General features: G+C 38.7%; 2 long non-coding RNA genes across 3 annotated transcripts; both read left to right on the plus strand.

Annotated features, from left to right (window-relative positions):
• The first annotated feature begins 15,527 nt into the window (after window positions 1-15,527).
• On the plus strand, window positions 15,528-35,996 carry LOC137048457 (uncharacterized). 2 transcript variants are annotated; one of them, XR_010899412.1, is made up of 5 exons: window positions 15,528-15,728; window positions 23,166-23,267; window positions 27,917-28,079; window positions 28,267-28,387; window positions 35,357-35,996. It is a non-coding gene; the product is annotated as an uncharacterized lncRNA (long non-coding RNA). The 2 variants fall into 2 exon arrangements; XR_010899413.1 differs by lacking the exon at window positions 35,357-35,996 and adding an exon at window positions 29,378-29,465.
• Window positions 35,997-40,152: 4,156 nt separating this feature from the next.
• Window positions 40,153-57,516, plus strand: LOC137048456 (uncharacterized). Its single transcript, XR_010899411.1, has 6 exons — window positions 40,153-40,720; window positions 40,884-41,016; window positions 41,153-41,189; window positions 41,330-41,431; window positions 56,242-56,392; window positions 56,780-57,516. It is a non-coding gene; the product is annotated as an uncharacterized lncRNA (long non-coding RNA).
• Window positions 57,517-68,763: the final 11,247 nt, after the last annotated feature.

Below are 68,763 nucleotides of genomic sequence, written 5' to 3' on the forward strand. Positions count from 1 at the left end.
TTAAATGATTGCACAATACTTTCATGTTTATGGGAAGTTTCATCCCATAACGGGAACCCAAGGTTTTATGAAGAGCCTGACAGAACGCTTTAAGTTTCTATATAGAAACTTTTCTTCAAAGTGTGTATGAAACATACTAAAAAAATTGACAATTGAGAAAGACGGCACAAACGTATAATGAGTTATTAAGTTCTCTTTGGATTCCTTGTGGATTGAAGTTTTTTTTGGGGAGGGTATTAGCTGCATAATTGAGTCTGTGAATACTTGTACTTGACGTATTCATTCATGTTAATTAACTTACAGCAAAACACAAGGGAGTTGACTTATGAGGTAACAAAGAGACGTATTTAACAGTGAGATCTACCCCAGGAACAAACAAAATCTCAGACGATGTGTATATATAAGAGCATGTGTTGCTATGTTGCCTCCAGCACTGTGAGCTGAATTTTATCAGAGTGTCACCTGTGTGATTAGTAGAAAGCAAGAGAGACGGAAATAAAGCGAGAGACTGGAATATATTTAGAAAGAGAGTGAATCAAAGACTCCGTCAAGCATAATCATAATCCATGCCCTACCATCCCCACTGAAGATGCAATGATATCAGCGCATGGGCCTGTAAGGTCATTGTCATGTGTCAATCTCTAATTTCCTTCACAGCGGATCTCTTCCTCTGTGCCTCTGGATGTCTTCATAATCTAAAGCAGACATGATATTAACCCTGCGCTCAGCGATTCATATCTCCGGCGGTTTGTCGCCCTGAGGCTGAGTGGAATGACTGAAGTTATCAAACAACGCTGCCACCTCCTGAGGACCCCACCCGTCAAAACTTTGATCGCTTAGTAACAGCCTACCTATTCCACTATGTATACACATTAATGTCTGTTAGAATCACCAGTGCACGGATAGTGAGGTGATAAAACTGCATTTTCAAGTTTAAGGCATAATGCATAATTGATGGAACAACGGACATCTTTTTAAAAGCATATGTTCACCAACATTTTTTAAATCTGTCATAATCGAGGTGAGTTCACAAGTAGAAGGAAAAGAAACTGAACAAAAACTTAACTAGTTCTTGTGTATTATGAACACGCCATTATATGGATTTGTTATTAAATAAAATAAATAATATATGTTTTTACATACATTTTTTATATTTTGAAAAATAGTTTAATAATAATAATAATAATATTAATTATAAAAATAAGAAAAAAAAATTATGAAAAAAGGAAAAACTTTACCAAAACACTGTCAGAAAGAGAAACATGTAAAAAATTTACATTTAGGGGTACAACAGCTTGTCACTGAGGTAGTACCCTTAAAAGGACATATTTGTACTTTTCCCCCTATAAGGTTCACTTAAGGTACATATTGCTTCTCTAAACTATTAATGTGAACCTTTTAGGGATAAAAAAGTACAAAAATGTCCTTTTAAGGGTTCTGCCCCAGTGACAACACTGTAAAACATTATATGATCAACAATTTATCACAAAATATAAGCAATTTTCAACTTATTTTTATAAGTTATACAAGATACAACAGTTTTTTTTTAAATCAGTTAAACGTAATTTAAGTTAAAATGACAAACATCCAAGTTGATTGTACTTAAAAATTCTAGGCTGCAACATTTTTTTTACAGTGAAGCTGCTGTACCCCTAAAGGTACAATTTTTACAAAAATTCTGCGAGAATATGATATTATCAACATAGATACTTGAGTTGGGGTGCTTTGACTTGGACACACTCAGGTGGACATGGACTCTGACAATAAGTAACAACATAAATTAAGATGACAACATTAATTAATGTCTCACACATTGCTCATATTTGGGGGTTAAAAACGTTTGAAAAGAAGACTTGAAATATAGTACACAAGTCATATAATTCACAAAATAATCAATTTCGTACTTAAACATTTAAAGTGACATGAATGTGATTAAACATGACAGCATTTACATTTTTTTGGTGAGCTATCCTTTTAACATGTTCTTGAAATGTCCATAGATTGCATGAACGGCATGACAAATATCTTAAAAGGGGATTAAACCCAAAAAGTGTTTAATTTCCCTGGACATGACATCTCAATAATCCAGGCCTTTCCAGCCAGAGCCACATGTACCACTGTACAGAGAGTAACACGGAGCTGTATGGATTGATTTAGAGCAGTACTGCATAAAGCTGCAGAGAGAAATATAGGTCTAGAGGAGTGGTATAGAGTGATATACAGACCATTTTTGATTGGTGTTCTGTGGCACCGAAAGATGTAAAGCAGTGAAGAGCAGCGTGGAGTTGTTTAGAGCAGCGTAGGGCGGTGTAGATCAGTGTAGTTTAGCACGGCTCCCTTCTCTCACTATCTGGAGCAGAGCGACAGACTGCCGGGCCCATGGGGCAGATTCTCTGGCATTCATCCACACTGTGAGCCTGCTGGAGGAAAGAAAATGGAGCTCTTTGGTAAAACAGAAACCCCCCTTTTTCTTTTTTTTTTCTTTGCTGTTATCTCTTTTTTTCGCAAATGCATGTACCATTATTTTCCTGTTCTTCTCTTTGCATAGTAATAGGACCGATAGATCTCTCTCATTGGACGAATTTCCAAAATCAATTTTCTCTAATTATCATCTGTTCCTTTTTGTTTTCTTCTTTTATCTCGCTTAACATCCCCTCTCTACAGTGCATTTATTCTCGTTATCTGATCCTTCCTGTCTCCAGTGTGTCTCTTTCTCGTTTAACTCTCTGTTAAACTGTTAGCCTTTACCACAGCCTTAAAAAACTCATCTCTGTTCACGGATGTGTTAACGCTCAGCACATCTCTACGATGACTATGACCACTGACTGGGGTGGAAGTAATGTTTTTTGCAGCTGAAATCAGAAGCAGATGGATTCAGGATGGCTCAAATTAGCCTCTCTCTCGTGTTCTGCTGTTGCTAAGTAACAGTTGACAGACAGGGGGTGACAGGCCAGTGATGGCAGCGTTTGATGGCAATATGTCTTTGGCTCAATGGCTTCGAGCTAACATTGAAACAGTGCCTCATTTAAATCAGAAGGAGGGAGAGAGAGAGAGAGAGAGAGAGAGAGAGAGAGAGAGAGAGAGAGAGAGAGAGAGAGAGAGAGAGAGAGAGAGAGAGATTTTTATAAGAGTCTGTGAGCAAGCAGATGAGCCAAACCTACCACACACATAGCCAAAATTTGTCACTCATGTCATATGTGAGAATACAATCATGTTGCCATAAGGACATCTGTTGTGTGCCAATGAAATATGTTGTTTTAAGGGCATTAACCAATCCGAATCTTGCCTTTCCCCTGCATATCACAGATTATTTTAAAACTGTCAGGCATACAGGCCATCAAGAAAAACAAAAATGGATAGAAAACTAAAGGGAGCAAAGAGGCCATTTGTATAAACTATCATTAATATTTTTGTAAAATAGTTTCATTTTCTTTAAAGCTGTCATGAAAAGGAAGTTGCAATAGTCTTTCCTTCCTTATTTGTGATATATCCAAGTGATAAGGCATGGCCATAACCATGTCTTAGACAAAGGTTTTTTTTTTTTTTTGGCGTGGGGAAGGGGGTTTGGGGGTATTAGTCTTATTGGTTTATGTAAAGGAATTAAATTATTAAAGGATTAAAAAGGGATTTAAAGTAATACAGGAATATAAATAATAATTGTAAAAGTTCCAGTTATATTGTAGTTATAAAGTAAACTATTTGCAAATACTATATATATATATATATATATATATATATATATATATATATATATATATATATATATAGAAGCAAAAATCTGAACAGAATCAAAAACCGTGTTGCATCCCTAATATATATATATATATATATATATATATATATATATATATATATATATATATATATATTAGGGATGCAACACGGTTTTCGATTCTGTTCAGTTTTTTGTTTCTTTTTTATTCTATTCTTAGGCGGCAGGAACAGAAAGTTATTAGTAATACTCTTTCTTTATTTTACTTAAAAGACTTGAAAAACCTTACATAAACTTAACTTAAAAAACAAAAGTACTACACATTCCTAGTGTATTGTATAAAATAAAATAAATATAAAGATTTACAGTGGCAGCTCAGAGATGTACAGCATTTAAGTATGAAATTGAATGAATAAATGTAGGCTAAAAATAAAACTACATAGTCTTCAATAAACAATATACATTCATTAAAAGCTACTGTATTATTACGTTATTCAAGAGCAGTGAGTGATTTTCTCTTTTAACCTAATTTTACGGATGAACTGTCCCTTTAAGGACAAGTGTTCACAATCAAAATCTGCTTGCATCTCACATACAGAAACACACGATTTTACTTTCCCTTTACAGTAGACATAACCGACTACTTAGTCCAGTAATCACATGTGTTTGATGACACTCAGCGCATGTAAAATGCGGCTATACGGCAATTTGGCCATTTCTAATTCGGGGGGACGTGTGCCCCTCAATGTCTGTGGTGGTTACGGCCCTGTGATAAGGCTTCTTGAAAAAGAACACAATTTAAGGCAGAACTGGTAGGCTACCTGTTACCCTAAACCCTGGTAAATGTCATCAGAAAAAAGACAAGATCAAAAATGTATGATATGCAAGGATAAATATTTTATAATAAATACTGCAATATTCCATACATAAAAAACAATATTTGTAAAATTTGAGCTGTTTGGTCTATATACATTTAGCCTTTTTCCATGTAAACTGCTTAGGACTACACTGTTTTTTTTATTCATCATGCATATAAACCTGCATCATTGTAGTTGTTGTTATTTTAATGTAAAAACTTGTTTTCAAAAGCTCATCGGTTTCAAAATTCATGATTTGATTTGTGTTGTAAGTAAGTCTGTAGGCCTACGTAATGAACCTTACTGCGTTCAAGAAACATTTTTACTTGACGTTATTTTATTGCAGTCTATGGACGTTACACATTGCACTTTTCTCCGATATGCTAGATGGCAGTGCAGAGAAAATGTCGGCTGAAACAGCAAAAAAAAAGCAGCAATAAACGTTAGAATAATTTTATGAACTGTGAAGTTTGAAATTTCACAGTGTAGGTCTAGGTCAAATCTTGCTGCTTTATTAATATTTGCAGTCTGTTTCAAGTAGGCTCACCAGCTCAGCTGAGTTGCCCTTTCTTCTCCTTCGTTGGGATTGAATTGGAGCTGTTCGTTTAAACGCCTCATAAGCGGAGCAACTTCCCGGAGCAACGAGTCAAGTGTGCAATGACGTATTGATGTTGCGCGCGGATCGCCTCGTGTGTGCGGATTCTGCGGACAAAACCAAAACGATAGGCGCCAGTGGGAAATGCTAACGATAGCAAACAAACCTCGGAACCTTCTCAGGTAAACTTTTAATTTCTCGTTGGAAGTTTAGTGGATTTTGACAAAACAACAAACACATAACAACAGTATCGGTATGGCTGTCTGTAGCCTGTCTACGTTACATTTTTACAGTTTAATTTTGATACAATTAGTATCTTGACTTTTTACATTTGAAAATCAGCTTATAAAACGAAGTTTATTTATAATTAACGTTACTTCATTTTCTCATCATGACATCTAACTTAGATGGAAGCCCAAACAGATTAAAATGACAGTTTAATCGGAATTTCAGAAAATTTTAGATATTGGCAAGTTTGAATTTTTAGCTGTTAGATAGGCTACATGGCACAGACTGGCAAATAAATCTTACATGTATAAAAAGATAGCAAAATGATATCTATCTATCTATCTATCTATCTATCTATCTATCTATCTATCTATCTATCTATCTATCTATCTATCTATCTATCTATCTGTCTATCTCTATCTCTCTATCTCTCTATCTCTATTATTATTATTATTATTTTTATTATTATCTTTACAACTGTTTTAACTATGCTTGTTTTTAATTTTTTATTCGTCCATATGGTATTCTTTTTTCTCATGCATTTGTTTTCACTGTTTTAATTAATTTCTATGTTATAAAGTTCTATTATATTAGGTGGCCTTAAGTACTATGTACTTATACATCAAAAAATAAGTACTATGTACTTACTGTGTTCAAATTGTATTGCAAAGCACTTTTGCTGATATTGAGGTGGGATACGGGTAGAGTTAGGGACAGGTGTGGTGATATGGGTAAGTTTAAGGGTAGGGTTAGGTGTAAGGGAAGTGCCAACTGATTAATTACAAATGTAACTACAGAAATTAATTACAGATGTAATTACATGCAAGTATTTTTAAGTACAATGTAAAAACATGTATGTACACAATAAGTGTACTTAAGTGAACTCCCAAATTCCACATTTACCTTGTGGAGTTTTTGTTTGTTCATTTCAAGACTTTTAAATAATAAATTAAATATTTTTAAGCTACTCCAACCAATAATATTTTCCCTCATTTTATTTTTATTTTACAGTGATGTGCAATGCTTATTATATTCTGGATATGTGTCATTCTATGGAAATATAAAAAGAGAGCGTCTGATAGAGATGAGATAGAGGGAATAAGAAAGAAGCTCGGGCACAGTATTAGCTAGAGAAGGTTTATTATTCTCTGCAGCACTCAATCAAACATTGGCCCTATGAACAGAGAGTAATGCTAGAGAATCAACCTCAGGGCTTCTGTCTGTCTCTCTCTCTGTCTCTCTCTCTCTCTTTTATTCCTTACAGTGTGTGAGTGGTATCCATCTGTCAACTGTCAGTGCCAGTGAGAGATATCCAGAGCTGTCACATCTTGTCAGCTCTCTGAGCTGACGCCTTTTGCAGCTGCCTGGCCAACACACACACACACACACACACACACACACACACACACACACACACACACACACACACACACACACACACACACACACTGTCCCTGATGATGGCCAGCATGCAGCCGCACTAAATGGGGAAATAATGTGGCTGAAAGAAAGAAAGCAGATAAAAGCCACATAAAAAAAAATTGTGTGCCGGAAGAGGGATGGATGGATGGCAGGAGCAGACAGATTGTACAGAGGGACGATGAGTCAGATCCAGGCTGTAGAACTCTGTGGATGAGAGACTGAGTTGGAGAACCATCAAAGTGCTGTGGACGGGGGGTTAGGCGAGGGGCAGCGGGCATACGGGCAGCGTGAGGAGGATTAACACAGAGAAAAGCTCAGAGATGGCTGTTTCAATGGCCACAAGATAAAAGGAGCAGAGTAGATATATGACAAATATATAGCCTGTCCCTCCTCGGGCACGCGTTGGTCGTCCGTTTCTCCTTCAGTCTGCAGATTAATGTTCTTGATAGAGTTTCTAAGACTCGCGTGACTTTGGTGTTAGTTTGAATGGCTGTTAAACGGCTTGATGTAGCTATTTGGCTCTTGTCCCAGCTCTTAAAATGATCTCCTTCTCCTTGTCTACTTTCCATCATTAGTTCAGATCTTCAAAAGATCTGGATAAATAAAATAAAGATGGCTTTTTCTCCATCAAAGCACTGTCGTTCAACAGCGTGTTAAAAAATACAAAGACGAGGGAGGAAAGGATAATTTCAAATGTTGGAATCGTGCCAGCTGAGTGTTGAGAGATCAGAGCAGGACATTCCCATCTGACTTCCTGTCTTGATTTCACTCAACAGGAAGCAAGAAGTCAGGTGTGGCAGGGGGAAACAAAGCTACAGCTTATGTTTAAGGCGTCCATCTTTGGGGCCCAGATTTGAGAACTAGTTCATCCAAAAATTAGCATCCTCAGTCTGACATGATTTACTCACGCTTGTTTTGCTCTTAACAAGTATGCTGTTACTTTAGGAAGTTGCTTGTGCCTAGATTCTTTAAGTGTAATGAGATTAGTATGCTCATTTTTGGGGTTATTCTATCCATGTACAAGTGGAAGACTCTAGACATATGGTCAAGTGTTCATATGAAGCATTCATTTTCCCTGGCTGACACAATATAATGATGAGAAGTACTGTGCATAAAATGAGCGGGTGTGAAAGATAATTAAAGATTGAGAGATGATGTTGATGTACATGAGTTTTGTGGCACTTGGCAGTTTCCACATTTCCATCTGCAACCTCAGCAGAACTTCACCAAACAGACAGAGTAAGTGTTTGTATGGGTGTCTTACAATGGCTGATGTGTGGTTTTACTTGATATTAAAGTAGCCATGAGATTTACATTTTAAGTTTTTTGACTTTTAGAATGAATATGTTAGCCTTACTGTTAGCACAAAGTGCACTATATAGGGGATAAGGAACCTTTCAGACAGTATAAACATCATAGACACAATGGAAGTAGTATCTGTTACGTCACCCATAGTTTCTGAAGAACATTTTTTAAGTCCAAAGTGGGCAGAGCTGGCCATCACCATCTTGGCAGCGCGTCACCAGACGATCAAAAATGGGGAAAGAGACGGGATGTGGGTGGAGCTGAGTTGACGTGATGGCTAACAGACAGCAGACAAACGACAATCCTACTGTCATTCAGTGGCCACGCGCATAATTATGTAGTACTTTAAATCTTAATATAATAAAAAAATGAAACCCTCACAGTTGTCATGAAGGGCAAAACCACTTTTTATACCAGGCTGTAAACATATTTTTTTCTTCTGTAAAGTTGGGTATTTTTAGCCTGACAAGCCAGACCCACATCAAGATGTTTGGTCTGGAAACTCACCATTGGCAGGGCTCAATCTGAGGGGCGAGATAAACGGTTGTCTTTCAAAGTCCCTCTGCACGCGATAGGATAGAGCTACAACAAATCAGAACAATGTAAAGCACGGCTAGTTGATAGATTAAACATTCGCCGTATACGGTCGGCAAAGCTCCGAACACATCTTCCCTTGTTAAGAATGACTTCAGTGGCGTTCTTTTCTCAGAGAGCTTAACTCCAAGTCTTCCAGAGTCACGGTCAGAGCTGATTTGAAAGGCCGCTGTTCGTCAGCTTCTGTGTTTACTAGAAGCACGCAAGCACAACTCTGCTGTCATTATGTTCCCTTACGAAACAAAAATATATTGCAATATATTTGAAAATATCATTCAATATATTCACATATATGGGATTTAATATTTATATTTTCCAATATATTGCAATATATTGAAAGCGGCAATCATTTGTATATTTTGCAATATATTGCATGAATATATAATATATTTTATAATACCATCAATATATTATTCCATATATTAAAATATATTTCAAGAAAATATATTGGTAAATAGGGTTAAGCCACGCCAACCGACTCTATACACACTGTAATTGGCCTGACCAGAGTTTGGTTTTTACAGCTCATACTAGGGATGCTCATTTCGGTTAATGTTCCTGACCAAGAACCGATGCTCATTAATCGATTATTAACCATTAACTGGTAAGATTATAATATTGAATTGGCATTACATAAAAATTGACATTACATAACAATTGACGAGTCTGTGACCCGTTAAAAATACTTTTTTCACATGTTTATTTTATCGTGTAAACAGCAGAACATACAGAACAGCTTAACAACAGAAACTAGATTCACACTAGAGCCTTGCATTTATGACCGAGTCCGACTGGACCCGACTTTTTTACGCCCCTATAGGGCCAGGCTTTGGGCCAATTTTCACATCATACCTAAACGTGGGCTGGGCTTCTGACCTTTTTTAGGCTTCTCCTTCATATTATATATATTTTTTTAATAATTAAAAGAATTATGTGCTGCGCTGGTGGGAACAATATGAGACCATGATAGCTTACGCTTGGCTCACACAGGGTTATGGAGTCCGTTTCTTCAGCAGCTGCTAGAGTTATGGCCTTTTTACAACTGGTTCCTTCATTCGTTTTCTCTGACCAGGTATCTGCCTGATTGCGAAATGACCAGAAGTAGGCCTAAATGCCTTCCGAGATTTTTTCAAGATATATTTAATTCCGATTACGATATGTCCCACCCTGTCTTTCTGTTTCAGTGAAACATGTTGAATAATGCTGCATGTTTCAAGGCAATTCAGTGGGCGTTTTAGGAGTTATTTATTTCACCAAAATTAAGTCATAATTTTACTCACCTTTTTTCTCACTTATCAAATGTCTTGGTAATGTATGTAGTGTTGGGGAAAGTTAATTTTTAAAAAGTAATGCATTACAATATTTCATTTCTCCCTAAAAAGTAACTAATTGTGTTACTTAGTTGTTTTGATGTTATTTGTGTGGTTTGTAGGTGGAATCATGTGTGTTTGTGCACATTTTCTTACACGTTCGCTAAATTTATGCTTGTGTTTAAATTTTGGTGCTTGACATTTAAAATCACCATCTCCTTTAATTGTAAAAATTATTATATATTTTTTTGCTCCACAATAAAAAAAAGTAACAACAAAAACATAAATTTTTTAACATTAACAGTAATTTTGACAACAAATTTTGATTTGGTTTTACTCATGAAAATGCCATAGTTTGTCATATTTTAGTCATCTGAATTGTTTCAGTTTTAGCTGACTAAATATAATATTTTACTTGACTAAATCTCCACTAGGCCTAGATTTAGTCGACTAATAGGTTTAGTTAAATGGTAATGCATTCATTAAGAATTTTCCCAAAATTTTCAAACCCATTATATACGCATGGAGAAAACATGAACTTGTTCATTTGAATGATTTTAAAGTTTGAACATGCAATACACACACAGCTGTAACTGTTGTGAAATATCTTTATTTATCTTAAAATTAAATAAAACCACTTCTCTTAAAGAAGAACATATGGTCTTCTTTTCAACAAACAATTAGCATTTCTTTATTCTTTCAAGCAGACATTGCCTATTTATAAATTAAATATAATTAATCCTTATTAAAACTATTAAAGAGCAGTGTATCCATTTCTCTTTTTCTTTTTGTTGTTTGATTAATATTTATGGCACAGATTACACAGTTTATTAGGCTGCTGTATTTGTGTGAATATTCTCACAAAACAGCCAATGTGACATGTAAGAAAGTACTCAGTACTCATGCGCTGTAAGAGGTAGCTATCTGTGTGTATGGCTGCACTTCGGGGGTGTGTGTGTGCACAAAAAAAAAAAACCAACAACATACAGAATAGAAGACTTAATGCATTTTTTTTCAAATCTATATGTCTGCTATTCTATTTTTCCCAGCCGTTTTAACGCTTTATTTTCCCCAGCCGTTCCAACACATTTCCAAATGGTTAGATCAGCATGTTACAGTTCAAATGTGAGCATGTGCCACACACACGCAGGACACAAGTTCTGACTGGATCTCAAATCGTCCCTCCCTAACGTTTTCCTCTAGTTTTTATTAAAATGTCAATAGATTTTTGTTATTTTAGAATTTTTTAAAAATTCATTCAAAGTCATTCAAAACAGTTTTTTTTTGTTATCATCTGTGAAAAAATGTTGTTGACAAAAATAATGACAATTATTCGCCAATGAAATTAGCACTGGTTCGGAATGACACAAGTGTGTAAATAATGATAGTATAAAATATTTGAGTGAACTATCCTTTTAAGGTTTCTAAAGATTTAAAATGATTTTTTGTAAGACTTAGAAAGTCTGCGAGAAAGTAGTATAGATGTTGTTTGTGTGGTTTTTACGTGGAATAATGTGTGATTGTGCACATTTTCTTACAGGTTCACACACACGCACCAGGAGGGATCTGAAGCCCACGCGACACAGACACCTCAACCGAATGTAAAACAAACACACTCGATTTCACTCTTCAAAAAGATGTTCTCCACCTTCAAAGCCTTACGACGAAAGCGAAGCGGAACGCTCCAAAACACAGGCAACAAACAACTCGTTTATACATTCTCCTAATTCCTCTCCGACGGGCCTCAATGTCTTTCTTCAGCAACAGACTGTTGGGGATCACGGCTTCTACATTGCGGTTTTAAGACTCCGCCGTCTCCCCTCCCCGCTCCTCCGCTATCTCTGTGATAAACGCCGGAGCAAATTCAAAGCCAAACAAACACGGATTCAAAGAAAGATTTTCGTGGCAACTTAAGGAAAGCGTGCGTTCCTGACAACGTGTCGCCGGGGAGTTTGTTCAGTCGGTGCTCGCTGAGATAGACCCTGGCTGCTCATCCTGAGTAGGGAAGTGCATTTGCTTGATTATCATTAAAAAAAGAGAGATGATGTCTTCAGAAGTCAGCAGGGATATTTATCAGACTCGCAGTTGGAGACGTGATGGCGTGTCTCTTCTAATAGAACAGCCTCAAGGCTCTGGGCCTGTGTGCGCAGGTTATGATCCCATGAGAAGTGAATAAGTAAAGCGCTGACTGATCACATGTATTTACTTCATGCTTGCCTTTTGTCCTGTAATGAATATCAATGAATGAAAAGGCAAATGTGGATGGATAACGTATGCTGTTAGATTGCCTGCAGCATGAAGTAGTGTAGACTATATGACACAACAGATAATGCTTTTAACGTTTACCATTATAAACTACAGTTCATATTAAAATAAAACCTTAATGCATAATAAATTAATTCAGGATCCCCTTCAACAAGCTGAAAAAAAGCTTGTCTTAGCCTTCTCTTAAAGGGTTAGTCCACCCAAAAAATGTAATTCGATCATTAATTACTCACCCTCATGATTCATCTTCGGAACACAAATGAAGATATTTTTGTTGAAATCTGATGGCTCAGAAAGGCCTCCATTCATTGACACCAATGTAATTTCCTCTCTCAAGACCCATAAAGGCACTAAAGTTGTCGTTAAAAGTCCATCTCACTACAGTGGCTCTACAATAATTTATGAAGCAACAAGAATAGTTTTTGTGCGCAGAAAAAAACTAAATATAGACGTGTATAGTGATGGGCCGATTTCAAAACAAAGATTCGAACCGTTATGAATCAACGCATTGATTCATGATTCTGATCGCGTGTCAAACTGCCAAAATGCTGAAATCACGTGATGCTGGCGATCCGAATCATGAATCGATACAATGATTCATGACGGTTCGAAGCTTTGTTTTGAAATCGGCCCGTCACAATATAAGTTATTTTGTTTTTTGTGTGCACAAAAACTATTGTCGTCGCTTCATAAAATGATTATAGAGCCACTGTAGTGAGATGGACTTTGTAACGACGTCTTTAGTGCCTTTATGGGTCTTGAGAGAGGTAATTATCAATGGAGGCCTTTCTGAGCAATCGGATTTCAACACTAATATCTTAATTTGTGTTCCGAGATGGGTGTAGAATGACATGAGGTAATGAGTAATTAATGACAGATTTTTCATTTTTGTGTGAACCAGACACTGTTTAAGTAGGGTTTGCTGAAACACTATTCTCAACCCATTTTACTTGTGTTAACTTACAAGACAGCCTATTTATGAGTAATACTTATTTTCAGTGAGAACAAATCGAAGCGTGAATCTATCTGGAATCTGTGATGTAAGCTTAAAAGGAAAGGCATTTCATTACATTATAACATGTTGATTTATTTTTATTTTTTTGTAATTTTGAATAACATGTAAATCATACACAATAAGGCCATGATAATAGGTTTTATTTAGATTTCATGTAGACTTCTCTTTTCTGGGTGATGGTGGTGGCCGACATGACCTTGCAGTGTGGATTCCATGGTAAATTTTCTTTACCATGGAAAGGCTTTGTTTGGGGCTAAATTTAAAGGAAATATCCTGTCATTTACTCACCCTCAAGTTGTTCCAAACCTGTATGATTTTTTTTCTTCCTTCTGCTGAACACAAAGAGAGAGATATTTGGAAGAATGTTTGTTGCCAAGCTGATCTTGGCAGCCATTGACTACCATAGTATTTCCCCCCCACTATGGTACTCAATGGCTGCCGAGATCTGCTTGGTTTAAAACATTCGTCCAGATATCTTCCTTTGTGTTCAGCAGAACATAGACAATTCATACATGTTTAGAACATCTTGAGCATGACTAAATGATGACAGAATTTTCATGTTTGGGTGAACTATCCTGTTAAAGGGATAGAGGGTTCACACCTTTGTGAACGAGAAATTAATTTATAATGATGTAATCAAAGTTAGCAAAGATTCCTTTTTTATTACGATGTGCATTCTCTTGCAGACTAGACTGTGAATGGTGTGAAAGCACCATAAATCACTCTATTTTTATAGGTGTATTTTATTTCCACTACATACTTTTACTACTGCTTGCTCAAACTTTATACAAAACAAAAGGAAAAACAACATGACCTGTTATCAGGTTTTATTCAAAATCCCATACCTGTCTGAAAGCAAATGTTCAGACAAGAAAGAGAAGCTCACAAAGACGGAGAGGAGGGAGCGCCGCAGGAAAGTTCCACATGCAATCTTTTTTGTTTGTTTGCGAGTGTAAACGCAGTTGTGATGAAATATTGATGCTCCTTTCCAAACTGTCTTGTAAGTCGTCTCCGTTCTTTCAGGCTTTCCATCTGTAGCACCTGAGGAAGAGGACGGGAACGCCTGGCTGTCAGGAGAGATGAGCTCAAGCTCTCTGCGGCAGGCTGTCAAATGCGACACATCCTCTTCAAGAGCAGACACAAGAGCAAACTTCCGCTATCGGTCTCTCTCTCTCTCTGTGTCGCTGTCCCACAATCTCTAGATTTCTTTCTCTCCCCGTTCTTCTCCTTTTGACCCTATACTCGCATTCTAGGACAGGAGGTAAGACTTGTGTTTCATGTAATCAAAAATTTTAAAGGAAGTGACTCACTTTCTTGCTTATTAGGGCACAAAATTAAAGGGATCTGAAAGGGTGATTTCTGCTACGCTGTTTTAGACAAACAGCTTTTTACCTGAAATAATAATTCTACTTCATTGTTGGAACAACATGAGGGTGAGTAAATGATGACAATTTTGAATGCTTGCTCTGTCCCTTTAAATTAGAGGAAACGTTAAATTGCAATAAAAACAGAAAAAAGACAGAATACATACTTCAGCTCTCCCGACGTCTCTCTGTTTTCTTTGTTTGTGCTCTCCGCTATATTACTGCCGACTATCATTTGCAAAGTGTTGTTTGGCATTTGTGTTTTTCTCTATTGGCTTTGCATGCTTGGCTAGCTGCGCTTGAACCTCTCAGCAGAAGAGACCTAGGCCTTTTTTAATAAGGTCCCTCATGAGAAATCTTCCTCATCTGAGCAGGAGCATGTCTAGAGGGCAGTTAAAGATGAGAAATAGAAGAGGTAACAAATAAAAAGATGAGGAGATATAGACAGAAAGGGGAAGAGACTGATGAGGGAAGGGGAAGAACGTGATGCGTGATTGAGTTTGTGCATTCTGCCTCTCTGAGAGGTGAGAGCTGCTCTATCAGGGGACAGGAAAAGGCATTCAGAGTGTGACATGTTTGTCACGGTGGGCGACATTGGCATCTGTCACGCAACCTTTGGCAACGCTTGCAATAACCCTCTCCGTTCCAGAGAGTATGAGATAAAAAGAGACTTTGAAAATGAGAGCGTGTAGTGCACGAGCTCAAGAGCTCACAGCAGCCGTCCTGTCTGAATAAATCCGCACATAAAGGCCTGCAGGTTGAAGATTAATAAGAGATAATAAACGCAAGAGTAAAGAGTTTGGCTTGTTTCTGTGGTATTCACATTTGGCACTTTGGCACCAAATTTATGCACAAAAGCATCAAAGTGATCTTCGCTTCCGAATTCACGGAAATGGAGAAGGGGAGGCGGGCTCCTGTCAGGAGGGGGGCATGGAGCGCTGGTCAGTATATCAGGGAGTTTTAATTAACAGCTCAGTGATGAGGATTGAAACAGCCCTCATGCCGTTTACCACTCTACGGGACCGGATCAAACCAAACTGCACTGCTGAGTGGGGGGTTTGGTAAGTCTGAGAGTATTAGAAAGTACCATTTATATAGCTAGAGTGACTTATTTGTATTTATTTTATTTATTCATAGTAGCATTTTCCATGTCTATTTTAGAATTCATATATTATCATGATTTTGATTATTATTACTCATACTCAGTATAAACAACTAAAACTACAACTATAGTGTAACCATAAGTAATCTTGTTAATAAATGTTATTATTCATAATCAGCATAAACAAGTAAAGCTACAACTGTAGCTGAACATGTGACCATAAGTAATGATATTAAAGGGATAGTTTACCCAGAAATGGCATTTATGGCATTAATGACTCACCCTATTGTCATTCCATACCAATAAGACCTCTGTTCATCTTCGGAAAACAGTTTAAGATATTTTATATTTAGTCAGAGAGCTTTTCTGTTCCTTCATGAAAGTGTGTGCACACTATACTGTCTATGTCCAGGAAAGTAATAAAAACATCATCAGAGTAGTCCATATGTGACATCAGCTGGTTAGTTAGAATCTCTTGAATCATTTTGGTCCAAAAATAACAAAAACTACGACTTTATTTAGCATTGTCTTCTCTTCTGTGTTTGTTTTCAATCCTGAAATAAAGATTAAAACGGTTATGAATCAGCGAATTGATTCATGATTCGGATCGCGTGTCAAACTGCTGAAATCATGTGACCTTTGCGTTGTTGCTTTGCAGTTGTTATCATTATTTATAATAGTCATAGTAAACTCATACAAAATAGTATAAACAATTAAATCTACATTTAGTGTAACCATAAGTAATGATATTATTATAATATAATAATAATATGACTCATATGGTTTCATTTGTTTATATTATATCATCATCATTATTTGTTGTTGTTATAAAGAAAGGATACAAATGTTAAATACATTTTTTATCTTATACTAAGAAGTTTAATGCATGTTTATTCAAAATTTTCCTTGAAGTAATAGCAATTCACATTGTATTCGACTGTTCAGTGTCCAGTCATCCTAAATGGTTTAAAAAGTAAATAACGCCACCTCCCTTGACACCCCCCTCTCTCTGATGAACAGCTCCACTCAGCCATCTATAAAAGACTGGCGCTGAAATCAGCGGCATTTGCATACGGTAATTATTCTGCGAATCAGGCTACCTTTATTACTACCACAGAAATCTACTGTCAGCAGACATGCATACATCACTGCACCGGGGACATACAGTACGTGTATATCTACATTACTGCATGGTCCAGAAGAGAGGGATGGAGGAGACACATGCATATACACATACTTGTAGTACATTGTATTGAGAAACACATATTTGTGGTGCCAGTGGAATTATCAAATTCTTAAATACAGTCTTAAGATAGCAGGTTAGCTGTCATTAAGAGATGTTTTCTTATCTAAAGCTGTACTTGTGTGCTTGCTTTACACCAATTAAGCAATAAGATTTGAGTGGATGTGCTATGTTGTAAATATATTCAATGCAAATTGCAAATGGCCTGCAACCCATTCAGCCATTAAATATTTTCACAATATAGCACAGCCGGGCGATTGAAAAGTTTTATATATATATATATATATATATATATATATATATATATATATATATATATATATATATATATATATATATATATATATATATATATATATATATAAAAAAATAACTTTTATTTGTATTGAACAATAAAAATACTGTGCCAGAATAGTATTCTACCTTATATAATTTACACCAGTGTAATGATGTAGTGCACATTCATTCAAACACACAGCAGAGAATTTCTGTGCATTGTTCGTTGCGTGTATATCACACACGTGTACATACATACAAAAGGATGTAGTTTGCAGTCATTGTCACTAATGGTGTTTGCTGTGTGTGCCCTGGAGACGGTCTGATCATTTACTGACAACATCATTATCCGGAGCTTATTGATCCCGTCATACTGCTGGGAACAATAGCGCGCACACACACACACACACACACACACACAGAATCACTGCCTTGCTTTAATTAATAATTAAAGTGACACTGTTCATTTCAGAAATTGTCAGTAAACATCTTGCTCATGTTTTTATTGTCATCAGCGTTAAACACAATCATTACAGACAGTCGAATCAAGAGACACAATATTGTATATATTCTGCCGTGACTTTGTCAGATATTGCGAGATCTGTCAATATCAGGGAAAGCCTGATTGTCTGCACTGTTGTGTGACCATCAAATCACTGGCCTGCGGTGACTATACATTCAAGTTTCATGCATTGAAAGCCTCTGTCAGTAAGCATCATTTGGACAAAGCCTTTTCATAGATTTTTGTTTTGTCGTGTTGTCTGTGTCATTTGAGGCTTCAATAATAATTTAATATAATGAAAGTTCAATTTATGTAAGGCATAATGTACAGTCAGTCGGTTATTATTATAAAATACACCCAGACAGGGTGATCAGAGCCATGCAATACTCATATGTCAAAGCTGAGATGTTACATTATTGTGTCAGAGAGGAGTTAAAGGGATAGTTCACCCAAAAATGAAAATTATCCCACACTCTCAGAAAAAAAGGTACATTGCTGTCACATTGCTGATGGGTTTGTGCAATTAAAATCCATATTTGACATACAATTTCTAGCTTCCGGTGGACCCCCTTCCATATTCAACTTACAAATAAAGTGTAATGCCTCTCTCAATTAAAAACAACGCCCACATCCTTGTTGCATAAGTTGAATATGGAACTCCAGAAACTTAAATATAAAAATCAATCGCAAAATATGGATATATTTGTTAAAAAAAACATTGATTTGCTTTAGGCAGCATTTATTAATCCCCGGAGCCGTGTGGATTACTTTTATAATGAATGGATGCACTTTTTTGGGCTTTAAATTTTGGGCTGCCATTCACTGCCATTATAAAGCTTGGATTATCCAGGACATTTTTTAATAGAACTCTGATTGTGTTTGTCTGAAAGAAGAATGTCTTATACACCTAGGATGGTTTGAGGGTGGGTAAATCATTTATATAGAAAATCAGGATAATTTTCATTTTTGAACTATCACTTTAAGAACTGACTAGAAAAAAGTGTTAAAAGTCAACATTGTTGCCACCTTAAGACTCCCCAAGTTAAAAATGTTGTGTCTGGTTTGGCAAGGTGTGTTGCCTGTAGTATGTTTTCTGTAGCTCAGGGAGATTAAATACAATTATTTGATATAATTGTACAAAATTAAAACATTACATTAAATAGTTTACATTATTAATTATAACATATTGAAGTTAGTAGTTAGGACTGTAGCTCAGGGGTTTCCCATAAGATGAGCCCCTGTTTGGTTTTCAGCACGTATAAGAGGCACACTCGTCACCATGCAGGCTAACGCCTCACTAGACCTATTATGGGATTGCATTACTTTACAGTCTGTCCTGAGTCCTATATTGCCTCAGCGTTGTCGCTTGAAACCTGCGCTCGTGGGACTCCCGTCTTACTATTAATACACAACGGAGAGTTTTACTAACATTCATTAACTTTCTCTCTCCATCTCATTCTGTCTATTCCACCAAGACTACTATCTCTCTCTCTCTCTCTCTCTCTCTCTCTCTCTCTCTCTCTCTCTCTCTCTCTCTCTCTCTCTCTCTCTCTCTCTCTCTCTTGCTACTATGAATAAATTTTACTATATATGTACTCTGCTTCATCCGCTATTACTGTAACACATTTTATTGGAAAGATAATGTAAATGTGCCTAATTTAAAAACCTGTTAATTTGTTAACAGTAAATCTATTTTACACTTAACAAGAAAATACATAAGTGAATAAATATGTTAACTTGAAAATTGTTAGGCATAATGTGTTGCATAATATTGTTTTTACTTCAGCTATCAGACATGTACATTGGTATACATTTAAAGTACCATTTATAAGTGTTGAGCCAGTAAGATTTGTGGGTTTTATGTTGTGGGTTTAGAATAAAGTCTCACCAAAGTATCGGTTATGTATTTATTAAAATAAATAAAAATGCAGTAAAAAATGCTGTTGTGAAAATATTATTACAATTTAAAAGAATTGTTTTCTATTTTAATATGTTTTAAAATATAATTTATTCCTGTGATGGAAAAGCAAAATTTTCATCAACCATTATTTCAGTGTCACATGATCGTTCAGCAATTATTCTAAATGGCTGATTTGGCGCTCAAAATGCATTTATTATAATCAATGTTAAAAACAATTGATCTACCTAATTATTAATACTTAATAATATTTTTGTGGAAACCGTGGAGTCTTTGATGAATAGAATGTTTTTATTTGAAATTGTAACACTGTACAAGTCTACTGTCACTTTTGATCAATTTAAAGCACACTTCCTGAATAAAAGTATTAATGTCTGGAAAAAAAAATACATCAAACAATGGGAGTGTACGTTACATAAAATTGCTGTCCAATTGAAAGGCTAGTTTTGATAGTTTTTACTGTACGACTTGGATCATTTATAGGGATATCAGTATATTTAAAATCATAAAGCATGTAGTTTATATATTATACCAATGCCCTAAACATTGTCATCAAAATTGTTTTACTTTTTTTTTTTTTTTTACTGTAAATGTAACAGTATTTTTAGTATGTACTTTCTCTTCTCTCTCTCAGTATCATGTTTTCTTTTTTTGTATCTGTGGTTTGTTCATTTGTGCTCTCTCGTTCATGCTCCCTCTATCCTCTTTTCTTGCACTCTGTTTGTTCTTGGATCTCTCTCTCTCTCTCTCTCTCTCTCGTTCTCTTTCTCTCCTCTAAATGGGAGAGAGGAGAGCTCATGGCCTATATAGAAATCCCAGTGGGAGTGTATGAATCGCAGATCCTCTCTGAGTAGCTGTTTTGTCATGTTTTATATCATTCAACTAATAAAAGGCAACTCCGTTTACTAACGACTCGGTGTCCCATAAGAGCATTGTTCTAAATGTACTGCAAACACAGTTGTTTGCTTCAGAACATGTTCTCTCTTTTTCTTTTTCCCGATTTCCCCTTCTTTGCGCAATTTGCAGTCACGCTCTCTTTCTCTGTCTCGCTCTCTGATTTTCTCCCTCTTTAAAGTGCAGTACTGAGATAAAGTGTAATTGAAGAGTACTGAGCTACTATCCTGCCAGATGAGAAGATTTGGCTCTGGAGAAAGAGATCTTTAGAAACATGCTCGCTTTTGCAGTGGAATTATCTTGTCCTTTTGTATGTACGACTGTTGTGTGAGTTTTTTGCCTTTCCTGATTGGCCGGCCTTTCAGTCCTCCGGGGCATGGTCAAGAGCCGCTTTTTGAAATGGGTTATGATGCTGTTTGCCCTACAGACCACATTCATATGACTTGTCTGATTATTTATGAAGCAACAAACCGAAGTGAAACCTTTGTGAAAGACGTTAAACAATATTCAGTCATTCCCAGAGGAAAATTGTTTTGGTCTTTCATGGCAGAGGAGACGTAATGGCGTTCTCAGTTATGTTTCCTTTAAGCTCCCACTTTGTTTCAGATGTTTCTCCTCTCTTAAATGTATTTCAATATATATACACGACTATTCAAATGTCTGTGGGTGATTTTTTTTTTTTTTTTTTGAAGAAGAAGAAATTAATACTTTTATTCAGCAAGAATGCATTCAATTAATCAAAAGTGGCATGTTCCATGTTTTCCTCCAAATTATTAAACCGTTTCTTGAGCACCAAATCAGCATGATTTCTGAAGGATCATGTGATGCTGACAACTGTATAAAATAATGTATATTCAAACAGATAAGGGTTGTTTTAAAATGCAATATTCTGTGTTTTGCTTTTTTTTTTTAAACACAGCCTTGGTGAGCATAAGATACTTCTTTCAAAAACAATGAAAAATCTCACCCATCCTAAATGGTTGTGAACTGATAAATGGGATCATGTGTGCTGGCACTTTGACATTTTCTGCACTTACCTCTTTAAAAAAAATCATATTCTATTTCTATGTTGCCTTTTCTATGGATATCCTTTGCAGGTTTTTTTTCTTTCCATGTGTTTGGAGTCTATGGCATTTTATGAGAAACTATTGAGAGATTGTAAGAGGAGGAGTGTGATTTTGTTGATCTGTTCTGTCTCAGTGATTCGGCATTGAATTGCTTGAACTAACACCTCTGTCCTCCTCAGAATTCAAGGGAATTTACTTAAGGACACCGAGAGATAGACGAAAAGCAAGAGATCGGAGGAGAAAGAGGGAGAGTTTAGATGCAACCCGATCAATACGTCAGTCAAAGGCAGCTTTGATTGATTTGTGTGTGTGTGTTTGCACTAGAATGTGAGGGAATGCATAAAAGAACACAAAAACAAGGCAGAATTTCTCAGAACCTCAAATGCCCTCCTAATCCACTTAACCCAAAACCGACTTTGCAGAGAAAATCTCACAAGACCCTTTGACGGAAAGTCTCGACAAACGTTTTCCACACCTGTCCCCGTTTCCATTTCGAAGCAGGTGTGGGATAAAGTCAGCGCTTCTCTGTCCAAGTGACCCTGAGCCTCCCTCCTGTCTCAGCGGCGGTTTTAAAGAGAGCTCCGAGAGCTTTATTGCTAAGTGGGCCTAGGCACACTAAAGTGGCCGGTGACTGTGTTTAACAGGACCATTAAGAACAGACAGACCGATCAATACTTTGAGGGAACAGGAGAGAAAGGAGATGTGTAGTTAGTGCATGACTGTCTTGAGGTGTCGGCAAATCTTAAACACACCGATCCCTCTCTCATCCTATTATTCTTTAATATACCTGACTCTGCTACAATTAAACCAAACCCTTGCAGGGCATAATGCGCACAGACCGTAAAACTGAACATGCCAACATTTCTTTACGATTGATTTGCAATCAGACGTATCTTATATCACCTTATAAATGCAGACAATTCCTCCCTAATTAGGGATAGTGTGCTTTAGTGATTAAACAATCTGAGTTGAGTTTGATTCATAGTCTAGATGTTTGCGTTCAGGTTTTTATGTGTCTGTGCATTTATCTCTATAAAAAGAAGCCAATTAATCGATTAATTTATATATAGCTAAAATCAAATATGGTGACGCGTCAATGACATTGAAGCTTGTCATGACGTCACTGTGTTCATTTGTGTGCCATGCAAGAACCAATGATGTTAAATGTTGCTGACGTGTCATCGATTTGGGACTGTGTACATGCTGATCAGTGATTTGATTTCACTGAAAAAGAAAAAAGTCATTTCTATTTTTTAGGTGAACTGTTCCTTTAAAGAGCATTAAGAAAAAAATCTGGGCTGGTCACCAAAAGATTGTTGGTTTGAAACCCAGAGGGGAGGATTTGTGAAGGCCACCATTGTGCCCTTGAGCAAAGTACTTAACCCCAACTTGCTCCATAAAGACCATCCGCGTCATAAAAAATGTATTGGAATTTGCTTTTAGATAAAAACATAAACCAAATATAGAAATTGATCTAATATTTTTTACCTCTACAGGTAAAGATGACTTAACATCATAATACTGATCCGTAGAGTCCGTGGAGGTCACAGGAGAGCAGTTGAGTAACACGAATTACAGATCCTGGATCCACGGAAATGGTAAATATGATCTAGTTCATCAATCTAGTTTGTTTTACGTTTTGAATTAAGGAGATACTTTCATTGTTTGGCAAAGACATTTTCTCGCACATCGGCCTCTGACATTACTCTTTTCGAGACCAGCAAGACTCCAAGAAAAGGCTTGATGAGTGCATTTCTCTTTCTTGTGTTGACACATTTCCTATTGAAACAGGAAGTTTACATATTTAAAGTTGCAATTAGGGATGTTAACCGATGCCCGTTTGACCGATGGTTGACCATATCAACGTTAACCGATCAAAGTTGTCAGTTGTCGGTTAAAAAAAAAGTGATCTCTAAATTAGGCTATTATAGACAGTGGACTAAACGCGACTACAGTTAGCCATCTCATTTCAAAATCTTTTTGTGTGAAGTGAACAAATCCCTCACACTCAATTTTTCATAACTCGCCTGTTTGTACTTAATAAAACAATAAAAACATTTGGTGCGAGGCCACAGCGTTGGGTTTGCGCGCTCACAAGGTTTGCAAAAAGTAAACAGACTAAAACACTCGAGGTTAGAGTCAGGGCAGACGACAGTATGAAGCGTCATTTCGCATAAGATGGGCTCACATTTGGAAATATATTACATCTACATTTCAGTTGTAACACATTAGGTGTTGATCATCTTTCTTTATTATTGTTAGCACTACCTCGAACTAAAGTGGCGTCTCTTCGGAGCTGTCATTTTCTTAAATGAGCCGCGGCAATGTTTCAAATGAGCTTCTAACGCTGGACAAACGCCTTTATTTTCAACGCGATCACCTTACCCAAACCATTTTGAAACTAAGGAGCCATTTGTCCTCGGATTACAAACAAGCTCCTCGGCGCCGTCTTTGCGGGACTCGTGTTTCGTGCTGTAGAGGATTTAAAAAAGTGACGTGAGTGGAAGGGAGGCGGCGTTGCCGGGACTGTGTGTGTGTGTGTGTGTGTGTGTGTGTGTGTGTGTGAGAGCGGCAGAGAGATCATAGAGAGATGCGATAGAGTTGCGAAATTGCAGGCGCGGCTCGCGGCTGTTATTTCAAATAGCGCACCATATTTTAAACTAATCGGTTAACCGGTTTCAACCGGCTAATGAGGCTCGGTGGTCGGTCAAGAAAATGTTTAGTTTTCACCATCCCTAGTTGCAATGAAATTAAAGTATACACCATAAACCCTAATGCTCAAAATAATGAATTGGTTTGAGTAGGGTAAATTTAAACTAAAATTCTAAAATAAAAAAACGAATTAAATCAAATTAAGTTTTATCAGTATGAAGAACTTTCTTTTTCTTTTGAGTTCACCTAACTTGACATATTTTAAGTCATCTGAATTGTTTTATTGTTTTAAGTTTTATGAACTTGTTACTTTTAATTTAGACAAACTTAACTTGAACTGAAACTGGGCTGGGATTTCTATTTCCTAGCATACTTTGTCAAGACACTCAAAAGGGAGACCAAAGGCTAATATTAAGTGTAATGATCTTGTGCAAGAATAACGTATGAGGGAGATTTAGGGTGTTTTCACACATGGTCCTTTTCCGGGGTCTGAGCACGGTTCGCGTGATATTTGACTTATATGTGAACACTCCAGACGATCTCACAAAGCGAAAACCGGTAAAGCGAACTGAGCCGAGACCATCACGGGAGGTGGTCTGGGTACGGTTTCGATCTCATCTTATGGTACGGTTAGATAAAAACAAGCAATCTGAACACAAACCGCTCTGGGCTTACTTGATATTTCAGTTCGCAAATTCCAATGTAGTTTGGTCGTCAAATGCTTCCGTAAAAATCAGCTGTTCGTCACAGCTGCTGCTTCTGAAAAATCTCTACAATTATTTGTTCACAACATAGCCTACACTTGTTTATTGCAATTTTAACCGTTTCCGAACTGAGACGCGCGGTTGGGTGCCTTGCCAGTTTAAAATGGTGTTACGAACGTGCACACCTGAAGCACATGCACAGTAGCCAGTTGTCACAGCGCGTGTACTAAACGGAATCTTTAGCGTCTTATTGCGTCATCAATTTTAAAGTGGTGATGAATTGAGAAATCAACTTTCCATTGAGCTTTAGATATATAAAAGGTCATGGTAATATAAGATTATCCTGTAAGTTTCAGAGCTGAAAACATCCTTGTTAGTCAAAGAAAAGCTTTTATAGACACCAGGCCCAGTAAACGAGTGTTTGGTTCTACTGACATCAGTGCGCGACAAAACGCCGCCTCTACAGAATAATTAGCGTGTGTTCAGTTCAGTAGTCAGTAGCCCCGCCCACCGACTCATGTAATCACGCAATCAGCAGCAATAAACAAGCTGAAGATTATAGCAAGACAAATAAGACACGCTATACAACCACGCCTGGTTGTGGAAGAACAGTCACTTCATAAGCTTCCTTCGGATCCTAATATTAGGAATCTGTGGTTGAACTTTATTTTTAATGATGTTCCAGCTCACGTGGGGGAGACATGGTGTTCACTTATATCACCGCGGGATCGTTTGTAAACAATTCTCACAATGCTATTCTTCTATATTTGATCCGACAGGAGGAATGTTGCAACACACTTATCTGAGTAAAACGTGTTTTTTTTTTTAAAGTTCTGCCAGGCAGACTTAATCGTTACGTCACTAATTACCTTCTCATCTATCCAATCACATCCTGTTAGTAGCATATAAAGGTCGTACTTACTCATGTCTGAGTTCGCAGATACTGATGCTCCAGCTCCACCATCCTCCCCACCACCACCAAGATGGGACCTCTTCTTCCAATTCCCCCCTCACAACAGCCGGGCTCTCCTACCATCCTCAAACCAGACGGGCTATCCCATCCACCTAGAGTCCCCAGGAAGTACTTTTCCTCCATCTACCCCACCACCACCAGATGGCCCCCTTCATTATCCCGGGGGGTGGGCTGCTCCCCCGCCTTCATCTCAGGCGGGATACGCAGATTCCATACCCTCGGAATGAAAATTACGAACGGGGCCTACGCCAAAGAACTTTGATTGCTTGCTGAGCTCCTTAATAAATGTCTACTGTTACAGCATTAGTTCTTCCGAGTCTTTCTGGCAGAAATATATTACATTGTTATAGAATTGTTTTGCTTATGTGCACGTGACTAACAGAGCATAAGTTACCTTTAGCACTCTCGACCCAGACACGTATGGGTCAAGGCTCTCAAAGCCCAACGTCCCAGAGCTGGGAGTTTTCTCCAAAATGGAAGCCCGTCGGCAGGCCGATGACTCTAGTAACATTTCTTTTGTTCTGCTGTTCTTTTTCTTGACGTTACATTTGAAGGGCGCTCGCGCACGTGTGTGTGTGTGCGCGTGGTTCACACTTCTACCGATCGTGCGGGCCATGTAATACAAAAATAATAGTCCAATCAATCGCGGGTAGATGAGAAATAAATCATTGTGTTTGTTTGATAAAGACGTACTTGAATCAGTCTGGTTGCCACTTTCAAATAACCCCTCCCTCATATGAACTGAACTGACAGGGGCTAGATATGACAGCGGAGATGAGCTCATTAAATATGCAAATCTTATCCAATCCTAGCCGTGGGCGTTTACTTCCAAGTCTCCAGTGCGACACCCCAACAACACCCAGCGTTATGGAGAGAGCCTCAAAACCAGTGTAGAAAATAGCCTATTACTTATTAGTTATTAGTTATAAACCACACAAACGTCATTAGTTGACCTCAGACAACAGTATTTTTTTTTTCATGCAATTATTCAATTTCTTACTTGAATGCTGCTTTTAAGCATGCTTATACTTTACCAAGAACATTTAAAGTAGTTTATTTAATTTGAATCTTTCTTTTATTACTTTATTGTATTGTTTATTTTTGTATGCTGATGTTATCATTGCCTTCTGCAATAAAATAAACATCAATCAAGGAAAAAAATTCAAAATAAGTGTTATTTACAAAGGTGGATGTGTGATATAGCTAGTGCAATATGTAGTATTGTAGCAACAACAGCAGCGTGTGTGTGTGTGTGTGTGTGTGTGTGTGTGTGTGTGTGTGTAAAAAGATAAACAACTTAATTCATTTGGTTAATTTGGTTACTGAAGCACAAACAATGTAAGTGAATGAGATCAAATGTTGAAGTTCGCATCGAACACTGAACTGGACTAGATCTAAAAGGCAACAGTATAAACACAAAGGGATCTGAGACCTCATTCCTACTAAAGTGGACCACAAAAGGATGTGATTTCCATTTTATTCCGACTTTGAGATCTTGTCACTTTAAAAAGAAAAGAAAAGCCAATAGCCTCAACTTAACACCACAATCATGAACATGATCTGCTATTTGCTATTGATAATCAGAAGTAAAAAACTTTGGATAAATATGTCAGTTCGATTTTCCCAGAAGGGATATACTAAAAAAAACTTAAATATGTATATCATCTAATCTGAATGATTAGACTAAATACGATTTTATGGTAAGATTTTATGCAAAAGCCGTTTTTACTGCCTTTTAATCAGTGGAAGTGTAAAAAAACTCCCTACATAATGTTTTTAGATGCTTCAGACTTCACCAGCACTACCGTGAGCGTTTGAGTGTGTGCGAAGGATATCGGGAAAGTGTGTGCCTGCCTGTTTGACTGTTTACGTTGAGCTGTAGAGCTGATATATTTATTTCTATCTCTCGCTTCCTCAGAGGGTGGTGTATGAAGCTGTGTTTGCCTGCGGCAGATCCCCCTGGCAGTCTCTGAGAGCTGCCATCTTCTTCTGCCAGCCCTCCATTAGGCCTGTAAGGTGTGTCAGTCAGCGCTCGTACACAGGGGCTTATGGGAAGACTGCGGGGAAGTAAGGAGTGAACGGTAACTTGTAGCACACACACACACGACTCACCCACACATGCCAGCGTGTGTCAAATTAGGACAAGCAGGGGACAATTAAACTCCCTGTCTCTTACACACACTCTCACACAAACACATATACACAAGGTTGGCTGTGGATGCAGTTGTCTCAAACCTCTTCCTCTTGTCTTCTCGTCTCTTTCTCCAGGTGATTATATGTACTGACTACTGCAACTCTACAGTAACACAGTGTCCTAACCAGGCGCGATCAGCCACACTTCTAGACTGTTTACAGAGTGGCCGCAGTGAAGTTTGCATGATGTGTCATGGTGTGTTGACTATAAAACTAGGTGTATAAAATATTTCAGTAAAAGCATATGACAATAATAAGTGCATAGTGTATATATATATATGTATATGTGCATATTTCCTTCTCCACAGTCTTCCTCCAGACTCTGGCACCTTGATTACCGAATGACAGGCAAAATTTGCTTTCATCCGAAAAAAGTACTTTGGACCACTGAGCAACAGTCCAGTGCTGCTTCTCTGTAGCCCAAAGTGGCTTGACCTGGGGAATGCGGCACCTGTAGCCCATTTCCTGCACACGCCTGTGCACGGGGGCTCTGGATGTTTCTACTCCAGACTCAGTCCACTGCTTCCGCAGGTCCCCCAAGGTCTGGAATCGGTCCTTCTCCACAATCTTCCTCAGGGTCCGGTCACCTCTTCTCGTTGTGCAGCGTTTTTGGCCACACTTTTTCCTTCCCACAGACTTCCCACTGAGGTGCCTTGATACAGCACTGGGAACAGCCTATTCGTTTTTAAGTTTTAAGTTTTCACACAATATTTGTATTTTATTTCCCAATTAGCGTAAACAGTTTTTAATAGATTTTGTTTTACTAAAAAATAACAATACTGTCTATGACTTTGGTGTTGCTAGCGCCATACTAAATAATACAAGTAATAAACTCTGCAGTTTTAGAGCCAGCATTTAAAATGAACCCCACAACTTCACCTGAGTTTGAGAACAATAACATTATTCAGCCAAATTCTGCCAAAGTCTGCTTACTCTACTTAAAAACATTTGCCGCCTTACAGACAGGGAAAAGAGACAGAGCGCTAGCTCAGAAAAGTGGCTTACACCTGTGAGTTTGCTGAAAAGAATAAATTTCTGTGTCATCTCTCAGCAAGATATGTGCAGTTCAGCTGATCATATTAGCTTGACGAAAACATGCAATGGTATGTTGAAGTTCATTTGAAGGTCTTGTACTATTCCCGGCACTACTTTTAAAATTATTTAAATTAATTTCTTTCTTTAACAGAGCACAAGATGTTTAGCGGAATGTATGTGCTGCTCTTTCCTATACAATGACAACGAATGCTGACCACAGTCTTCCAAGCTCCAAAAAGATAAACACCATAAATAGCCCATATAACTTGGTAAACGATAGTACTGTGTGGGAAACTATTTTGAAATAGCTGCATTTCATATAAATATGCATATGTCTAATATTATTACACCCACATAAATGTATTTAGATATATACACTACTGTTCTGAAATTTGTTTTTTTTTTGGAAGAAATTAATACTTTTTTTCATCAAGGTTGCATTCAATTGATTCAAAGGACATTTAAAATGTTATGAAATAGTATGAAAAAAATCATGGTTTCCACAAAAGCATTATGCTGTACAACTGTTTTCAACATCAATAATAATAAGAAATGTTTTTTGAGCATCAAATCATATTAGAATAATTTTTGAAGGATCATGTCACACTGAGACTGGAGTAATGATGCTGAAAATTCAGCTTTGCCATCAGTAATACGTTACATTTATTATTGTAATTTCGATAACTTAATGCAGCCTGAGACGTATTTGAACAATAAGTGTAGATATATAAATATATCTATTAAAGAATACACAATCAAGCATAACATTATGAGCTAATATTGTGTTGGTCCCCCTTTTTGCTGCCAAAATAGCCCTGACACGTTGAGGCATGGACTTCACTAGACCCCTAAAGGTGTGCTGTGGTATCTGGCGCCAATATGTTAGCAACAAATCCTTTAAGTTCTGTAAGTTTTGAGGTGGGGCCTCCATGGATCAGACTTGTTTGTTCAGCACACCCCACGGATACTCAATTGGATTGAGATCTGGGGAATTTGGAGGCCAAGTCAACACCTCAAAACATTTTTCCTCTGTGATACTGCTAAATGAGGCCACAGCCTACAGTGAATATTGTTCCCATGAAAGGGTGTACATGGTCTGCAACAATGCTTAGGTAGGTGGTATGTGTCAAACATCCACATGGGTGGCAGGACCCAAGGTATCCCAGCATAACATTGCCCAAGGCATCATACCGGCTCCACCGACTTGCCTTTTTCCCATAGTGAATCCTCGTGCCATGTTTTCCACATTTAAGCAATGCACACACACCCGGCCATCCATATGATGTAAAAGAAAACATGATTCATCAGACCTGGCCACATTCTTTGATTGCTCTATGGTCAAGTTCTGATGCGCACATGCCCACTTTTGGCACTTTTGGACAGGGGTCAGCGTGGTCACCCTGACTGGCCTGGGGCTATGCAGCCCCCTATGTATGCCACAAACTGCGATGCACTGTGTATTCTGAAACCTTCCTATCAGAACCAGCATTAACTTCTTGAGCAATTTGAGCTACAGTAGCTCGTCTGTTTGATCTTGACCTAAGTCATGACTGGTTAACCACTGTTACTTGGACCACTTTTGATAGATACTGACCATTGCAGACCGGGAACACCCCTCAAGAGCTACAGTTTTTTAGATGCTCTGGCCCAGTCATCTAGTGTTATTCACTAGTTTCACAAGTAAATAATTGAAGTAAAGTCATAATGTTATTATGCCTGATCGGTATACACTCACCTAAAGGATTATTAGGAACACCATACTAATACTGTGTTTGACCCTCTTTCGCCTTCAGAACTGCCTTAATTTTACGTGGCATTGATTCAACAAGCATTCTTTAGAAAGCATTCTTTAGAAATGTTGGCCCATATTGATAGGATAGCATCTTGCAGTTGGAGATTTGTGTGATGCACATCCAGGGCATGAAGCTCCCGTTCCACCACATCCTAAAGATGCTCTATTGGGTTGAGATCTGTTGACTGTGGGGGCCATTTTAGTACAGTGAACTCATTGTCATGTTCAAGAAACCAATTTGAAATGATTCGAGCTTTGTTGCATGGTGCATTATCCTGCTGGAGGTAGCCATCAGAGGATTGGTATATGGTGGTCATAAAGGGATAGACATGGTCAGAAACAATGCTCAGGTAGGCCGTGGCATTTAAACGATGCCCAATTGGTACTAAGGGGCCCAAAGTGTGCCAAGAAAACATCCCCCACACCATTACACCACCACCACTAGCCTACAGTGGTAACAAGGCATGATGGATCCATGTTCTCTTTCTGTTCACGCCAAATTCTGACTACCATCTGAATGTCTCAACAGAAATCGAGACTCATCAGACCAGGCAACGTTTTTCCAGTCTTCAACTGTCCAATTTTGGTGAGCTTGTGCAAATTGTAGCCTCTTTTTCCTATTTTTAGTTGAGATGAGTGGTACCCGGTGGGGTCTTCTGCTGTTGTAGCCCATCTGCCAAGGTTGTGTGTGTTGTGGCTTCACAAATGCTTTGCTGCATACCTCAGTTGTAACGAGTGGTTATTTCAGTCAAAGTTGCTCTTCTATCAGCTTGAATCAGTCGTCCCATTCTCCTCTGACCTCTCGCATCAACAAGCATTTTCGCACACCTGACTGCCGCATACTGTTTGTTTTTATCAGTTCGTTACTGATGTTTTTCCCTTTTCACACCATTCTTTGTAAACCATGACATGGTTGTGCGTGAAAATCACAGTAACTGGGCAGATTGTGAAATACTCAGACCAGCCCTTCTGGCACCAACAACCATGCCACGCTCAAAATTGCTTAAATCACCTTTCTTTCCCATTCTGACATTCAGTTTGGAGTTCAGGAGATTGTCTTGACCAGGACCACACCCCTAAATGCATTGAAGCAACTGCCATGTGATTGGTTGATTAGATAATTGCATTAATGAGAAATTGAACAGGTGTTCCTAATAATCCTTTAGGTGAGTGTATAAGGAGTTTGAAAAGTTGCATTTGAATATTCTAATTACCACCTTTTATTTTAGTCTATTCCTCACACAAATCATACAGGTTTGGAACGGAATGGCGGTAAATAAATAATGGCAGTCTTTTCTTTTTTTGTGCGCAAGCTATTCTCTTAAAACTGTGGACACAAGCAGTAAAACTTAAAACTCAAACCATTTTGATTAGTTTTTTCACCCTGAAGTTTGTGTGGGTGGTCTAAGTGTGTGCAGTACTTGTTTGCCACTACTATTTGAGAGCCAGTACATCAGGAGTCGAGCATAACAATGCATGCGCGCTTCAAATCAAAAACTTTTGCATCCTCTTCACACATTTACAGCATTTCCACAGTCTCAACACTCAAACTCATGACAGATCTCACTCTGTCTCCATCTGTGTCTCTCCCAGTCTCTTTTTCTCTCTTTCCCTGCGGAGGAGGCCTGCCACATCTCTCTTCTCTCTTGTTCTTCACTGTTGTTCATGGATGTGGGGGCAGTACAGTATCAGATAACTTTATCCTGGGCCAGTGCCAGTATTTTGCGCACACAAACGCGCACATACACACCAGCTGTGTGGGTGACTCGGCTCCCAGGCAACGGCAGGAGGTCAGGTAGTCCTTTGCATTGCATGCTGGGAGTGTAGGAGTGTGGGGGTGTGTGACAAGTTATTTTAGCTTTTGTTTAAAAACATGTGCAACAGTTTTGCTAAATGTCCAAAACTAGTGGCGCAGGAGTAGCTGTGGAATGTCGTCAAGTTGAGCACTTAGACTTCACGTTGATGCTCCTAACTGAAAGTTCTTTTCATGGTGTCTAGGATGAAGAAAAGACTGGATGAAAGGGTGATTCTTGTCCAAGTACATTCAGTTTGAACCGGCTACTCTGTCAGATGGCCTGAGTTCTTCATGAAGTCTTGCAATAATCCATCACGCAGGACTATCACAATGATATATGACTTCCATTTCGTTCACACAAGGTTCATATGGCGTCGTCAGCTTTGCTTTTAATTATCGAAACCTCGCCTGATCCCGCTGTTCACATCTCCCTAAATATTGATTTGTCTGTGGAGCACAGCTAAATCAGTCAGCACATTCAAAGCATTGATTGTGGGTGGTAAAAAAATAGGACAAAAAAGGGAAAAATTAGAAAGAATTGTTTCCATTACCATGACAACTATTCTCTACAAAAATGTCTTTGGCTCTCTGGTCAGGTTTGGATGGGGTTTCGGACGTCTTGTTGGAAAAAGGTTGATTTCGCTCGGCCTTGCCCAAAGCAATGTCACATCTTTAAATGCAAGAATGCTGTAGCTGGAGTTAAATTGAATTATATTTATAAAGCACCTTTCATTTCATTCCTTGTATATGCAGCCCTAGCTAAACAAAGAGCTTAAAGAAAATAAACTATACAACTTTTTTTATTATTATTATGCATGCAGCTTTCATGACCATCTATTAATTTAGAGACTACATAGAATGTTTGTCACACAACAGGACAATTCAAGTGCACACTTAGGGGCACAAATCTGAAAAATAAATGTGAATAACAGTCAACATGGAATTAAAAATGATTAGTGCACTTTAAATAAAAAAAGGTCTGGTTTCACAGACAGGGCTTAGAATAAGCCAGGATTAGGCCTTAGTTTCATTAGAACATTTAAGTAGCTTTTATAAATGTGGCTTATGAAAACCTTACTGTTGTGCATCTTGAGATAAAACAGTTGCACTGACATATTTTTTTTAGATATGCTAATGCAAGTTGCTTTCAGTGAACAGCTCAATCATGCATTTTAGTCTGGGTCTTGGCTTTAGTCTTCTCTGTGAAACCCTTTGTCTTCATAATCTTTCATCAAAATGTCCTTTTTTTAAATGATTTCACCTTGGTCATGCGGGCTATTAAGTATCTATTAATTAATGTAATGTAACTTTATCCCCCTCCTTTTTCAGGTTATGCAAGTAAGTTAGAAAAAGCTAAACATTTCAGATCCAAAAAAGATGTTCTAGGTAGTGAACTTGACCTTCAGCCTTTATGTCCCGACCAAAAACCTTACTCAGAAATGGGTATGGACACAATCCACTGAAATCTTGGGTTCCAGGCTTTTTTGTGTTGTACATCTAAATAAACGCCACATTACGGAAGTAAAATGGGTTGCAAATGACTTTACGCGTTGACCAGTAATAACATCTAAATGTTATTACTGGTCAACATGAAAAGGCCCGTGGTTCTCAACCAGGGGGCCCCAGGATGACTTAAAGCATTACAATTAATACATTACTAATATATTCAAATAATTAAAAGTAAGAAAAAACACACTTTTTCCTCACTTTTCTAAAACGTTTGTTTGTATTGAAGAACAGAATCATGTATGTAATCATGAAGTTTAAAGGAAATGTGGTTAATTTAATGTATCAAGACTTTTTTTTTAAAAGTTTGAAAACAAGGAGCATTTTTATAGTTAAAGCAGAAATACTGTTAATATATATCCTAAATTTGGGGTCTTTGAATATGGTTTTGGACAGTATACATTATCTGAGTCAAAAAGGCTTTAAAACCACTGCTTTAAAATAAATATCATGTTTTATCTTAAATCATATGTTTGAAACATTTTGTTGTTTGAACCTTTCTAGACTGAAATAGCAGCCAGACGCTTAAAGAAAACACTTAAGCTCACTGTAATGTCAACAGTAGCACAGCTCAGTACAGCTGATTTTAAGTCCATAATATGGTTTCTCGAGGCCGTTGCTTCCTCAGCACGGCTAGCGTCTGTCTGAGGGTTACCATGGCAACCGGGGCCCAAGAATGCCTCTAACTGCTCCTGACTGCCACCTGATGGCTGGGCCAAACACCTTCATTTGCTAGATTAATCATTGTGTGTTTAACAAAGGGAGCACAGTGTTGCAGCAGCGGCAGTAGTTCAAGAACAAGACAGTTCTACAAAGTGGCCTTTGTTAGAGGAGCCGCAGTTGGTTCAAGCATCCAAAAAAATAACAGATGGATTCAACTCTTTGAGCCTTGGGCAACGAACACGTCCCATTAAGTTCTGTCCCTCTATCACAAACACACACACACACACACACACACAAAAAAACCCTGCAGCTGTCCTACTCTTCCAAACTCCATGTGTTGCTCTGGATTCATATTCTCTCTCTCTCTCTCTTAGGCCTTCTGGATATGTCTCTGTCTTCACTGAGGGACTGGAAGTAGCATGAAAGGAGAAGCTGTCGTGAGTTCTTGATGGCTGTACACTAATTGCTGACCCTAACAGGTCCAATTAGAAGCTACATGCGCCCCGCGCGGGCCCAGGGGACTACACATCCCAGCATGCCGAGCACTGACACTCTCAGAGTGACATGGACAAGACAGCAACCAGACGTTCCCTCTTTCTTCTTTTTCTCACCATGCTTTTCTCCATTGTAAGTCACAGGCTAATTTGTGAGGGTTTGAGAGGCACATCCAAGTGACTTTTTATGGGCCACAGATACAGATGCTTTTGCAGTTGGAGTTCTTGGACGAATTTAGAAAGTATCAATAGTTTTTAAGAAAGTATCAATAGTTTTCAAAAGCACATAAGCTGACAAGTAAAATTGTGATATAGGAATATGTCTATTGCCTTGGACACACTAGACGATTTTCAGATCTTAACTGATTTTAAAACAGTGGCAGACCACAGACATGAGGACAGTTTTAACTGTTTTTTAACATTATATTCCTGTCAGAGGTAGCCTGGTCAAGAGTTGTAAATATCAGGCTTAAAAAATAAATCTTCAAGTTTATGGCCAGCACAAGTTAGAAATACAAGGTCTGGAAGGATTCAATTGGCCTTTAAAAATAATATAATATAATTTAATATAAAAATAAACCTTCCACTCTATGTAGAATAAGTGGTTTGAACATAGATGGAAAATATATCATACAATACATCCATCTATTCTTTAAATTGCTTGTTCTCTGTTTGGTTATATTATATTATATTATATTATGTTATGTTATATTATATTATGTTATTTTATTTATTTTATTTTTATTTTATTTTATTTTATTTTATTTTATTTTATTTTATTTTATTTTATTTTATTTTATTTTATTTATTTTATTTATTTTATAGGGACAGAGACAAACTATAGTTCCAGAGATTATCTCACTAAGTATATATCACTATTTTAATCATATCACTATTATACCTTTAAACTGTTCTATTTTCATAATCAGAAGTTAAAAAAAATGTGCTTTTAAAAACTATTAATTTTGTATAATTTAATAACTTTTTATATTATGGTTATATTGCATTATATATAGACAGTCAGTGGCCATACGTGTAACGTAACATAATAATTCATAATGTTGTAAATTTATAGTTTACTTGCAATTAATTGCATATACTGTAAATTAAGTATAATATAATGTAATACATTTATAATATATTTTAGTACAAATTATTCTTTACATTAGATTTTTATTTATTTATTACACTGCAGGGGAAAAAACAAGTAAAATGTACTTTTACAACAAAAAAATCAAGGTTTTACATGCATATTTTTAAGTACATTTCACATATGGAGTTAAGTAAACTATACTTAACTAAGTTAAGTAAAAATTAACAAAGAGAGTACGTTTTTAACTTGGCCAGTAAAAGGTTGAGTGATTTCTACTTAGTTTATGTTTACTTTGACATACTTTTTTCTTTTTTACTCTGAATTAAACCATGCTTTTAAAGTGTATGTTTTACTTAGAAACATCTAAGTAAATAACACAATAGATATTGTTTAGAAACCATATCTACGTAATGGTAGTAACGTGACACGTGAACACAGAGACCTCAATACTTGGTGCATAGTAACCGTAACATTCTATGGTTAAATTTTGAGTATGGATGTGTCATTTTGAGCAGCCCATTACTTCATAGGCACAACTTTGTTTTCCTGCAGGTTTGTGCACGCTGACTCTAGCCAATCACTTTAAAGCTTGTCAGTTTGAGAAAGTGCTTGCTTTTTTGTGTGAAATATGCATCAGACGGTCAGGGAATGGACTGGGGGTGGGCCGCGGGAATGACGCTGATACTAGTTTGATGGAGTCGTGATGATGGACCATTTCTGGTCCTGTCTATCTTTGGTGCTGATCTAGCGGTCTCCAGCAGCCCCATATGGATCCTATTATGTCTGGACTCTGTCAGAGAGGAATTACAGGGCATCAGGCATGAGAACATGATGACCGTATCAAAACGTTGTCATGTCCTCTCTGCAGAGCTCTGATGTGGTACACACACATGCTCTGACGTTGCCCCAGATTGCTGCATGGTCGCTGTCCACACGATTCGCAAGCAAATCAATAGCATTATGTCTCGTAGCCCTCACAATCTTTACATCACAAACAAGTCCTCAGGGCCTGAAAATAAACAGCTGCAGTTGGAATTAAAGCAGCCTAAAATTGCGTAAAGGAAATGCTTTTAGCATAAGAAGTGTTGTGTGTATATTTTTCGAAGATGGATACAGAAACCATTTGTGTTCTGTACTAAAATCTACAGTGTATCTCTTTTATATCTGATCTTTTAAATTTGTACATCCATCTCGCTTTTCATTCTTCACTTGAGCTCTAAGGCTCTTGAAAAATTCATTCAAAGAACATTGTTTGTTGATTGATTCTCAATATGGAATATTAATCCCAAATCGTATAGATATTTTATTAGATGTGAGTATTTAATAGTTTAATCTTGAAATAACATAACTGATTGAGCCGTTGAAGCTCATGCGGTATTACATTATGTATAGATGATGAATCACGCCGGCTATGTATTTTCCTCGGCAGTTAGAAGGAAAGACGGCGATGTTAGCGCACAAAAGAGGAAGAGTTGAGAGATCAGCCCCATTTTCTGCCATTTACAAACACCTTGTTTAGTTTCCCGTGTTTACCGAACGCCTGCACGTTGATTCTCCTGACATTGACACATCGCCCTGGAAAAAAAGAGAAGAAGCGGAATAGATAAATAACACAACAGCGACACTGCTCCGTAATCCCTTTTGTTTCGCTGGATTTGTTCTTCTCATACGCTAAAGCAAACAATCCCCCGTAAAAAACTTGGCTTGGAACTTTCCCCCCCTCGACAAGCCCCCTCCCTTTACGCCCGTGTGTGAGAGAAAAAGATATTTAGTGACTTTGATATGTAAAGCTACAAAATCTTACCTGAGGCTACACAATCATCTCTCTTCCACAATCCAGTCAAATCAGGAGAGAGAGCGAGAACAAAAGAGATAGGATAGGACACCGAAGAGCAATGCAAATCTCGCTTTCTGATGAGAACAACAAAGAAGGGGGGAAAAAGGAGTGAAAGGATGGATGAGGAGATTAAAGGGAAGACAAAACCCACATTTGGCTGGCACTGGATTCGAAAGGCTGCTCTCTCTCTCTCTCGCAGCAACCCAGTCCGTCATTCCGAGATGTAGATTTCCATTAGGAACACGTTATTAAATGCAAAGGGTTAAAGGCGAGAGCTGTGAGGTGAAAGTGGACAATAGACTAAATGCTACATGCGCTCAGGGCAACACATCAGACTAATTTAACAGAGCATGCCTCCGTGATGCAGAGGTCAGATCTAGAGAGTTGCACGTCCTGAAGCCCACAATGCTTTTTTAATGAAACTGGCAATGGAAAGAATGCCCAGCCATTTAAAGCGCCTGACCCCGGACTTTAACACAGCACTTGTAAATTAGCCACACAGACAGCCTTAGCCGAAAGGTCACGAGCGTGTTTTTCTGCTCCTCTTTCTTTGACATAATCTAAAACGGAGGGTCTGAAATTAGCTTTAACCTCCCGAATGACACGTTTATTTACATAACTGCTATGGACAGAGGGAGCGGCTCCACGCTAGATCAAAATCAACACATTGTTTTTGCCACGTCGCGAGCAGTCGCCCAGTGACCATCTCCGAGTGGCCTGGGGATATTTGTTGTCAAGACGAGAGCTCTGCAAAGGGCTTCAAATAATCTAATCTGGTGCATCTAAGTGTGTTCTGTCCTAACGCGCCTCTGACCCCATTCTGTTCTCGCGGATCCTGGCGGTGGGGGCCGAGGGGGGCTCATGTGCGGCGCGCTAATCCGGCGAGTCAATAGCGGCAGCGAGCGCTCGCGAATAAACCGGTGCCGCGGTGGTGGCACTATCGCGACTTGGCTTGACTCTAATGCCAGTGTCTCCTCAGGGGAAGGACTTTATTTCAGCGTCGTTAAGGGAGGGTTTCGGAAAAACATTAGCGTCAAAGCGCGTGAGCTTTTATGGAACAGCACAGTGGAAGAGTGCGAGGAGAAAACCTGTCACAGCAGTTCTAGTCTCTGTGATCGCATGAGGGCGACCTGCAGTTTTAACTCTGTCACGGCAAGAGTTTGGAGGTTTCCTGCTTCACTCTGCCTTTTGAAAGCGCATTTGAAATGCAAGAATAAACGTGTCGGCTTGGCACACAATCTGTGTCCACTGGGCCTTTGCGAGATGACCTTTGGCTGGTGAATGTCGGACTGAGTTTTTAAGCGTTATACGCATTAATTTGAGTGATTATTCACATTAGTGCATGTGCACAAGTCTTTGACTGTAATTTTCTTTCTTTCTGATTCCTTGAGGATGCCAAAGACCTTTATTCTGGGCATCATGTACCTTTTTTTGAGGGAGCACCAGTGACAGTCTTAGTTCACTGAATTGTATAAGAAATTCTAGTGGTACCCTATTTTTTAAGGTTAATAAATTAATTTTAATGGGAAATGTGATGTTTTAAAATGTATTTTACTGATTAACAAAATCAAATAGTTATAGAGTTAAAGAAAGATTTCCAACAGGATTGTCATGTGATTTATATTATATTATATTATATTATATTATATTATATTATATTATATTATATTATATTATATTATAGATTAAATTTGAATTATATTATAATATAGTAATTATATTACCCATCTCTATCATATAATTTTATTGTTTTTAATTCATGTATGCAATATAGATTTTTAAGGTTATATACAAAATAAAAACACATGTAATATATGTTTGTGAATATACATGTATTTATTAGATATGTCACACTCAAGATCCACTTGGCTTACTAATTCAAGGGGGCACATGGCACACTTAGGTAGGTAGACTGCGATTTAAACATGCAAAAGGCTTGGTGTTCAAGTGATTGATTAGATGAGTGAGTAATGTGTGTGTGAGTGTGTGTTTAACAGTTAACGCAGCAGGGACTGGACAGAAGGGCCAAGTGTGACAGGTGGACAGGCATGATAAGGAGAGAGCAGTGCATCCCAGCGCTCAGCAGAAGCCGAGCCCAGGAGAATATCCAGCCAAAAGCAGCTAATAGCTGATACTCATCAGAGATAGAGCCGCTGAAGATTTCCTGTCTCTGTGGAATAGTCTGTTCATTCAGCTCCAGCCCAAATTCTCCTCCCTAAACATGTACTGTATTACGTACAGTCGTGACAATATGCTTTTAATCAAGTTTTATACAAAAGGACAATTAAAGTTGGGACTGAAGGAACATGCCACGGTTAGTATAGTTTAAAGTTTGCGCTGTAACCCAGGTTCATTTTAAGGTATTTTTTTGTTAAATTGTGATATTCACATATACAGTATGAACGTTATGGACTTTGTGACTTCTCGTAAGAAATAAAGTAAATGAAATGTCTTTAATTTCCCATTGTTTCTTCTAGATAAGAATAAAATCAGATGGAGATTTTTTTGCATCTCATAGTTTACACCAAAGAAAGAAATCCCATTAATCTTTCACATCTCCTGTTTCTGAAGAGTTCTCAGCAACTGTTGTAACTGCAAGAACATGACATGGTCAGTCAAGTTTTTTGCTTTCTTTGTTTTGCACATATATAAATCATATGTTTGTGAGTGCATGTATCTTTAACATCTAAACTCAGATGATAATGAGATTAAATGAGAGAGGAAATTGTGCCTTTCTACTTCTCAGATTTCAGATTCAGTGCAGATCTCTGTAACGTCTTTTGGTGAGTGATTTCAATATGAACTCAACATTTCTCATTAAATTCAGAACAAATGATCTGCGCTATGGCATGAGAATGTTTATAGCTCTATACTTATGGCATGTCAACCATTGATTGTTTGTTTCTATTTTTATTTCTTAAAGGACGAGAGCAACCCAGTCTTTACACTGCTGATCCTACACTTATAATTTTTGTCCCAGGTCCCATGAATTCAAGCCATGGCCCTAGCTGTGAGACAAATAAAGGTACCTAAGAGATTTCCAGGTATGAAAAGATGATTTTGATTGATGCGTATTTACTTAGGCATCAAGCGGATTGAATGAAGGTTCATATCGGAGCTTGTTTGTGTCGAGCCGAATGATGTTTACGGTACAGTATCGTTCGAGCTTAGTGATTTATCACAAACGTGGCAAACAGTGAGTCAGTCAGCAGTGTGGGTGGCAATGTGTCACCAACACACAGCGCCATCTGCTAGGAGTTTGTTCAACAAAGATCGATTGTGCTTCGAGACGTTCCCTCTCTCTGTCGGTTTCTCTCCTGTGTTCGTTCTCTCACCTCCTCTCCTCTCCTTTCCTCTACTCCGCACAGAGGAGGACGTGCGATGCCAAAATAAGAACGAGATGTTGGAAGGCACTGAAGAGGAAAAATGATCGGTTTGTCCTCTCGTTGGGAACGGTCCAAATCTGTAGCTTCATCTGAAAAGTTTGTTTTCGCAGTTGGTCATTGCTTATAAACCATTAAAATGCACATATAACATCAGCTCACGGCAGCCCCTAGGGGTCAGTCAAGGGAAGTCTACGTGTGACTTAAAAAAAAAACGCTGTTTAACATACAAAAATACATCATACTGCCCTGCAAAAGGGTCAGGTACAAATGGTTAGATCTCAGGAGACTAAGCTTCACTCTAAATGCTTCCTGCAGAAATCAAGATCTACGATACGTGTCAGCCATTATGTGAGACGTACGAGGTAAAATTGCTAATGCAAAATTGGTAATGTGATTAGAACGGTCCCTGGCAGGCGAGGCCAGGGCAGCGGTAAACAAGCCACCGCTCCTTATGTGTAAGTGAAGATGGTGGAGGAGACACAGACTCGACATGAATAACTTCAACCCGGCCTGTTTGCCCTAGAGCTAGAGGTCAGGACCCGTTTGGAAACAGCGTGTTATGGCGTTTGGACATACTTGTGCGGGTGCCGGACCAGTCTTCTGCGTTTTATGCCCTTTAGCTTCTTACATGCCAGTTAAAGTCACCACGGACAGCAGCCGACATCATCTTTTGCGCTAAGACAGGGGATCCGTTTGTTGACAGAGCCGTCCATACATACGCCAGATTGGGATCTGTGGCCTTGGTAAAGCCAAGGGTCCTACCCCCATCAGACTCGCAGCGGTGACCCTCGTTTTGGTGTTTACGCCCAGGCAGGTGTGCCCATGATTGCGGGGTGCGTGAACTGGCATCCATCAGGGCATCCGTTCCCTTAGCGTGAATGTAAAAGAGTCTACAGTCTGTGGGTGAGGCCCTTGTCTGTTCACCTGCCAAAGGAGGGCAGAGAGGGGGCTATAAGCACAGAAGGCCTCCTTTGACCTGGTGTTCCTGATGGCACCCAGGGTCAAGGTCCCTCATTTAGCTCTCTAAAAGGACTATAGGTATGTTTTCATATTTGTTTTATATTATTTATACTGCCTATTGTCAAATTTAGCCTTTGACTGCACTGATACCGATTGGGAATGAGTCCAACATAGGCAGATCTCATTAATTGTCAGTTCTCTCTTCTGTGCTTGCTTGAAATAAAGGTTTGAGGTTTCACTGACGCAACACCACTAAGTCAAATTTAAAGAAGTGTGTTGCTTTTTTTTGTTGCAGATTAATATTTTAATATTTTTTATTCATGCCTAAGCCAAAAAAACATCTTACTGTATCTTGAAAGCCAAGTTTGAGTCTCTTTATAGTATAAATATATTCAGAATTGGGCCCTAAATTTGAGGGGTTGGGGGAGTGAAAAGTTACAATGGAAGTATTGGGGCCTTAATATGATTTGCCCTTTCTGTGATCAAAATGCGAGTTCTTAACAGTATAGCAATATTTAACTTATTTTGAGGTGCACAGTGTTGACTACCTTTGAGTATCTTGCATGCAAGAAAATTGTGAATAAAAAAGGAATACAATAATATTCAATAGGAATTCACAATAGAATATAGATAACATATCAAATGTTGAATGTGAGACATTTTGTCATGCCAAATATTGGCTCATTTTGGAATTCATGACAGATACATTCCAAAAAAGTTGGGACAGTTAGCAATAAAAGGCTGGAAAAGTTAAATGTACATATAATGAACAGCTGGAGGACCAATTTTCCACTTTTACAATTAGCTTAATTGGCAACATGATTGGGTATAAAAAGAGCCTCTCAGAGTGGCAGTGTCTCTCAGAAGTCAAGATGGGCAGAGGATCCCCAATTCCCCAAATGCTAAAAAATAGTGGTGAAAAATAGTGGAGCAATATTAGAAAGGAGTTTCCTAAAGAAAAATTGCAAAGAGTGTGAAGTTATCATCATCTACAGTGCATAATATCTTCCAAATATTCAGAGAATCTGGAACAATCTCTGTGTGTAAGGGTCAAGGCCGGAAAGCCATACCGTAATCTTCGGGCCCTTAGATGGCACTGCATCACATACAGGAATGCTATTGTAATGGAAATCACAACATGGGTTCAGGAATACTTGCAGAAAACATTGTCGGTGAACACAATCCACTGTGCCATTCGCCATTGCCGGCTAAAACTCTTTAGGTCAAAAAAGAAGCCATATCTTAACATGATCCAGAAGCGCAGGCCTTTTCTCTGGGCCAGGGCTAATTTAAAATGGACTGTGGCAAAGTGGAAAACTGTTCTGTGGTCAGACGAATCAAAATTTGAAGTCCTTTTTGGAAAACTGGGACACCATGTCATCCGGACTAAAGAGAACAAGGACAACCCAAGTTGTTATCAGTGCTCAGTTCAGAAGCCTGCATCTCTGATGGTATGGGGTTGCATGAGTGCATGTGCCGTGGGCAGCTTACACATCTGGAAAGGCACCGTCAATGCTGAAAGGTTTATCCAAGTTCTAGAGCAACATATGCTCCCATTCAGACGTCGTCTCTTTCAGGGAAGACCTTGCATTTTCCAACATGACAATGCCAGACCACATACTGCATCAATTACAACATAATGGCTGCGTAGAAGAAGGATCTGGGAAGGATCCAGATCTTTCACCCATAGAAAACATTTGGCGCATCATAAAGAGGAAGATGTGACAAAGAAGACCTAAAACAGCTGAGCAACTAGAATCCTGTATTAGACAATAATGGGCCAACATTACTATTCCTAAACTTAAGCAACTTGTCTCCACAGTCCAGATGTTTGCATACTGTTATAAAAAGAAGAGGAGATGCCACACAGTAATAAACATGGCCTTGTCCCAACTTTTTTGAGATGTGTTGATGCAAAGAAATTTCAAATCAACTTATTTTTCCCTTAAAATGATACATCAGTTTAAATATTTGATGTCATCTATGTTGTATTCTGAATAAAATTTGTACAGTGTCCCAACTTTTTTGGAATTGTGTTTGTACAACTATCTTTGTGAGGACCGGTTTGAGTTTTAGACCTTTGGAGTGCCGACAAAGAGATTAAAGTGAGGACATTTTGGTCAGTCCCCATTTTCTGAGGCCCTTTTAAAAGGCCTGTCTGATGTTCAAGACTTGGTTAAGGGTAGGTTTAGAGTAAGAGTTTAGGTTAGTTAGTTGTGATGGGTAGGGTTAGTGTACGGAGCTAGAGATTGCATTTTGTCCTCACAAAGATAGATGTACAAGAATGTGCATGTGTGTATACACATAACTTTTAATCAGCAAGAATGCATTAAATTGATCAAAAGCGAAATACATTTCTAATTAATATATCTATTTCTTATCAATGCTATTTTTAAATTTCTAAAATGCTTCATGGTTTCCATTAGCACATCTGTTTTCAACATTGATAATAATAAAAAAAATGTTACTTAAGCATCAAATCAGCTTATAAGAATGATTTCTGAAGGATCTTGTGATGCAAAAGTTAATGTTGAAAATTCAGCTTTGCCATCACAGGACTAAATTACATTTTAAAACCTATCCAAATACAAAACTTTTTTAAATTGTAATAAATATTTCATAATATAATGTTATTAAATTTTTGATCAAATGAGTGCTGGCTCTGTGATCCAAAAATATTACCAACCCAAAACTGTCAAAAGGTAGTGTGTTTATGTGCAAACAAGGGGCTACATTACCTAATTTTTTGCACTTTCAACACTGTCTGATAACCCACCCTCACTGCTGACAATGATGGGAATTTGATTTGTAAATTTACAAAAGAAAGTGTAATAGCCTGCATATTGTTGTCATTAGAACTGTTTTTCTGGTTATTTCCTCAGGGACAAAATGGAAAGATAGAGAGGGAATGAGAATAATAAATGCAAATTATGAATCCGTTTACAAAACACCGGTAAGAGCATCTTTCATACTTTTTTTCTAACACCCAAAACCTCACCACTTCCTGCCTATCCTTGGGGAAACGGCCACACTTCTCCAGTCCGTCTATGAACAAACATCTGCCGTGAAACACAGAAGTGTTCCCCTGATGATTTGTTTCCAACAGATCCCCTCATCCCATGTGCTGTTTAATCACGTGTTAAAACTGGCGACAATAGAGCAAGTCCCGGCAATCTGAAAATTAGACAAAAAGTCAGGGAACAAATTTACAGTTTTTTAATGAAGTTTTTTTTTTCTTTTTCTGCTCCATCTTGATGTGTCTCGCTCTCTCCTGATGTGCTCTCAGCAGTGCCGTGGTTCCTCCTCCGTTAATTCAGCTTCTAAACACCTGCTTTTGCACCTTTGATAATTATGGCTAGAACGTTTGTTAATCCGCTCTAATAGTGCTCAAGCTGAGTCCGTTTGCAGCTAATAATTACGGCAGTCGGCATGGGGTTTGGCTCGTCTCTGGTGTAGCCTGTGTGTGATACAATTCCTATCACAGCTCTAGCTAGCTAACATCTCGACTGGGATATCTCAACATCACGTCCCTGCCTCTTCCTACAGCTGTCTCTTAAAACTCGGTGCTCTCTAAATGCAATATTCATCCCTCTTTTGAGACATTTATTTTGGAGATATTAGTGCAAACTTGACCTTAAAAAGAGATGAATTAATAGGATGGAAATATATCAGGAAAAATAAACGAATTCTTGAAGCCCTGAAGGAAGAGCAAACAAATCATTGGCACAGATCTCACCTTTGGGAGTTGTCATACTTTGCGTTTTTTTTTCCTTCTTCTTTTTCCACTCTCTCTTCTTCCTCCCTGCAAAAAGTTAGCTAGCGCTTGCATATCATCATTAGTGTGGCTGCTGCTCCTTCAGAGATCAAATGCTGTTTTCTCAGCACTAGCAGAAAGTCTGTTGGTTTTAAACTCCAGAGGGTTTGCCCCGAGGCATTAAAAACATAGGCATGTCAATCTGTGCATGTCGAAAGCACTCTCACAGGCTGCTAGATAAAAAACGGCGATCATTTAAATGGTAAATAGTCTAAATGTTTGGCGTTTGAAGAGTGCCGGAATGCCAAAATAGATGCTGCTATGGTTCATAGGGAAGCAACGAGGGGCAAAGAGGCTTCTGCCTACCGTTTCATATGCTATGGCTAATCGTGCGTGTATCGGAGCGTCTGATCGTTAGCATCGAATTGAAAGGAGAGTTCTAAAGCCGGGCTTCTGGTCTCAGATCTTTCTGTATTGACATGTTGTAGCGGGACCGACAAGAAAATGCACGCAGCAAAACACAGTAAAGAGGAAGATTCTACAGTGATTCTGTACTGGCTGCAAATGCTTTAATATTGAAAAAAATCCTGAGGTGCTATCATTGAGTATAGCACATGCTGTAGAGCACCAATGAAAAAGAGAGGGAAAAGGATGAGTGAAATCAGGGTGATCTGCATTTTTGTTGTACACTGATATGAAGAATTTCAACGTACTGACAGAATCTTAAATATGAACACCCTAAATGTATGTATAACTTGACCCAATCACATTCTGCTACTCTCATTTATTAGTAAATGATGAATAAACTTTTTAAATTCCTGTTAAAATAAATAAAGTGGAACGAAGTTGAACATGTCACCAAAGTGATGTTTTGGTGGGGCATGATTAAAGTCAAATTAGGAATGTTTTCTTATCAGTGTTAGCTTTAAAATTTAAATCATGCTAAATATGTTGTTCTGTTTCAGTGTCTACCCAAACATATAAAAACTTATAAGAACGTATAAGAACTAGACATTTCATACCAGTGAGGTTTGATATTTTACCAAATAAAAATAAAAAGTTTTACATAAGCATATATATGTGGTTTATATAACTGATAAATGCATATAATTTACTTATTGGAAAAATATAAATATATTTATTTTATTTATTTATAATAATTACATTTTTACAAGTTCCATAAACAAGCACAATTAATTTAGTTGTGCTATTTTGACAAAAAAGTATATTTTTTGTATATTGCAAATATTATGTATATTAATTTATAATGCATCATTCAGCAGTTCTCTAAACAAGTGCAAAATGAATTAAATTGCTGTCTCTCTCTCTCTCTCTCTCTCTCTCTCTCTCTCTCTCTCTCTCTCTATATATATATATATATATATATATATATATATATATATATATATATATACATATATATACATATATAAACTTTAAGTGATCATTTATTTCTGTGATGCAAAGGTGCATTTTCAGTATCATTCCTCCAGTCTTTAGTGTCCTTCAGAAATCATTCTGACATGATGATTCATTTTCAAAGTTTGAAACTGTTCTGCTGCTTAATATTTTTCATAACCTGTGATACTTTTTATAATACTTTGTTGAATAAAAAGTAATAAAATAAAAGAACAGCAAATGTTTTAAAAATAGAAATCTTTTGTAACAACAATATATGTAACAGATAGCCACTGTGGGTGAGGTTGAGAACCTAAATGCAGTTTATTGAACTTAACTCAAAACATGAAACAGACTTGGCTTGGCAAAACAAAAGACTAGACTTAACTAAACGTGACTTGACTTGAACAGAAACTCACCAACAGTAGACTTACACATTCAATAACAGACAAAGACTATTGCAAACATGAGGGCTTAAATACACAAGGGCTAATGACAAGACCTGTGAACAATGATCAACCCATAAACCAATGACAACATGACACAGGAACACGAGGCACGAAGGCAGGAACACATAAGGGCATGGAGTGACATGACAAGGGAACACATGACAAAACCAGGAAGTGCACAGTGAATCTAAAAACATGGGTGTGCCTCAATCTGCTCCCTAGTTTAGTAGTCAGTGTACTGATCAGGGAGTCAACCCATTGACTTTTGTCCTGACTACTGAACTAGGGAGCTGATTAAGACACAACACATGAAACATGAACCTACACCAAAACACCCTGTGACAATACACTCAGTAATTTCGGGTCAGTCAGTTTCTTTCTTTTTTGAATGAAATCAATAATTTTGTTCAGCAAGGATGTGTTAAATTGATAAAAATATGTTTTTATTTTGAATAAATACAGTTCAGTCATTCCGAGTAACGTCAGTGACTGATGAATGGGGTTTTCGCTTAGAAGCCTATCATCTTCGAGATCTAGAAAATGCCCAATGGCAGTGCCAATGCCATGGGCATGCGAGATTTGCATGCGTAACTCTGCCTACCCACGTGGGTATATAAGGAAGTAGCTGGCATGATCGCATTATGTTTTAGCTTCGGAGCCTTTCATTCCTAAAGCCTTCTGAGTTAACTGAGTTGACATGACCTTGCAGTCTGTGTTGGTGTCAACAGCACATTCCAGCGATCGCATACTTCCTGCCTGCTGGTCAGTCGATACGGTATCCAGTTGGTGCGTGGTCCCTGGGTGCTTCGGCATCGATTGCGAGGTTATCCTCTCAAAAAAGAGCTCATACGTGGCACGTCCTTTTCAGGATGTCTCCCCCGTGTACTTCTAGATGTGGCCGGTCTCTCGTGTCTTCTGATGGGCACTTGCACTGTCTGACGTGTTTGGGCTTTCAACATGCTCAGGCGGCGCTTGTGGATAAGTTGTTTTCCCACTACGGGAATATGGCCATCTCCGTGTTGCAGTCGAGACTTAATGAAACTTCCATGTGTCCATTCTTCCACGACACAGACCGTTCCTGCGGTTTGCATTCGAAGGGCGGGCATATCAGTATGCTGTACTCCCATTCAGGCTAGCTCTGTCCCCTCGCATCTTCACAAAGATTGTTGAGGCAGCCCTTGCACCACTCAGGCAGCAAGGGGTTTCCACTGAAACTATTTCAGAGGCTCCTGGGGCATATGGCATCTGCAGCCGTGATGACGCCTAGGGCTGGGCGATATGACGAAATATATCGTCTGGACGATAGAAAATGTCTATCGTTTTATATAAGGCTCTATCGCTTACGCCACGATAAGGCGTTTATGGCAGAATTTTACGTCAAGATGCACCTCACGCCACGGCATGCCCATGCAATACATAAACGCGCTCCCTCTGTCTCTCTCTCGCTCTCACTCACACACACACACGCGCTGCAGCCTCCCTTCCACTCACGTCACTTTTTTAAAATCCCCCACAGCGCGAAACACGAGTCCCGCAAACGCGGCGCCGAGGAGCTTGTTTGTAATCAGAGGACAAATGGCTCCTTAGTTTCGAAATGGTTTGGGTACAAGGTGATCGCGTTGAAAATAAAGGCGTTTGTCCAGCGTTAGAAGCTCATTTGAATCATTGCCGCGGCTCATGTAAGAAAATGACCGCTCCGAAGAGACGCCGCTTTAGTTTGAGGTAGTGCTAACAATAATAAAGAAAGACGATCAACACCTTATGTGTTACCACTGAAATGAAGATGTAATATATTTCCAAATGTAAGCCCATCTTAAGCGAAATGCACGCTTCATACTGTCGTCTGCTCTGGCTCTAACCTCGAGTGTTTACTTTTTGCAAACCTTGTGAGCGCGCAAACCCAAACGCTGTGACCTCGCGCCAAATGTTTTTATTGGTTTATTAAGTACAAACAGGCGAGTTATGAAAAATTGAGTGCGAGGGATATGTTCAATCACACAAAAAGATTTTGGAATGAGACGGCCAACTGTAGTAGCGTTTAGTCCACTGTCTATAATAGCCTAATTTAGAGATCACTTTTTTATTTATTTTAACCGACAACTTTGATCGGTTAACGTTGATACGGTCAGCCATCGGTCAAACGTTCATCGGTAAACATCCCTAGGCAGGTGTTAACTTTACTAACAGTCTTGCTTTAAAAAAAGGTTCTAAATAAAATAAAAATGTAGTCCATACTACCTTTATTTGTTTTGTATATCATTTCAAACTGCATTTCCACATTGCAATTTTGTATAGACTATTCATAAACTGAATTAATAGAAAGGTTGCTATATCGTTATGTATATCGTTATCGGGATATCAAATGAGCTATATCGGGATATGAAATTTTGGCCATATCGCCCAGCCCTAATGACGCCGCTCGGATTGCTTCATATGAGACCGCTTCAGCACTGGCTTCATGATCGAGTCCCGAGATGGGCATGGCAGTCTGGCACGCTCCGGGTTTCAGTGACTCGGGCTTGCAGACAGACACTCACCCAGTGATCGATCCTCAGTTTTCTACGGGCAGGTATTCCCTTAGAACGAGTTTCCAGGCATGTTGTTGTGTCAACAGATGCTTCCACTACGGGACATGCTGCTGCGGGCTCCAGGACAGAGAGCCAGCGCCGCCTGCATGTCAATTGCCTCGAGTTGCTGGCAGTACGCCCTGCACTGCTTCCGAGCGTTGCTGAAGGGTCAACACATACAAGTCAGGTCGGACAACACGGCCGTTGTAGCATACATCAACCACCAGGGCAGTCTACACTCCCGGCGCATGTCCCAACTCGCCCGCCATCTTGTGTTAAGGAGTCAGAAGCGCCTGTGGTCCCTTCGTGCTGTCATCTTGGTCGCCCCGTACTGGCATGGCTGGACCTGGTTCCCAGAACTAGTACTCCTTGCGACAGCCCCTCCCTGGTCGATTACTCTGAGACATCTCCTCTCTCAAAGACGGCACCCTGTGGCACCCGCGTCCCGATCTCTGGAACCTCCACGTGTGGCTCCTTGATAGGACGCGGCAGGTTTGAGTACCCTACCACCTCCGGTGGTGGCTACCATCACTTCCGCTAGGGCCGAGTCCACGAGACAGGCCTATGCGTTGAAGTGGAACCTCTTTGTCAGTTGGTGCTCTTCTCGCCAAGAAGACCCCTGGAAATGCCCGATCGGGTCGGTGCTGTCATTTCTCCAAGAAGAGTTGGATCGAAGGCTGGCTCCATCCACCCTAAAGGTTTATGTGGCGGCTATTGCCGCCTACCATGACCTCTTGGACAGTAAACCGGTAAGTAAGCACGACCTGGTCATCAGGTTCCTGAGGGGTGCGAGGAGACTACATCCTCCTCGTACTCCTCTCGTACCCTCTTGGGACCTCTCAGTAGTTTTAAGTGAACTGCAGAGGGCCCCGTTTGAGCCGTTGCGGTCAGTAGATGTTAAGTTCTTGTCTATAAGTTCTTGTCTATGAAGACAGCGCTCCTGAGTGCACTGGCCTCCATCAAGAGGGTAGGGGACCTGCAGGCATTTTCGGTTGACGAAGCGTGCCTGGAATTCGGGCCGGGTGACTCTCACGTGATCCTGAGACCCCGGCCTGGATATGCGCCCAAGGTTCTCATCACTCCGTTCAGAGACCAGGTGGTGAACCTGCAAGCACTGCCCTTGGAGGAGGCAGATCCAGCCTTGCCACTGCTCTGTCCAGTACGCGCCCTCCGCACTTACGTAGACAGGACGCGGTACACTTACGTAGTTTCAGGACCTCAGCCCGGCTCTTTGTCTGTTATGGTGGGAAGCTGAAAGGGAAGGCTCTCTCAAAGCAAAGGTTGCCTCACTGGATAGTAGACATCATTGTTTTGGCATACCAGCAGCAAGGACGCCCAGTGTAGGGTTTACCAGACAGACACACACACACACACACACGCAAACACACACACGCACACACACACTGTTCTACCAGACTCATTTCATTTGTACAGAGAGTCTCTCTACTCTCCATTGACAAGCGTTAACTTCCTTGAAGGCGGGTACTCTGTTAAAGTTTAAAACTGCTGGATCTGAATCTGCCATAACCAATCGCTAACATTTGATTGTATGTCATCTCAAACTAGCACATGACATCAACGTTATTTTTCTTAGCCACTCCCTCTGTCCGGTAATTGGACCGGTTAAAATTTGAATGGAGAATCCGCAATCCCAGACGGTGTATTGAAGGAAAATGAAAATTGAGCGGAAGTAAGTAGGAGGGCGGAGCCAGACTGTATATGACCTCTAACAATACATAATGCTTTACAATGAACTCTGAGAGCTACATATGGCAATTTACCTTGCTTTTGCAGCATTTCAAATCCATCTCTTCAAATCCATCTCTGAAAAGCCAAGCTAATGTGGACAAATTCTCTTTTTTTTGCCAGCAAATCTCCTCTCTTTTTAGCGTTAAAGACACCTTGATTCCCCAGAGGTTCAAGATTTAGTGGCTCCATTTCCACCTTTCTTGCTCATTATGACAATTAACCTATGCCTCACCATAAACGTGTGTCAAATAGCCGGAAGACCTTTTATTTATTTACGGAAATGACGAGTCACACACAGGTGAGAGGCATATGTACGGAATTTCCCATGAAACATTAAACGCTTAGCGTTTATAATAGGCTTAGCATTGTAATTTAGGGTAAGACAAAATCAAATTTTTAACAAAAAAGTTACGTACAGTGTACCATTAAGTAGTTAAACACAGAGATATACAAGAAATTATGACTTTTGCTCTCTCTTTTTTTAAATGTGGTCAATGCAGTAAAAACAAGTATGTACTTTTACAGCTGCTGAAAAAGAATACATGAGAAAAAGATGACAAAAAGATATGACAGACAGTGCTGGGTAAGAGTCTAAGACGCAGCCGTGGCTGTGGTACGACTCCGGCCTGCTTGTCCTCCGTATGTCCTCTCCCAGCGCCCTTAGAGTCACACATCACTCATCGTGTCACAGTGAACTCCAGATGCTCTCACCCAGGAGAACCATCCCACCCCTCTCATCCCTCTTCATTCCCTCCAACAATTTAGTAATGAAATATTGATTTTTAGTTAGATTCATATTGATGCTATTAGCTTTGCATTGATAAATCACAGCTCTGTGCCCGTCGGTGGCAGAGCAAGTGTTTGCGGTGCAGTGCCGGGGAGATTACAATCAAGCCATTGATGTGTTAATTTGATGGATATCTTTGATTTCTGTGTCGTTTTTCCCCTCCCTTTTTTTCTATGCTGTCCTCTATTTCCACGAACCGAGTTTCATAACAATGCTTTAGCACAAATCACACACAGCTGGATTTATGAGACTCGCTGTCCATTGGAGCGCCTGCAGCCTTCTACACACTCTCTTGCTCCGTCTCTTAGTGTGTTTCTGGGAAGGTGATATCATACTCTTCGCCTCAAATCACCCACGCAGCATTTGAGTGTCAGCCTGCACACATCCCAATTAAAGCCCTGAGAGAAAAAGAGGTGAAGCTAAAACTCAGAGCCCTTTTAGTCTCCACCCACAGAATGTTTCTATAAACACAGCTGAGCAATAGATGATCATCAGCATTTTTATGTAACATGATTAAATACACAATGTTTTAATTAAAGCCAGTCTCTACAGATGTATTTCTTCTAAAACAAATAAGTGAGGTGACTGTTGCTTAACATGTGCATAGTTAGTAAGATGCGCCCGTTAAATGATTATCCGTAATTAAATGACATCTTGATGAACAAAACATAATTATAAAACTGATAGTTTTCTTCATTCTTATTGGATTAGTCATGTTAAACCAGTAAAATGCAGGTAAGTGCACAATTGCGACCACAAAGTACACTTTAAAAAACAATTTTATTTAGCGAATACATGCTGAATAATATTTCCCTCACAGATACAAAAAAAGTAAATTACTCATAATACATGCTCTTAAAAACAATACATGCTAGATCAACAATATTCAAGTTGTCCCAAGTAATCGAACACATTTCTCATATTACTCGTATGCAAAAGAGTATTCGTCTTGTATCTCACAATGTCAATGAGAGAACTATCCCTTCACCCAAAAGTGAAATAGCGAGGCAAATTTTTAACATGGTCCCCCAGTGACCATCTACACACAGTGTAAACAATTTTTTTTTGGTTTTTGTTGGTTTAACTTAAAAAAGTAAATAATCTGGTTGCCTTAAAATTTTGAGTTTATTGAAATTACAAATTTGAGTTGATACAATGAAGGAAATTTGTTTAATAAATAGAAACTCAAAATATTATTGTATCTGAACCACATAAAAAAAATGATAAATCCTGAAAATAGCACTATTTGGCATGTTTCACTGCGTCATCAGAAGTAAAACACAGACAATTACCCAATATGCTTACAAAATCTTTTAATAATATTTTAATAAAGGTTGTCAAATCTCAAAAAATGTTCATTGTATTAACTCAAAATTTTAAGGCAACCAGGTAACTTTTTTTCTAAATAGTTTTTTACAGTGTATATATATATATATACATATATATACATACATGCATACATTACTTTGAAGCAGATACAAGACGAATACTCTTTTGCATATGAGTAATATGAGAAATGTGTTCAATTACTTGGGATAACTTCTGGGGGAATATTGTTGGTCTAGCATGTATTGTTTTTAAAGTAATTTACTTTTTTTGTATCTGTGAGGGAAATATTATTCAGCATGTATTCGCTAAATAAAATTGTTTTTTAAAGTGTAATTTGTGGTTGCAATTGTACACTTATCTGCATTTTTACAGTGTATATATATATATATATATATATATATATATATATATATATATATATATATATATATATATATATATATATATATATATATATATATACACACATACATACACATTCATAATAACTATATTATCTAACTATATTATCTAATCTGTTTGTGTTAATATTACATGAATAATTTGTGTTGAATTAACTGAAACTAGGCGGGCTTGTTAGTTCCCAGCATGCGTAAATGTTGTTATTTTATATGTAAAAGTCTTATTTTATGTATTTTTGAGAAAGATGAGAAAGGGGGAGACTTGATTGTGTTTAATAGTGTTTAATATTCAATTATGTTGGAATTATTAGAAGAATTTAAATTAAAGTGAGTTAACATTGTGGAGAAGAGTGGAGCATTTGCTTAGGCTGTGGACTATAACAACTAATGTCAGTATGCTTTGGTGAAAGAGCTTTAAATGCTTAGCTTTTAAGATGCTAAATGTGCTATTGCCAGCTAAAAGTTAGTCAAATAGCTTGTACAAGTATTATAATTCAGTTGTTAAACATAAAATATATGTAAATGAAATCGATGAAATCGAAAGCAACATATGAAATTAAATGCCAGTAATCATGCCAGGGAGCCATATAAAATTCACTTTGAGACTACTTGATTGGGTCACTTAAATGTATTCATTCTATGATTTTGAAGTTACGCAAACAAATGATGTATGTTTTGTTCTTCTAATTTATCAGTTATTTTTTGAAAGAACTCCTTTTGAATTTCAAACTTTTCTGAAGTCCTTTTTAATTGCTTGCTTTAATAACACATTATAAGAAGAAACATCTATCCAGTATCAGGCCCTGTAGACCTACCTTTAAAGCAATGCAACCAGTTCTCACCAAATAGCATAAAAAACATATCTGGGCAATGCTAAAGCAACGCTATCTTCTATCCGCATTTCCGCAATGACATTCAGTTTGAACTGAGTTTAATTGGAAATTATGATGTCTACACAATGAAAGTTCTCTCTCATAAGTGTATGTAAAATGTATAGAGGGTAAATAAATGTAGGTTGTACAATGCCTGTTTGTCCTCCCCTTTGACCCATACAGGCAAGAGGAAGTTCACAGTCTCCAAGGCACCAGATTACTCCATTGATCCGAACCCAGAATGGCTCCATGTCTGGCATTTTCAGAGGCCGTTTCCAAGTCAATGCCATCCTATCGGCCCCAAACTAAAAGAGACAAATGCGACTGGAATAAGGTATCTGCCTCATTATGAGGCTCCACAGATCAGAGCTAAAATAGTTTAGGCTGATTCACTGACCAACAAAATAGCGCCAGAGCTTCAGTTCGATTAAACTCAGCCTTTAGTCTTGCAAAGTGTCGTTCTCTCTCTGAGTAAAGTTGTACCTTATACTACCATGTCCAACTGCCAGTTGTTTGTAGGGCTGGAAATATAGCTTCATTTATGTTTTCATATTCATAATGCTTTATTAGCCTACTTCCAATGAAAAAGGCAAATCGATTGTTTTTGGATTTTAGCATTAATTGGAGTTGTTAGTGCCTGCAATGTGTTCATACTGTACATTTGAAATGCTACTATAGAAAAGTGCTTTAGCAGGGCCATAACTGAAGTATTCTCTCGCAGGTAAAGATGGAGTGGTTGCCTTGCTGTTGTGCTGGTATCAGACATGGGCTCTTCATCAGATGACTAATGGAGTTGTGCAGCTAACCAGGAGGCCCAAGGCTGTTTGTTAGCTCCTAACAAGGTGAACCAGCTCCTACGGAACAGCACACTAGCGCTGAAGGATTTATTATAGATCTGCGTGTCCGCAGGCCATGAACGTTAGAGCCATTCTCATTGTAGTGGGTCCACCACACTAGCAGAGGGCTTAGATCATTATTGCCTCATTGTTTTGATACAATTTTGGAGAGCGGATGATGGATGGATGGATAATCAGATGAGTAAAGGAGTTTCGGTAGCCTAGCACATGAGGGTAAAGGATGGACTGTAGAAATACATGGGAAAGGTTGAAAAAAGTGAGTTTTGAAGCTATTTTGAGTAGGAATTTAGAAAAAGTTTGCAGTATTTACTTACATCTAATTTGGATATCAGTGCTGTCAATCAATAAAAATAAAAATAACGAATTAATTGTACATTCCAATCGCATTTAAAAATATTAACACTTATACACTGCACAATAAGGTTGTATTAGTTAACATTGACTAACCATGAACAATCCCTTTGTTCTGCATTAGTTAATCTTTGTTAATGTTATCCACCTGTTCATGTTAGTTTACATTTACATTAACTAATTTTAATAATGCATTAGTAAATGTTGAAATTAACATCAACAAAGATAAATAAATAAATGCTTTATAAGTGCAGTTCATCATTAATTCATGTTAACTAATGTTAATAATGAACACTATTTTAGTGTGTTACCAATATTTGTAATCATTTGACAGTTATTCTCCAAATGAATGTAAACATAAATTAAAACAGTATATTTTAAATATTTGTTGTAATGACACCTTTTTATGAATTAATACAATTACTTGTCTCTATGAATTATTATTTTTTGAATAACACTTTACAATAAAGTTTCATTAGTTAATATTAATTAATGTATTAACTAATAACCATGCTGAATACATTTGTCACTGTATTTGTTCATCTTTGTTAATGTTTGTTAATATAAATACAGCTGTTCATGGCTTGTTCATGTTCACAGTGCAGTAACTAAACTTTAACAAGATTTTAATAAACTATTAGTAAATGTTGAAATTAACAAAGATAAATAAATGTGGACCCAATTTATATTAGGTGGCCTTAACTACTATGTTCTAACATTTTAATTAATAATTTAATACAATGCACTTATTGTGTACATACATGTTTTTACATTATACTTACATTTTAAAAATGCCTGCATGTAATTACGTCTGTAATTAATTTCTGTAGTTACATTTGTAATTACTCAGTTGGCACTTCCCTTACACCTAACCTTACCCTTAAACTTACCCATCCCACTACACCTGTCCCTAACTCTACCCGTATCCACCTCAATATCAGCAAAGGTGTTTTCCAATACAATTTGAACACAGTAAGTACATAGTACTTATTTTTTGATGTAAGTACATAGTAGTTAAAGCCACCTAATATAAAGTGGGTCCAAGATTGCGATTATTATTTTTTAAAGCTCTTTATCTTCTGTATTACAAAGATGAGCAATAAATCATGGTACAGTAATGGTGAGAATCTTTAGGCAGCTCACGATCCGATTCCAAAACAATTCTTGAACTTTTTTCTTGTTATTTAATCTTATCAATAAACCTTAAAATCTTTTTTTTTTTATTAGTACTTTTTAAACTAATTACACAAATGTAATTAAAACAATTGCATGTTAATAATTTTAAATATATAAACTAGTATAGCTTTAAAACAAAAGCTAGTAAATAAATAATAAAGAGGAACAAAAAGCATTACAAGCAATGAACAGAGAGTGCTTTCAGTATTTAAGAGTATCTGAATGTTTTCCATTCAAGAGCTGATTATTAATGATGATTATAGACAGCAGGAGATCAAAATTCACACTAATGCACAGATCTCTTTTAAAATATAAGATGTTTGTCCTTTCTGTTTAATCCCTTAAGACATTACTGACTGTTTACATAAATTGTGCTTCATAAAAGCATTTTGAAATGCGCACAGCCGCATGTGCAAGCTCTCTTCACAAAGCGCGGCATGACCATTTGAAACTGAAAGCCTTCTGTCAGCAAGTTTCCTATTTTTAATATATAAACCCTCTCCATTCCAAACAACATAAAGGAAGACTTCGTAGAGCATTTGTAAGGAAAATTCCGGCAGGCGAGAGCACACTGTAAGCGCAACATAAAGCAAAGTTTCTCACAGCATATCCTGTTGAATGAAGGCCATTGTGATTCGCTTCAGTATTTCCGAACGTTATGAAATATTTTATGGTTTGAGTGTGTGTGTATGAGAGAGGAAATGGAAGCAAGCAGAATATGGGTGTTTCTAAAACACACACAGCGCCATTGCACACATGCAGTTAAAATCTATGCTCAGAATCGATCCAGAATCATTGGAGAGAGGATCTTTTCTCCCACCCCTGTTGTATAGTATGACCAACACAATTTTAGATTGATTAAACACAAACCGTTGTTTTCTTTAGGACATGCCTGTGTGCCAATGTGATGCTGCTTCTGCAGACAGCTCGTGTCACGTGACCAGACTGTAATCACAGCGTTTGCGGTATATCACGATATAATCACAAATGTAATTAATCGTTCAGCCCTACATTTAATGTAAGTGAACTTAAAGCAATCTTCACATAAACCTGTAATACTAAACGTCATATTTACCCGTGGCCTTCATATATAATAAATATGCAGAAATTGAATAAAGTTATCAAACACTTTACAGTCTTAACTGCATAAATTATCAATTAAATATCGATGAATCCTTATTGAAGCTACAATTTTCTCTGTTACCTTTATTCTTTGATTTACTTTAATGCCAGGCATCACTGGTTTATTAGGCTGCTGTCACTTTAAGATCTGCCACTGCCGCACATGACACGGATCTTACGCACTTTCACACGCATCTCTTTTTCTCACAAATTGTGGCAGCACTAATATATATACATGTACATGAATTAGTAGTGGCAAAAAGCCATATCCAGAAAGGGATATTTAATGACCCTACAAGTAGTAGCATGCAAGCGCAACTCGGCCGTCATTATGTTAAGCCCCGCCCACCTACTCTATACACGATGTGATTGGCCTGACCAGAGTTTGGTTTTTACAGCTCAGAAGTGTATTGAGAGTTGCTAGACGACACTCGAGGCAGATTACATTTGCTGCCGCTATGGTGCGTCTAGTTTTCTAGGCTATGTGAGGGTAATATTTTATATATATTTTTACATTTAAAATATGAGGGAAGAACAAAACATTAAACTTGTTTAAGGTATTTTTCTGACAAAATTATTTTGCAAAAAAACTAGCTACAGGTTTAATTTTCCTATGCAAAAACGTTTATAGAAAAACCAAAAGCTCACAAGAAAGAGCATACATTTACTAAAACATCAGCTATTAATATTTTGTTAGTTCTCTCTTGTTTTAGCATGTGTTCATAATTTATTTGTATGTAAAATAGTTTTCGAATAGCAAATGACAAAAAATAGCATTCCTTTATATATATTTTAATAGTCATTTATTTGTTTAAACTATCTTGATTAAAAAAGGCTTTGCTTATTATACGTTGTTTTTTTTTTAAATACACAAGCTTGTATTCATAAAACACAATAATCCAGCATGAAAACAGCGCAAATTCTCCCAGAGAAAACTACCATTTTGCCCTTTTGTCCCTCAGTCAATACAATCAGCCGGTGTCATCCAGCGGTCAGTCTCCATGCAGGAGGGGCAGGTTTGTGAGAAGTAGCGGGGGCTTTAAGCGACGCTAATCACCACGCTTGCTGTCAATCGCCTGCCAATATTAGCCGCCCCGTCCCCATCTGTCAGAAGCGGGCCTGATGGCTCCCTCGTTAGCGCCGATCACCTGCCCTCAGCCGGAGCGGCTGTGCTAACATCCATCACTCACCCGCGCCCATTTTTCCGCCGCTGCTGTCTAATGGCCTTCGTTCAATTGTCTCCTTTAGCTCGGGCGCTACAAAGTTAGTAGAGCGCAGGGGTGATGGGTTGGGGGGGAGGAATGTAGAGGGAGGGGTGCGACAGAAGCAGCTCAAACATTTCAGGCACGCTGCGGTGGTGTAATGAGCCATGGCAGCTGGATATACCTGTGCATGCTTTGATAAAGGTGAGCTGACACACCAGGGCCAGATAGGCACTTTGGTGTCGCAGACATATGTCTATCTATCACCGCAGAGTGCTGGAGGGGAGAGAGAGAAACGGGGAAGAGCAGTGTGAGCGGGAAAAAGCCAATAGGGAGGAAATGGTGTGAGAACAGCTGCTAGTATTTTGTAGTCATCAGTACGTACAAGCAGCGGTCTCCAAATTGGACATTCATGGCTAGAAGGCTCCTGATCTCAGTTTCCCCTCTAACAATCCTCTGAAAGCGGAGCGAGATGATAAACTGCGAAGAGCGTCTCCAAGCTATTCCTCTTGTGTGGCCCTCTGCGTCTCTCGATCCCTGTATTCTTAGCTGTTTTCTTTCCTTTTGTCCGAAAAAGGAAAGGAGGGAAGCAAACATTTAGGGGTGCAGTGTTCCATGCTGGACTGATGCAATACATTCTCTTTGTGGGACCGTAGTGGTAAAGCCGCTGGACTGTGGCTCTGCTCACCAGCCGTGAGATGATTAATTCAAACTTAACACCAGAGAAGACACTAATATTCATCACCTCTGCTGCATTCCTCTCCAACGCCAGCCTACAGCTCTCCTAATTCATCAGCACAGACTACACCCCTGCGAAGCTGCACAACAACAGTGTATGCTGATAGAAAACAATGCAGGAGAATTCAAAGCTCTCTCGAGTCGGCTTACGTTTAGATTTTTACTAGGGGGCTGACGCTATTGTCATATAAAAATTGAATTGTATTGTCTGTATTGTCTAAGTCACTTTAAATAATTTAGTCAAACTGGAAAAAAAGTAATTATATAAATGCATACATACATACATACATACATACATACATAAACACACACACACACACACACGGTCCAGTAGTGCAGCCGTACTAAATTAAACCACAACACAACGAAATTGCCACAACACAACGAAATCACCACAACAGAAACAAGCCACAACACAACTAAATCACCACAGCACGACGGAAACGAGCCACAACACAACGAAATCACCACAGCACGGCGGAAACGAGCCACAACAGAACGAAATCACTACAGCACGACGGAAACGAGCCACAAAACGACGGAAAAGAGCCACAACGAAATCACCACAACACAACGAAATCACCACAACACGACGGAAATGAGCCACAACACGACGGAAATGAGCCACAACACAACGAAATCACCACAACACGACGTAAATGAGCCACAACACAACGAAATCACCACAACACAACGGAAACGAGCCACAACACAACAAAATCACCACAACGGAAACAAGCCACAACACAACAAAACCACCACAGCACAACGGAAACGAGCCACAACACAACGAAATCACCACAACACAACGGAAACGAGCCACAACACAACAAAATCACCACAGCACGACGGAAACGAGCCATCACACAACGAAATCACTACAGCACGACGGAAACGAGCCACAACACGACGGAAACGAGCCACAACACAACGAAATCACCACAACACAACGGAAATGAGCCACAACACAACGAAATCACCACAACACAACGGAAACGAGCCACAACACAACAAAATCACCACAGCACGACGGAAACGAGCCACAACACAACGAAATCACCACAACACAACGGAAACGAGCCACAACACAACAAAATCACCACAGCACGACGGAAACGAGCCACAACACAACGAAATCACTACAGCACGACGGAAACGAGCCACAACACAACGAAATCACTACAGCACGACGGTAACGAGCCACAACACAACGAAATCACCACAACACAACGGAAATGAGCCACAACACAACGGAAATGAGCACCAACACAACTAAATCACCACAGCACAACGGAAACGAGCCACAACACAACAAAATCGAGCCACAACACAACGAAATCACCACAGCACAACGGAAACGAGCCACAACACAATGAAATCACCACAACACAACGGAAACGAGCCACAACACAACAAAATCACCACAGCACGACGGAAACAAGCCACAACACAACGAAATCACCACAACACAACGGAAACGAGCCACAACACAACAAAATCACCACAGCACGACGGAAATGAGCCACAACACAACGGAATCACCACAGCACGACGGAAATGAGCCACAACACAACAAAATCACCACAACACAACGGAAACGAGCCACAACACAACGGAAACGATCCACAACACAACAAAATCACCACAACAGAAACGAGCCACAACACAGCGAAATCACCACAGCACGACGGAAACAAGCCACAACACAACAAAATCACCACAACACAACGGAAACGAGCCACAACACAACTAAATCACCATAACACAACGAAATCACCACAACACAACGGAAACGAGCCACAACACAACGGAAATGAGCACCAACACAACTAAATCACCACAGCACAACGGAAACGAGCCACAACACAACAAAATCACCACAGCACAACGGAAACGAGCCACAACACAACGAAATCACCACAGCACAACGGAAACGAGCCACAACACAACGAAATCACCACAACACAACGGAAACGAGCCACAACACAACAAAATCACCACAGCACGACGGAAATGAGCCACAACACAACGGAATCACCACAGCACGACGGAAATGAGCCACAACACAACAAAATCACCACAACACAACGGAAACGAGCCACAACACAACGGAAACGAGCCACAACACAAAAAAATCACCACAACACGACGGAAACGATCCACAACACAACAAAATCACCACAACAGAAACGAGCCACAACACAACGAAATCACCACAACACAACGGAAACGAGCCGCAACACAACAAAATCACCACAGCACGACGGAAACAAGCCACAACACAACAAAATCACCACAACACAACGGAAACGAGCCACAACACAACTAAATCACCATAACACAACAAAATCACCACAACACGACGGAAACGAGCCACAACACAACAAAATCACCACAACACAACGGAAACGAGCCACAACACAACTAAATCACCACAGCAAAACGGAAACAAGCCACAACACAACGAAATCACCACAGCACGACGGAAACAAGCCACAACAGAACAAAATCACCACAACACAACGGAAACGAGCCACAACACAACAAAATCACCACAACACAACGGAAACAAGCCACAACAGAACAAAATCACCACAACACAACGGAAACGAGCCACAACACAACGAAATCACCACAACACAACGGAAACGAGCCACAACAGAACAAAATCACCACTACACAACGGAAACGAGCCACAACAGAACAAAATCACCACAACACAACGGAAACGAGCCACAACACAACGAAATCACCACAACACAACGGAAACGAGCCACAACAGAACAAAATCACCACAACACAACGGAAACGAGCCACAACAGAACAAAATCACCACAGCACAACGGAAACGAGCCACAACACAACAAAATCACCACAACACAACGGAAACAAGCCACAACAGAACAAAATCACCACAACACAACGGAAACAAGCCACAACACAACGAAATCACCACAACACAACGGAAACGAGCCACAACAGAACAAAATCACCACAACACAACGGAAACGAGCCACAACAGAACAAAATCACCACAGCACAACGGAAACGAGCCACAACACAACAAAATCACCACAACACAACGGAAACGAGCCACAACAGAACAAAATCACCACAGCACAACGGAAACGAGCCACAACACAACGAAATCACCACAACACAACGGAAACGAGCCACAACAGAACAAAATCACCACAACACAACGGAAACGAGCCACAACACAACGAAATCACCACAGCAAAACGGAAACAAGCCACAACAGAACAAAATCACCACAGCACGACGGAAACGAGCCACAACACAACAAAATCACCACAACACAACGGAAACAAGCCACAACAGAACAAAATCACCACAACACAACGGAAACAAGCCACAACAGAACAAAATCACCACTACACAACGGAAACGAGCCACAACAGAACAAAATCACCACTACACAACGGAAACAAGCCACAACAGAACAAAATCACCACAGCACAACGGAAACGAGCCACAACACAACAAAATCACCACAACACAACGGAAACAAGCCACAACAGAACAAAATCACCACAACACAACGGAAACAAGCCACAACAGAACAAAATCACCACTACACAACGGAAACGAGCCACAACAGAACAAAATCACCACTACACAACGGAAACAAGCCACAACAGAACAAAATCACCACAACACAACGGAAACGAGCCACAACAGAACAAAATCACCACAGCACAACGGAAACGAGCCACAACACAACAAAATCACCACAGCACAACGGAAACGAGCCACAACACAACAAAATCACCACAACACAACAGAAACGAGCCACAACACAACGAAATCACCACAGCACAACGGAAACGAGCCACAACACAACAAAATCACCACAGCACAACGGAAACGAGCCGCAACACAACGAAATCACCACAACACAACGGAAACAAGCCACAACAGAACAAAATCACCACAACACAACGGAAACGAGCCACAACACAACGAAATCACCACAACACAACGGAAACAAGCCACAACAGAACAAAATCACCACAGCACGACGGAAACGAGCCACAACACAACAAAATCACCACAACACAACGGAAACAAGCCACAACAGAACAAAATCACCACAACACAACGGAAACAAGCCACAACAGAACAAAATCACCACTACACAACGGAAACGAGCCACAACAGAACAAAATCACCACTACACAACGGAAACAAGCCACAACAGAACAAAATCACCACAGCACAACGGAAACGAGCCACAACACAACAAAATCACCACAACACAACGGAAACAAGCCACAACAGAACAAAATCACCACAACACAACGGAAACAAGCCACAACAGAACAAAATCACCACTACACAACGGAAACGAGCCACAACAGAACAAAATCACCACTACACAACGGAAACAAGCCACAACAGAACAAAATCACCACAACACAACGGAAACGAGCCACAACAGAACAAAATCACCACAGCACAACGGAAACGAGCCACAACACAACAAAATCACCACAGCACAACGGAAACGAGCCACAACACAACAAAATCACCACAACACAACAGAAACGAGCCACAACACAACGAAATCACCACAGCACAACGGAAACGAGCCACAACACAACAAAATCACCACAGCACAACGGAAACGAGCCGCAACACAACGAAATCACCACAACACAACGGAAACAAGCCACAACAGAACAAAATCACCACAACACAACGGAAATGCTCCCGACCACGAGGGGGCTCTCGCAGTGCAATAAAGTTTGTTTCCCTTGCCATTGCTCTATAGATTGGGCAGTCTTTTCAGTCTGTTGATTAATTTAAATAATCGTCCATTATCATTGGTCTTAAAAAGTGGGTGGATCTTGTCTCACCCAAATACAATGGTTCAGACGGCCACGGTTTCCTCGTAAAAAGGTTTGCATTCCGCTGAGAAACTTTGAGTTTGCTCTTTGAGAACACAAAAGCATTGACAACTTATAAATGTATCTCCCATATTTTTTTTCACCACCATGTCCTTCTAGAGGCCGTAGATTAGCGACATAAATACATCACTGTATATTTACATTTACAATTTTTACATTTTGGCATTTAACAGTAAGTTATAAGTAAATATCACTTATATAATAATAATAAATTACATTCAAATAATGTTCATCATAAGTTTAGATCATAAGTCGTTACTTTCAAACAACATTTTATGTCAATCCAGTAAAACCTTAGAGTCGTCTGTGTGCATTGAGTTGTCGATAATAGTTTTTCTTCAAATCTTCAGACCTCTTGCTCTGTCATGCATATTGGTTTTACCATTGTGACATCCAAAGATATTTGTAAATATGTGAGTGTAAAAAAATGACGTGAATCTGCAGGTATTTGCATTGACACGTGTATAAAATGTGTATATTTGCTTAAAATTCCCATATTTTGGATGCCAATCGTTCGAATAAAAAGGTCACAGTTATCCAAAATAATCACATTGTAAGTAATTGCGTCAGGCCTAATACGATTTCATATTGTAGTCCATCCCCTTTTCTTTTTCTCCATATATGACGGTATGCTGATACGAGTGGCCCTGCTTTTTGTTCTTTTGGAAATAAATCCCATTAGTCTATGCGACATCATACATTATTGTGTATCTCTTTTGTTTCATGCCATTCAGACGCCTAGCTCGAATGAGATATAGATCATCTGAAACGCGATTGTTGAATGGAAGGATTGTTAGCATGTAAATTCATCTCTTAAATTAGCACCTTTCATTGTGTAATCAAGTTCTGCTGTATGCTGGAAAATAAGACTTTAAGGTTCTGAATCCTGCGTTGCTATAGAAATCTTTTTTTCCCTTTTTTTGCAGTACAATCCCTCTCCTCATCAGACGGAGAAAATACCTCACTTTGTTCTGTTGTGCTTTGCATTGTTGTTAGCCTTCCATTCAAACAAAGGAGACATTTTATGGTGCAAACGATCTATTCAGTGTTGCCTTCTCTCAGAAACAGCCTTTTATGCTAGAGAAACACCCTCATATGTTAAACAGACAAAAAACCAAATCCCTTCTTCCAAGAGGGAAAAAAGAAACGTGCATTTTGCCGAGAGCTATTTTTCTCGTTTTGTCACAGGGGAGCGAGAGTTTACACGTGCCTCAACATGGCGGCCTTGACCGCATATGAAGTAGAACAAAAGTGCTGACTTCATCTCCACTTTCCTTTTCTCTCAGTAGCCAGACAATCTCATCAGCACTGCTTCTCTTCAGCATCTGTTTCGGTTATGATGGCCACCTGTCCTGTTGTCCCTCGAGACTAGGAGATAGGACAGACAATTCACACATGTAGAATGCCAAAATATGGTGTTGGTGTTCACACCGAAATCTTTTGCTTTTTTGTTCTCAAGACATGTATATTCACCTATGGTCTGCAGGCAGGGTGTTTTATTGTTCGCAATATGCCTCGTTCGCTTTTCACCTTTCAATTTTAAGTGTTTATGTATTTTATGGTGCTTATCATGACTGAACGAGGCTCTTTTCTTTCTCTTGCAGCCTGAAGAGAGAAAGGTGCATCCTTAGAATTTTTTTTTTTTTCATGGGATCCCAAAGTCTGAGAACGAGCATTCAAATTCCTCTTTTTCAAAGAAGGTGGTACCAGCTGAAATATTTAAAAATTTATTTTATACATTTTCTAAGTACGTTTGATATATTTCTTCTTGTTTTAGAATTTTAGGCATCCTGGTAATTAAAAAAGGCAACAGATAATGACCCGGATAATGATGCTCTTCTTATTTATTAAGAAAATCTAGCATGCCATTTTTTTTGTGGCACTAGTTTCCAGTGTTGGGAACGTTACTTTAAAAAAGTAATTAGTTATACACTGTAAACAATTTTTTTTTTGTTTTTGTTGGTTTAACTTTAAAAAGTAAGTAACCTGGTTGCCTTAATTTTGAGTTTATTGAAATCAAAAATTTGAGTTGATACAATGAAGGAAATTTGTTTAATAAATAGAAACTCAAAATATTATTGTATCTAAACCACATAAAATATTTGATAAATCATGTTTCACTGCATCATCAGAAATAAAACACACACAATTACCCAATATGCTTACATTATCAATATTATTTGTTTGTATGACGGGCTTACCCACTCTCTCGCAATTATTTTCGCAATGATTGCCCGGGAAGAATCCGACTCAACTGCCGACAACATCAGCATGTCCTCAACTATATATCTAGATATATATTTTTTAAATTCTGTCTGGGTGATAAGA

This window comes from Pseudorasbora parva, chromosome 19 (assembly GCF_024679245.1).
Source record: "Pseudorasbora parva isolate DD20220531a chromosome 19, ASM2467924v1, whole genome shotgun sequence".
Lineage (NCBI taxonomy): Eukaryota > Metazoa > Chordata > Actinopteri > Cypriniformes > Gobionidae > Pseudorasbora > Pseudorasbora parva.